This window comes from Pinus tabuliformis, chromosome 7 (genome assembly GCF_031772625.1).
Source record: "Pinus tabuliformis cultivar Carrire ecotype Pingquan chromosome 7, CPIR1, whole genome shotgun sequence".
Lineage (NCBI taxonomy): Eukaryota > Viridiplantae > Streptophyta > Pinopsida > Pinales > Pinaceae > Pinus > Pinus tabuliformis.
Genome location: NC_142293.1, coordinates 1,426,159,758 through 1,426,231,846, shown reverse-complemented (window position 1 = coordinate 1,426,231,846; position 72,089 = coordinate 1,426,159,758).

The window sequence follows — 72,089 nt, the reverse complement described above, 5'->3', positions numbered from 1 at the left end:
TTTGCCATCAAGTCCAAAGGGGGAGATTGTTGGCATTATGATACAAGTGTTGTCCTTGATGGCAAGATGACAGATTATAGTGCAGCAAGTCAGTAGCAAAGAATTGATGATCATACTTCAAAAATGAAGAAAGAAGAGTATATACACAGGTTCACTATATACCAAGTTGCATACATATGCATGTTATACGCAGGTTCACTATGTACCAAGTCACGTATATACGCAGGTTCGCTATATACCAAGTAGGGTATACACGCAGGTTCACTATATACAAAGACGCGTATACACGCAGGATTGCTGATCAAAAGTCGCGTATGCGTATGCACGCACTTTCATGCACGGAAAAGCGCGTACATGTGGGAAAGCTTATTTTTGGGTCCGTGGTATTTAGACCTATGGTTTTGGTCCTTGGTATTGCGTTCGAAGTGTTGAACCTAGGTATTGGGTCCCTAGTATTGGTTCTAAATGGTTTTGGACCATGGTATTGAGTAAGGCCTAAGACTATAAAAGGAGAAGAAGATCATTAGGCAAAGGCAATTTTTGAGAAGTGATGAATATCTGATGAAGTGTGAGATCTAGTATGCTGGTTATGGGTTTGTGATGCTGTGATTGATCTGAACCAAGGATGCACCCATGTGAATGATGATGAACGATGGATTGAGATCTTAAGGCTTGGAATGTTTTATCATTATATGGTTTGATTATGGATAGACTAGATTTGAATTATTAACACATGTTTTATTGTATGAATGTTATGATCTGGGTATGACTGATATCTAGAAGAGCTGCAAAGTTATGATTAAATATTTGCAGATCTGTATGCGGGTTGGCTTTGGTGAAAGCGCATATGTATGCTGGTTTGATTCATCATAGTAGTGTATACATTATGAGACATGATATTTGAAGTTGTAGTTGGATCTGGTTATTATTGCAGAGTTCTATTGTCTATTCTGTGTTCTGGTGATTGTGTTGTTGACAGGGTTTCAGTGTTTCAGTATTGGGTGATTCAGAGATTGATGATGCAGGTGTAGTTGATGGGTGTTTTGCAGTGGTGATTGATTTTGTGCTTCAATGTTGTTGATGGGTCCAGTATGAAAATTGGATGAAACGTGGCCTTCAGATTATGGTGTTGTGCTTCAGGAGTATCCAGTCTAAAAATTTATGAAACATGGTACCTGGAGGAAGAAAGAGAAGGTTGTAGCCTTCTGTAGGTCGGCACCTATGTACTAGTACATCAGCTAGTACAAGAGCTAAGGGGGTGGTAGCTCCCTTCTAGTAGCAGCTGGAAAATGAGTGAAGGTTGGAGCATTCAATAGGCCGGAACCTATGTACTAGTAAAAGGATCGGCTAGTACAAGAGCTAAGGGGGTGGTAGCTCCCTTCTAGGAGAAGCTAGATAACGAGAGAAGGTTGTAGCCTTCTGCAGGTAGAAGCCTCTGTACTGGTATAAGACTGCACCAGTACAAAATCATTGTAAAAAGAAGTTTCTTATTAAAAATAAGATTGAGATGACTTGCAGCATGTGGTTTTCACCCACATTGGGTTTCCACCTTACATCATGGTGTTCATGTGTGCTTCTTGTGTGTGATGATTTGTTCTATTTTACTACTCCTGTTTACTGTTCATATGGTTAATAATGTTTTGATACACTCATTAAGGATCAACTAACTGAATCATAAGTCTACTAGATATACGCTTGTTGCATTACACATAGTTGCGTATACACGCGGTTTGCCTTAACTGAAGTAGCGTATATGAATCTTAATATGGAAATGAAAAAGTTATATTGATTTGATAATATTGATTCACCCCCCCCCCCTTCTAAGTATTATTTCCAACAATTTGTGTAATGTAAAGGAGGTTGCCCCCTCGAAGAGGCTGATTTCTAAGGCGTTCATCTATCTTTTCTATCTTTTTGTGAGCTAGTTTCATAACAATATATAAGTGGTAGTGCTTGAGATGGTTATATAGGTGTTGGAGGATGTCTGGCATGTTCTGGAGTTGCATACTAATGGCATATTTGTTATGTAGTAGTTTGATGGACCAAGTGCTAGTATGGTTGTTCGTTGGAATTCAAGTCAACCTAGTTTGACTTATAATGGTGATAATGATGTGACAGTGACTTCCAGAGGTCCTACAGAGGCTTGTCAAGCTCTGGAAGAAGTTTGGGAAAGTTTTTGTAGGTTTTAACCCGTTCAGAAATTACCTGCATACAAATTATAAAACACAGAAAATAAACAATGCGACAGCATAACACATAAAACACATATACACAGAGATTTTCCCCTGGATCCCAAAACCGGGACTACTAGCTTGATTTTTCATTATGTTCCTTTCAATGTTACAATACATATTTATACATTCCGAAGCATCCAATACCATGGAACAAAAACCATCGCGTCCAAAACCATGGGCCAAAAACCATCGCGTCCAAAACCTTGTGCGAAAAACATGCACAAAACCATAGGTAGGTCTACCCAACCTAATATAGGGTCCAAAAAACAAAATTTTCTGGGGCGTTGCCCCAAACCCCATAGAGGGGGGTTACTTGCATCCCTCAAACCCCCTGTGAGCCCCCCACTATGTAATCAGCGCAACGAAGGGGGGGCTCCTCCCCCCCACTAACCCCCAAGTTAACTACGTGGGCTAGTCGTGGAAGGAATATAACACAACCCAACATTCTCCCACTTGTTATTTTCTTTCCACAAGGGGCCACAAGAGAGCTTAGTCATTTATCCAACCCTGCAATGCCCATTGTTTCTCTACACCAAGAGAACTTCTCAGAGCTCATAGATTTTGTCAATGCATCTGCATTATTCTTCAAAGTGTCCACCTTTACCAGCAACACCTTTTTGTCTTCTATCATATCCCTCACAAAGTGATACTGAACATCAATGTGCTTTGTCTTTGAATGATATGCAGGGTTCTTTAACAAGAAAATTTCACTTTGGTTGTCACAGTATATCCTTATAACTCCCTGTACTAACCCCATACTTGAACACAATCTTTACAACCAAATTGCTTCCTTGCTTGCATGAGTGGCTGCCATGTATTCTACCTCTGTAGTTGATAGTGCCACTACAGATTGTTTCTTACTCATCCAACTGACTGCACCGCCAAATAGGTTAAACACATACCCACTTGTAGATCTTCTCTGATCCAGATCTCCAGCCCAGTCTGCATCAACAAAGCCACGACTATCCAACACTCTGTCTAATCCTAGTCTTCCTTGGTAGCACAAACCATAATCACTAGTGTCATGCAAATACCTGAAAACCCGCTTCACTATTGTCCAATGCTTCTTCCCTGTTTTTGACATAAACCTACTCAATACTCCCATTGCATGTGCAATGTCTGGTCTAGTACAGACCATTGCATGCATCAGGCTACCGACTGCACTTGCATATGGAACATGGGACATGTCCTCTTCCTCTTCTTGTGTCTTGGGACACTGTTAAGCAGATAAACTCACACCTACAGGAATAGGAACCTTCACCGATTTACTATCCTGCATATTAAACCTCTACAGTATTGTCTTGACATACTTCCTGTGGTTTAACTAGAGCTTCCTATTTTCCCGATCTCTTTTAATTTCTATGCCCAAAATATAGTTTGCAGCACCAAGATCTTTCATGTCGAATTTGGAGGACAATTGGGTCTTCAAATATTGGATAATTTTTTTGTCATTTCCAACTAGCAACATATCATCCACATACAAGACCAAATAAATAACACAGTCACCACTTAATTTAAAATACACACAATGATCTGCTTTGCTTCTGGTGAAGCCAAGTCCCCGTATAAATGTATCAAATTTCTGATACCACATCCTTGGTGACTATTTTAACCCATACAAAGACTTCTTTAACTTGCATACAATTTATTTCTTACCCTTCATCGCAAAAAATTTGGGTTGCTTCATGTAGATCTCCTCTTCCAGATCCCCGTGAAGAAATGCTATCTTCACATTCATCTGTTCTACCTAAAAATCAAAAGCAACAGCAACAGATAAAAGTAATCTAATAGAAGCTACCTTGGCAACAAGAGAAAAAATATCACCAAAATCAATTCCTGGGACCTGGGAATAACCTTTTGCTACCAACCGAGATTTGTACTTCTCCACCTTTCCTTATGCATTTGTCTTCTTCTTGAACACCCATTTTCTACCAATGGGTTTCCTTCCAGCGGGCAACTCCACCAGATCCCGAGCCTCATTTTTGTGCAAAGATGCCATTTCATCAACCATGGCCTCTTTCTAGAGTTTGCCATCCTCTAAATCTACTGCTTCCTTCACAGTTCTAGGATCATCATCAGTAACAGATAAAGCAAAATTTGAACAGAAAGCAGATGGATTATACCTTTCTGGTTGCCTTCTTTCTCGACCTGTTCTTCTCACACCTAGAGTTTGTGGTTCTTCTTCTTATGATTCCTCCTCTGTTGTAGAGTTTGATTCTTCCTCCTTAAGCTCAAACTCTATCTTCTCAGGTTCCTTTGGTTGGACTTCATGTTTAATAATATCTTTCACCTCTCTAAACACCACATCTTGGATATACATAACCTTCCTTGTTGCTGGGTTCCAAAGCTTATAACCCTTTAAACCATCCTTATACCCAATAAAGATGCACTTTTCATATTTACTATCCAACTTGGTTCTTTTCTCCTTTAGAACATGTACATATGCATCACATCCAACTACCCTCAGATGTGAAATAGAGGGTTTCTTACCAGTCCATACCTCTTATGGAGTCTTATCCTCTAATGTTGATGAAGGTAATCTGTTGACCAGGTAACATGTTGTCTCCACAGCCTCTGCCTAGAATTCCTGTCCTAACCCGACACCACTGAGCATGCTTCTTGCCCTTTCCATCAATGTCTTGTTCATTCTTTCTGCAATTCCATTTTTCTCAGGTGTGTATGGGGTAGTCTTCTGTCATGCTATACCACACTTCTTACAGGATTCTTCGAATTCCTTGTTGAAAAACTCTCCACCATTATCTATCCTCAACACCTTTATCTTCTTCTCTGTATGGTTTTCCACCAGATCCTTAAATTCTTTAAACCTGTCAAAGATTTCAGATTTCTTCTTAAGGAAATATATCCATGTATTCCTTGAGAAGTCATTTATAAATGATACATAGTACACTGACTTACCCAGTGATGGAACCTTCATAGGTCCAAACACATCACTGTGCACAAGTTCTAATATATGTTTCACCCTTTTACCACTAGAGGGGAAAATCACCCGATTTTGATTCCCATATACACAATTTTCACAGAAATCAAAATCCAGAGAGCTATTACTCATACCTTCTACCATACCTTTACTATGAAGTATTCGAAGGCCCTTGTTGGGCAGCAGAGGCCCCGCGTAACGGTTTTGGGGATCAAAGCCCACAATTTTGGTGATAGTATTGTAAAAGGCTCCACGAGATGCGCAGAGCACGAATTATAATGAGACAAGTCAAAGGGTTGTCCACCCGAAAATAATGTAATAAAATAGAAAGTAAGTTAGCTTGCCCATAGTCCGCGGACCATGGGAATGTATAAATAGAGCAAGGCTCTAAGGTTAGAAGGAAAGTTTTTGTTTTGATCTTGAATGTTATGGGTTTATGAAGGCAATATTCTCTCTGCATCTATAAGTCTGAGTCAAGGGTGTTGGTCGATAGATAAAGGCTCTGCAGCTGTGTGCGTAGAGGCCTGGTAGAGTCCGCAGCTGTGTGCACAGACCCCTGCAGCTAAGTGTGCAGGGCAGATCTAGTTGTACTGGGAAAGAGATCAATAAAGATAAGAATTTCTAAATCATTGTGTGTTTTATCGCGAATCTATCTGTTGTTTATGTTTTGAGTTTATGCATATTCTTGCACGCACTGGGTATTATTGTTAAATGTTCACTTAAAAACCTTAAGACATAAAGTAGATCTATAATAAATCACAATAACAATAACACGTTGGTACAGATCTACGCGAAAGCCTGATAACAGTACAGAGTAGCGCGAGGGTACAGAACGGTGCGCAATCCCATCCAGACCACATCACGACATCCCAAGGGTGTGGAAACCTAGTTCTAGCACCCTCCCCTGCTACCTCGGGTGAGACTTTAGTCCGCACTCCACGGACTGTTGCCGAAAGGGCCAGTAGCGTGAGATTTGTTTGGCTAATAACTCTTCCGAACCTGGGTCAGGCCCCAATAAGCCAACAAATGGTTTCGTTGCTGGGACCGGGATCTGCCTAAGGGATGTCTAATGTTGAAACACTGGAACCCTATGAAGAAAGAGATTGAAGATTGGTTGGATTAGAAACTGCACGAGTTCATAGTACAGGAGAACAAAAATCTGTGGATATCTGAGGAAAGGTGGCTGGATCGCTACATATACACAGAAATCCACGAGATCTTCTTCATGACCTTCTCGCTGGAGTTGTATGAGTGGATCGCGAGGCTAGATGACAGCGTGGGAAGGTGCAGACTAGATCAACCCATTGTGTGGACTCCAGAATTGGTGCGTAGGCTAGAGGCATCTGAAGATAAAATCACATGCACAGTAGATCACTGGTTGGATCAGATAATAGGAGGGTTTATCACTGAGTTCGTGATAGACACAACTGTGAGTTACAACGAAGCAAAAAGGCGATTTCTCCAAGGATTGCGGGGTAAGTACATCAAATCGTTGAATACTTGGATTAAAATGCTGTTATGTGAAAAACGGGTTATGCACATCCATTAATGTCTGGGGTAACGAGGAGCGGAAGAGGCTATCGAGGGATCGAGGGATTGGAAAATAGTCCTCTAATTTCACTCTCGTGAGAAAGCGAGGAGGAGCTTGCAGGGTTCTCTCCAAGGAGCATAGTCCGACTGATAAATCAGCGCATTCCACTGATACCACCGCCATCCATGCCATCACCTACTTCACCTATGTCAAACCCATCTTCACCTACCCCACCTCCGCCACCACTAAGGGTTGGAATGGCGAGTGTGATCAAGTTGCTGGTATTTAGAGGCGTAGTAAATGAGGAACCAGGCAGTTCTGGTTCGTGGTAAAAGCTGTATGGGAAGCCCAAGGCATAATGGATGATAACATCAAAAAGGCTACTCTAGTTAGCGCGCTGTAGGACCGCGCGTTGACGTGGTATATAAAGTACTCAAGCGATCACCCGAATGCAGGAATAGCAGTGATCCAGGATGCTTTGAACAAAGAATTTAGTCGGCCAAAATCAGAGATGCAGTCGATCATCGGGTTCAAGGAGATCGTGATGTTACCTAGTGAAACCCCGTGGGATCTGGATCAGAGGTTGAAGAGTACAATCCGTGAGGCTAACATGACACTGACGGATGCGCAGCACTGCGCGTGGTTTGTGGCGTCTCTGACACCACATCTAAGGATGGCGCTGTCACAACAAAAGATCTCAACCCAAGCTGAAGCATTAGAGACAGCGATGAGGTTGCATGAAACCCCAATACAGGATCCGGGGTTGGGAGTTCAGCAAATCCACGTGCAACTACAAAACCTATGCTTAGAAATGCAAAGTTTGAAGCAAGAAAGGGTGCCCCGACCAGAGGCGTGTACAAAAGTAGGGTGTATCAAATGCAAAAGTCAAGGGCACGACAAGGACCACTGCCCCGTATTCGCAAACTATTTGGTGGGAGGGGGGCCGATGCCATTAAGATTGGAAGTACAAGCAGGGCCAAGTGTGGCACCCATGCTCTGGTGCGCGATTTGTCAAGTAGGGGGAAAGCACGCAACAGACAATTGTCACCTGTTGTAGAAGTATACCCAGACTCCACAACAGCTGTATTGCAACTTTTGTAGATCAGTAGGGAACGACGAGTGAATGTGTCGAAGCTACGAGCTAATGATGGAAAGGACCCCAGCCTATCGAATTCAGACAAAGACGCGGGGTTTCGACCTAGCCGCGGGGCCGCACGGTGGTTTTCAAGGATGTGGACATGGGAGAGGAGGAATGGGACTGGGGAGAGGCCGCAGATAGCTAATCTATTATAATTGTAGAGGGCCGGGGAACTACGCTCGTGATTGCACTAACCCGACGAGACTATCTTGCCCGTACTATGAGCAGTTTGACCATGAAATGGTAGATTGTCCAACGCTGATTGCTCAAATGCATGAAAAGGGGGTTCTATAGCCTAGTCCAACTCAAAATATCCAAATGATGAGGTCTAAACCACGCGAGGAAGATCCGAGCATAAACATGGTATTAAGGAGTGGCGCAACTACAGGGGAGGATACGAGGAAATAGTCCAGAGAAGATATGAAGGAACCTAACGTGGAGGTGGGATAGGGGAAGGGGTCATCTAAGGAATCCAAGAAGAGCTTCCCAGAAGTCTCTACTCCAGATAGTAGGGATCCAATTGAGCTGGGAATGGATCTCTTGATGCTTACTACCTTTTTAGAGACATGTATGAAGTTGCTACATGACAATAAGGGAGTTAAAGGACTACAAGGATTAATCGCAAGGTGCACGGGATCGGGGTCGCCGCGCGTAGTCCGAAAACTGGGAAAACATGCTTTGCGCACCGAGCGGGAAATGCAAATGATGGCGCAAATCGGTGAATATGAGATGGACCAGGTCATCCTAGATCTGGGGTCGGATGCGAATTTATTGCCTAAGAAAACATGGGAAAGCATGGGTAGGCCTACACTACAGTGGTCTCCTATTCAACTACAGATGGCCAACCAGCAAAAGATATTACCGATGGGAAGATTGCAAGGGGTGACAGTGGACATTGAAGGCGTAAGTACGCAGATGGACTTTGAGGTGATAGAAATTGTTGATGACAGTAATCCATACCTTGCACTTCTAGGAATAGATTGGGCCACGGACATGAATGGGGTCATCAATTTAAAAAGACAAAAGATGACATTCGAAAAAAAGTCACTACGTGTTATAGTTCCACTACACCTAGCCGAAGGAGCGCACTACACCGAACCTATGCGCGACAAGGACAGTGATGATGAACTAGACTGAATCTACCAAATAACTGCGCAAGACCAGGATCAGGTGAATCCCACAGTGGATGATAGAATCTCGTGGGAGAACGATAGTTCATGCACATCGGACTCAGATGAGGAGATAGAATGATGGCAGAACTGATTGCATGAAGTCACAACGCTCAACTGCAACTTGATGATTATATCATTGCGACATGTGACAACCGAGGTAAGGGATCGACCGGTAGACAATGGCGCACCAAATGGGGAGGACTTCATCAACCACTGTGGGAGTCCAAGTATAGAGCAAAATCGGCAGGGTACGCCGGAAAGAGCGCTGCGCGCAACAATCACACCACAGTTGCGTGCACATAGGAAGAGGAGGTGGAATGAGCGCGCAGGCAGAAGGTGGTTATGTGTATAGGGTGAAGGACTTCTATGGTGAACGGTACAACTGTATGTTGTACAACCATCGAACTGACCAAATTGGCGCATGACAAAGGTTTGCTGGGCCAATAAGACCGTAAGCAGAGCAGGGTATGAGAAGAGAACTCTCTCCACGTTCAGACGCAACGTAACTAGGAAAGTGAAGGGAATTTCCTTGACCGCTATCCCTGCCGTTCAACCTGAAAGAGAGGACCTGGACAACCGGACCCGGTAGTTGTAGGAAGCCATCTGGCACGGCAGCTTGTGACTGTGTGAGCTTGAGGAAGAGGGGGCAAGGCTAAGGAGGAAAAGCGCAAGGCTGGACGAAGAAATTGGCAAAATAAACATGGGAGTCACACAAAGGGGCCGCATGAGTGTGACAATAAGGGGACCAGACCTGGCCGGCCCTCCTATGATACTGGGATGAGTCGTGACCCTGCTATCATGGTTGTGCCCGCACCCTACCGCACGAGCGAGTACAGAACGCGATGCGCTACTTGATTCAAAGGTACACGAAGGGTGCTCGCAACCCAGGCTAGCAGAGAAGAGGAAGTCTCGCACGAGGGGTGCGACCACCTGACTATCCGTAGGAGGCCTAGTCTTAGTGCTTCACGTAGTTGAAAGAGCACACGAGACTATAAAGAAGTCTACAGGAAGGTTGCGTGATTTGGACGTGGCACGCAGGGCCAGGAGGAAGCATAGAACACGTCCGCAAACCAGGGACTGCGCTGCCACGTGGAAAGACTGTAAGGTGACCATTGCAGCTATTGTTCATGACAAGATGTCCCATTTAAGACACCGAGGAGTGGGCAGCAGACCATTAAGACATAGGGCTGAAGGGATTTTCCACCAACATCACATTAATGAGCCACGAATGAGGAGCACGACCAAATTTGAAGTCGAGAGGGTATATAAAGCACAAGTGGCTTGTTACCACACACCCTTTGGCCCCTTGCATAGTAAGTTGTTCAGGGTTCAACTCGATCAACACAGGATGAATGAGTCAGTTGTAAAAGGCAACCAATGGTTTAAAGACCTACCGAAGGTACTACAGGAGTCCCTACTCAGATCGATATCCACTGCCAAGGATGTCACAGCCGAAATCCCGAAATCACCCAGGACGCCGCGGACCAAGAAGAACCCACAGGCGATAGGACCGGTCAGGATGTCTCCGCAAAATCTGTGATTCAGAAAATTGTCAATGGAAGACAAAGACAAAACTGTTATGATTGAAAGTGATGAAGAGGAAGAGGATCCTCCGACCTATGTCTAGGAAATAGAACCAGAAGAAGAAATGGAAGAAGAGATCCAGCCAGTAAAGTGACCCAAGTATGTTCATCCAAAGAAAGGGAAGGCCAAGGTCCCTACAGATTTGGATGTCGTTGATAGCATACTCATCACCTCATCTCTCCCTAAAGAGTTTCCGCTCGAAGGCTTAGCGACCGACCGCATACCACAAATGAAATTTGAAGATTGGGACCTTGCAGATACTGAGAAGTTTCCCCATTTGGTGATTAGCGAACTCATGGAGCAAAGCACAGAGGGGGCTGTTACGACACTACAGCTGCAGGAATGGTTGTGAAAGGTAGAAGAGGTTGGATTGCTCTACCTCCTGTCCATTCCACATTTTCATTGACCCCCCATTACAATTTTTGTCATGAGGCAACTGCTTTGCCTAGTACACGATGGGTACTTATGGATAAACAAACCTATCCCCATTATGGTGGAGCTCATTCATAGGATCTCCCAACTCCCCTATGAAGGCAGGGACCCTGTGGAAATCGTTGATATGAGTGGCGATCTAGTGATGATGGAAGCCATGAAAAAGAAATAAAATTTGGAGAAAAAGAAGAGAGGGTACGCGATTGACAGTATTCCAGACAAGGGGTCTGCATTGCTACCCAGTTACTGGTAGGAAAAGTGATGCAGAAATGCCGAGGCAACGAGGTCCCAGCAATAGTCATCGCGCTAGTTGAGTATTGCGCAGTAGGGGAACAGTTTAATTGGGTGCAATTCCTCTGTGACGAATTCCTGACCAACTGTAGGGAAGCCCAAGAGGAGGGTTGGACCTTCCACTATGCGTGATTGTTGTTATCCATCCTTTTGGTTACAAGCGAATTACCTGAAGATAGTCAGTTTCTATCCCTAGACCAAGATTGGCTAGAGGTAGTGAAATACGCATCGCTCTGGGAGACGAGGGACACTACAAGAATCCGGGAAGTCAAGATTTTTCGGATATTGATGGACGCGAACATCCGACAGTGGATCAACCAGCAACCCCATCTATCTACCGAGGTATATGACAGTGTGAAGAACGTAGCTGAGTTTAAGGCAGATATGCACCATGTATACATCCGGGCACACAAGGATCCAGCATAGACGTGGACCACACTTCCCTTCATTGCCATTGACGAGGTTGTTTTTGCGGTATTGGAGATCTGGCCCCTAGAGTGGCGCGACCCCGATGTGGTAGGGCATGATGAGACCACCATCCAGAAACAGAAGGTTGAGGCCAAGTGCTTAGCACAACAAAAGAAGAACGAGCAGCACACTGCGGAAGTACGGGCGGCCCGGGAGGCAGCACAGACTTCTACAGGTAAAGCGGCAGCAGGAGGGGCTACTACGACAAAGGACGAAAGCAGCCCGAAGGTGACCACAGAGCCAGCCACAGATACAGGGACAGAAGGTATGGCGCCAACCACCACCGATTCACCCTTAAAACGACCATGGCCAACAGAACGACCAAAGCCATGGAAGAAGACATAGGGGATAGAGTTCACGACGTCACGCGAGAGGCGCTCAACGAGGCCATGATGGAGCAGTAGACTGTGTTGGGGACACTCCGCGTGCAGCTACAAAAATTGGGAGCATGGGCCCCATAGTCGAGTATCATTGCTACCCATGGAGCTACGGGTATGTCAGCAACTGAGCAGCTGCTACAGGCCAAATTGGCTAATGCTATTGCACTCCCGGCAGGAGTAGTGACAGCAGAGAATGAGGTGGACAGAGCTGTCGTAGGTCGGATTACGGGGCTTGGACTAAATTTGGCTGCCCTCCCCTGCAAAAGCTTATACCAGCTCCAGGACGGTGCAACGATGGAGCTTTGCACTAGGGATGCACACGCAGTACAGGTACTTAGTGAGCAGTGAATTAACATAGAACAGTTGAGCCTCCAGCGAGATGAAGCAGTGACACAAAATCGACAGCTGGAGAAAATTATGAGGGAAGCATGTTGTTGTGTCCCTGAGCTAGAGATCGCGGAAGATTTACCTGTTGGCATACGAATCCACAAGTTGTCTAGTGGGTTCCGCGAAGCAAAGGACGAAGCCACGAGGATCCAGGTGGCCCTGAACTTGCAGATCACCAAACTGAAACTGAAATCACAGCCCTCTATGCCACCGGAGGTCATAGAGCAGTGGAGATGTACCATTCAATCTGGGTGGGAAACAATAGCACGTGCCATGCAGGAGTGCGTCGGCTTGTTGGATCAGTCACTGATTATGCTCACTTCACTACAGGAAGACCCAACATTACAGCGGTTGGAAATGGAGGCAAGAGAACTACAACAAGCCTATGAAAATGTCAGGGGGACCACACAGACGGTTGCTATTACGTAGTGCTTGGCCAAAATGAGGGAGGCCCAGGCCCTTAAGACACAAGTTGACACTGCTCGGCAGAAGGAAGCAGTGATTAAAGAATGCATCTAGCTGTGGCTAGATGAGGCATTCACGGTTTCAACCACCATCGAGTGAAAGGTGGCACACATGCAGGTAGTATATGAATCTGAACAAGCAACTGGCACGGATACTGATGCATCGGTGGCTCACATCGAATAGGTACAACAGATGGCAGAAGATTTTTTTGCCAATGTAAGCGAAGTGCAGAAATTGCTGAATGACCTCCGTGCGAAGATTACCACACCAGCCAAGTGACTTGGGACGAGTCACGATGATTGTGTTGGGGGCCTGTTGGGTAGCAGAGGCCCCACGTAATGTTTTTTGGGATCAAAGCCCACAATTTTGGTAATAGTATGGTAAAAGGCTCCGTGAGATGCATGGAGCGCGAATTGTAATGAGTCAAGTCAAAGGGTTGTCCGCCCGAAAATAATGTAAGAAAATAGAAAGTGAGTCGGCCTACCCATAGTCTGTGGACCATGGGAATGTATAAATAGAGCAAGGCTCTAAGGTTAGAAGGCAGTTTTTTGTTTTGATCTTGAATGTTATGGGTTTATGAAGGCAATATTCTCTTTGCATCTGTATGTCCGAGTCAAGAGTGTTGGTCGATAGATAGAGGCTCTGTAGCTGTGTGCGTAGAGGCCTGGTAGAGTCCGCAGTTGTGTGTGCGGACCCCTGCAGTTGAGTGCACAAGGCAGATCTAGTTGTACTGGGAAAGAGATCAATAAAGATAAGAATTTATGAAGCATTGTGTGTTTTATCGCGAATATATCTGTTGTTTATGTTCTGAGTTTATGCATATTCTTGTGCGCACTGGTTATTATTGTTAAATGTTCACTTAAAAACCTTAAGACGTAAATTAGATCTATAATAACTCACAATAACAAGAGCGTGTTGGTGCGGATCTACGCAAAAGCCTGATAACAGTACAAAGTAGAGCGAGGGTACAAAACAGTGCACAATCCCATCCAGACCACATCACGGCATCGTAAGGGTGCGGAAACCTAGTTCCAACACCCTCCCCTACTACCTCGGGGGAGACTTTAGTCCGCGCTCCGCGAACTATTGCCGAAAGGGCCAGTAGCATGGGATTTGTTTGGATAATAACTCTTCCAAACCTGGGTCAGGCCCCAATAAGCCAGCAACCCTTCTCTCCAATTGATGCCACAACATGGTCTTCTCTCCAAAGACCAAGAGATTTTCTGCTCCACTTTTAGGAACCACATAACTGTTGCACCCATCAACAACAATGCTACCTTGCGGCTTGTACAGAGTTCCAATTCGAACTCCCTGCATCAATACTAGTGCCCCTCAAACCATCTTGAAGTTATCCTTCTCGAACACTATTTTTACACCTGCATCATCCAGCTTGCTTACAGAAATCAGATTTCTAGCTAATGCAGGAATATGCAGAACACCTAGAAGCGTTTTAACCCTTCCACCTTGCAACTTCAACTTTACTTTTTCACGACCAATGATTCTAGCCTTCCTTTCATCCCTCAAGAAGACATCACCACCATCATTTTTCTCATTCTCATAGAACCACTCTATATGGGGAGTGATGTGAAAGGATGCACGTGAGTCAATCAACCATGCCTCATGATCTACATGTGTACTTGAAGAAGCCAAGTACACATCCCCACCTTCATCTAAGGTGGTTTTCGCCTCTATAGAAGGAGCATCATCAGATCCCTTTCCTTTATCAGGAGCTTTAGATTTACAGTCCCTTTTGTAGTGCCCTTCCTTTCTGCATTTCCAGCAGACCACCTTTATAGGTTTTCCTAGAGATTTAGATCTACCTCTAGATTTAGATCTCCCACTCGATGACTTATTTTTGTTTCTGTTTTGGGACCGTCCTCGTATAGATAAGGCATCACCATTATGGCTCTCCATATTTTTTTGTCTCATCTCCTCCGTCAGCAAGGATGACACTGTTTCATCAAACTGCAAGGTAGTTGCATTGCTACCTATTGCAATAACCATACTATCCCATGAATCTGGTAGAGAACATGACAAACTGATGCACTTATCTTCATTTGAAATTTTAATATCAACAGATAAGAACTGACTTACCAAAGTGTTAAATGCGTTCAGATGTTCTGTCACCCAGTCTCCATCTTTGATCCTCAGGTTATATAGCTTTTTCCATAGGAACAGTTTATTCACTAGAGACTTAGATTGGTACAAAGTCCCTAACTTGTCCCATAAAGTCTTCGTCGTAGCTTCCCCTGATACATTCAGAAATACTGAATCTAAGACACACAATCATATTGTGCTCTTTGCCTTCTGATCCAACTTCTTCCATTCTTCATCAGACACTCCCATTGGTTTAGTACCTGGATCTACCGTGGTCTATTGATCTTTATCCACCAACAGATCCTCCATCTTGAGTTTCCATAACTCAAAACTCTGACCATTAAATTTCTCGATCTCTATCTTTCCACTGCTCGCCATCTTCTTTCACCACCAGAATCGATCTTGTAGATCTCCCACTGAACAAGGTCTACCACAGGCCCGAGTGAAACCCCTCAACAACAAAGGCGTCCCCTTGAAGCCAAAACAACTCTGATACCAAATGTAGGTTTTAACCCCATACAGAAATTACCTGCATATGAATTCTAAAACACAGAAAATAAACAATGCGATAGCATAACACATAAAACACATATACACAGAGATTTTCCCCTAGATCCCAAAATCAGGACTACCAGCTTGATTTTTCATTATGTTCCTTTCAATGTTACAATAAATATTTATACATGCCGAAGCACCCAATACCATGGACCCTAAACCACTGCGTCCAAAACCATGGACCAAAAACCATCGCATCCAAAACCATGTGCAAAAAACATGCACAAAACCATAGGTAGGTCCGCCCAACCTAATATAGGGTCAAAAAAACAAAATTTTCCCAGGCGCTGCCCCGGACCCCATAGAGGGAGGTTACTTGCACCCCTCAAACCCCCTGTGAACCCCCCACTATGCAATCGGCGCAATGAAGGGGGGGCTCCGCCACCCCACTAACCCCCCATTTAACTACATGTGCTAGTCAAGGAAAGAATATAACACAACCCAATAGTTTTGAGTTGAGGAAATATGATTTTTACCATCATCTACCCCAATTGCATGGATGATGGATCATCAGGGTGACTAAAAGTCTCCAATCATTTGGAGACATGCTTCTGGGAGAAACTGAGGAGTTCCAGTTGAATTTATCCTATGTTGTGCATGCGTCCGAGCTTTTTCATGATATTTTCTCTGCATTCCTCATGCAACTCAGTTAATTTTGGTATTCTGGCAAAAGTTATGATCAGAATTTTCTAGAAAACGATCGAAACAAGTAGTGGGGCCTCTAGAATCTGATCAAGGTTGAAGATATCAAAAGGATAGTGGAGTTAGTGGTTTATTTGGTCAAGAATCATATCTCAACCAAATATGAAGCGTGTGAAAAGAATTTTTGAGTGATCCATAACCTATAACATTTACTAAGTTACTCAACACAGAAAAATGATAAATAGAGGAAGGATTTGAGTCTATTTTGTTGGTTGTCTAGAGAGTGTGTGAGTATGCCATTGTGAGGGCATTGAGAGTGAGTAAAGATTGCAACAACTTCTCACATATTTTTTGCAGAGTTATATCAGAGAATTGTGTGCAGAAATCAGAGATAGAGTTGAGAAGAATATTCAAAATTTGTGAGTTGTTTGTGGCAGAGAATTAGCAACTTATGGTGTGTTATAGAGTAGAGATTGTTGTGAGTAGAACAAAAGAATTAATCCCCTTTGGGAATATTTTTTTATTCATATTTTGTGTTGCAAAATGATGGTGTTGTTGGGTTGCTCATGTTGAGTGAATTGAGATCCCATTACGAAATATTTATGAAACGTGATTCACATGGAGGAAGTAAAGGCGTGGAGGCTTTAGAGTAGACAATGATTCAGTATATTTAGTATAAGTAACAAGTTTATCCATCCAATTGGTGTTGGATAGTCCAATGGGTATTGGGTGAGGATCATTGGATGTGGGTGCTTCCAGCGGATAGATTTCCGTAAATCTGCAAGAGAAACATATTTCCTATCTAATAGGTGCCAGTATATTATTAAGGAAGTTGAGTGTTCCAGGTTATGGTTGTAAGAAAATCCATGTAAATTTGTTTAGCAGATTAATAGAATAATTGAGCAATGTAGTAGCAAGAGGGTGGTTTTCTCCCGAAAGGGTCTCCACCAAAAATACTTGTGTCTCCATGCGTGATTATTTATGTTGATTATTTCCATGATTATTATGCTTTGATTTTATTTTTTCTTTCATGTTTTGATAAGATAATATTGTGGATGTGTATTGCAAATTGATAATCTGGTAAAAATATTTAAAATTTATATAAATGCTATCACTATTGATTCACCCCCCCTCTCAGTAGTGATATAGTTTCTAACACCCACAAGAAGAGGAGCTTTTAGCTCCAAAGGAGGATCCTCAGGAAGTTGTGGAGTAGCCATAAATTTAGGATAAAAGAGTGGAGACAACCACTCAAGCATAACCATCCAGAGAAGGAAGGAAAAAGACCAAGGAATCTGAGATACTTGTGTAGGATGCGAGGGAGAATATGGGTTCTCCTTCAAATAAGCAAAGGAAGATAAGGTCACTAGATCGGTACACTACTACATGGCTCTAATGGTTGAGATTATAGAGACTGATCCATACTCTTTCGAGGAAGCAATATAGAAACCTGTATGGTTTGATGCAACAATGGAGGAATATGAATCCATTATAAAGAATAGTGTTTGGGAAGTGGTCTCGAGACCAGCATGTAAATAAATTGTGGGTTTAGATGGATCTTCAAGGTTAAGTAGGAAGCAGACAGAATCATAGAGTAATATAAGGCCATATTTGTGGCCAACAGGAACTCTCAAGTTGAATTTATTGACTATGAGGATACCTTTTCTCTAATAGAAATGTACTCATCCATTAGATCAATTATTGCACTAGTTGCATAGATGGGGTGGAAGATCCACCAGATGGATGTAAAACCAGAATTCCTTAATGGAGTTATTGAGGAGGAGGTGTACATCAAGAAACCAAAAGGCTTTGAGACTTTTGATTAAGAGTCTCATGTGTGCAAACCCAAGTGAGCATTGTACAGTCTCAAAAAAACACCCCGTGCATGATACACCAGGATCGCTAGCTATCTCACAGGTTTGGGCTTCACTAAAAGTGAAGTGGATGCAAACCTCTATCATATTTTGGTAGAAGGTAAATTGTTGATTATTGTCTTATATGTTGATGACTTGATTTTAACTGGTGATGAACAGTTGATCAGATCTTGCAAGGAGGACCTTGCAAGAGAATTTGAAATGAAGGACATGGGTCTCATGCACTACTTCCTTGGATTGGAAGTATGGCAAGATGATGGGGAATTGTTTGTCTCTCAATGAACATATGCGAATGAGTACTACATAGGTTTCACATGGAGAGTTGCAAACCCATGGAAACACCTCTAGTGACCAACTGGAGGAAGGAGGATGCCACCTTAGGTGAGGAAGTGGATGATACCATTTATTGGTAGCTAGTGGGTTCACTTATGTACCTTGTGAACACACATCTAGATATATGCTATGCAGTCAACCAGCTGAGCCAAGATATGGTTAGGCCAACCAAATTATTTTGGAGGGCAGATAAGCATGGTCTACGATACCTCAGAGGCATTACCTAGTTTTGGCTATGGTACAGACGGAGAGAGGGAGTGAAGTTGTGTGGCTTCATAGATGAAAATTGGGAAGGGAGTCCATCAGATCAAAAGAGTACATCAGGTGGAATTTCCAGTGTTGGGCCCACAGTTTTTTCCTGGTATAGTAGGAAGCAAAGAACTGTGGCACTCATCTTGGTAGAAGAAAAATACATGGATGCAAGCCAAGTAGCATGTGAGGTGATCTATATGAGAAAGTTACTTGTTGGACTATTTAGTCAAATGATGGATCCAACTGTGATCTACTGTGATAATCAGAGTTGCATGAAGTTCTCTAAGATCCTTTTTTTCACAATCGATCTAAGCATATATATATATATATATATATATATATATATATATATATATATATATATATATATATATATATATAATATATATATATATATATATATATATATATATATATATATATATATATATTTGGTATCACCATATATGGGACTGTGCGCAAAGGTAGATAATGTTGTTGCAGTACATTTAAATGGAGGAACAAGATGCTAACATTTTGACAAAGGCTTTGTCAAGAGGGAAGTTAGAGTTACATAGGTGTAGGATAGGGGTGGTTGATAATCCCCTTCTTGCTAAGGGGGAGTGTTGAAAAATGTAGCAAGAAATTATCAATTTGATTTTTCCTTGAATAAATTGAGAAAAATTGAATTTCCACATTAACAGACAACTTGGATGATGTTAACTTGTGTAAATTCCAGTTGGAGGAGTTAGAGCTCAATTTTGCATGTGTGATTTCTAATTTGTAACAATTAATAAAGGTCAATTATCTCAGGTTGTTTTCAATTAAACTAGTTCCAACTATTGAAGGAACGAGTGGAAGATCAGTTAAGTAGTGGGACTTCAGTCAAACTCAAAAATCATCCAATTAATTGATCAATCATCCCAAAATAGATAGTGCATGCAGAGAATTTGAGTTACCCAGTTGAGGTGGAGATTCCAATGTAGTGTAAAATTTGTTGTAGACTAGTCTTGAGTGTACATGTGTTGCATGTAGTCAGAGGATCATCCTAAAGGAATTGTGCAATCAATTTGAGGAATTTTCTAAATAATGGGGGCTTAATTCCTCAAGGAATAGCACAACGAAATAGGATCTCAAGTAAAGGACAAATTTGACTAAGTCTAGGTCAAATCCTTTCAGTGAGAAAAGAGATAGGTTATGCACTTGCAGTTTGTGCTCAGTTGAGAAAATAAATTGTAATACATCTCTATTCTTCTGAATTAAAGCAAACATGCATCAGAGTTTTTAGCGGTTTACTTTCCTCGGGAAAAATACTTGTTGCATGTGTTTGATTTCTTATTACATGTCTAAAATTTTTGTTATAGATTGTGAATTACTTTCCACAGAGCAGTAGAGTAGGATTGTGTCTTGGGATCTTGGTTAAAATTTCATAAGCAGCTACAAATCTACATCGTAATTTCTACAAGACCTGGACCTCTTCCCCTCTTGAATTTCACAGTGGGAAACCTCAAGACTCAAGCCTTAAGCTTGCCACCTTGATCCCCTCAATTGTGCAATTTCCTTGCCCTGACCTACCTGAACTTAACATTGTGTAGTCTCAAGGCTCAGTGCTCACCCCTGACCTCTTGACCTGTGCAAGTACGCAATCCTTGAGCTTATATCCCATACTATCACTGGGTTCTAGCTCAGTCAAATATTTTCCATGAAGCATATTATACTAGGGGTTCATCTGACTAAATTCATCTTGTCATGAGTGGATTTCAGTTATAGGTATTCTATCACATTATGACAAGATGATGATGAAGAAGATGGAGAAGGAGGCCCTACTAGAAGACAAGTTAATCAATCAAGAAATACAAAGGGACACCAAATTAATCTAGAGACCAATCTCACATTGAATATTCCCTACCTTCAATCCATATGGAGGAGGAAGAAGAAGAGCACATTCTATATTTCAAGAAGACACAAAGAAAGTAACAATGGAGAATGGCTTGACATCGCCATGTCATCATGTAGTCCACGTCATCATTCCCATGTCATGTCTTTTCATGAGTCATCATTTTCCACATCATTTTTCGATTAGGTAAAATCACTATTGGAGAAATGTATTGGAAAATGGAAGTCCAAGAGTCATCCATAAGATGTGAAAAGTCATGAAGGAATCAAAGAGTCATCAAGAAGTCAAATAGTCATGAGGGTAGTCCAAGAGTCACAAGGGAGGTGAATGATCACCCCATTTGTTATGTATACACCCTCATAGCTCATGCAAAGGAATTTTCACCTTGGCTACACCTACCATGATTTAGAGAGGAAATTAGTTCTTTTGGAGGAGTAAGTGGTTTCTCTAATGCTCCACTATTAGGGCTAGTGGTGTTCATAGTCTCGATGTATCTTGAAACTTTTGCTTAATTCAGAAGCTTGTTGAGCCAGCACACTTTCATGCGTATGTTGTAAATATTGAAAGATTATTCTTTGAATGTTTGCAATGTATGTTTTTTCATCTGTACTAATTAAATTGAACTATTTCGGTGGCTTTGGTACTTATCTTGTTGAAGGTGTGTTGTATGTGTTTTAACAATCGTTGCTTATATGTGAACTATTTCGCTAGTTTTCCAACAATTCATTCATATGCATATGTTTTTTTGTCTTTTCTAGATTAGTACTATTACTTGTCTTTAGTTTCGTATTGGCTCCCACATTAAACAGTGTGAAGTCTAATTGGGACTTTTCATCAAGGAGACCCCCTTGGTTGACGTATTTACAACATCGTCAACAAATGGCGCTAGAAGGAGGGCTAGATGATAAGTTGCCCCTGTTGAGTCTATTTTGAACCTTTTATCTTAAATGGCTCTTCCCCAAATCGTAATCCCATAATGTTTCTATAACCTATCCCTAGGTAAACTTTTCATCTCCGTTGAACAATTTGATGACTTGTCGCAATTTAAGTTTGATAGTGAGGGTGATACATCCATTACCGAGCATGTGTATATTTTTCTTAAGTTTTGAAAATATTATGAAATTGATTGTGAATATTTGGCTTGTATTCTTTTCTGCCTCACACTTGAAGGTCATGTTAACCAACCCTACCACTAACTTCCATTCATTATTTTGAACACCTCATCATGGAGCTTCATTTATCATTTAATAGGTATGATTATCGGGATATTATTAAAAGAATCAACCAACTAAGAATGAAATATAATGAATCAATTAAGGAGTTTTCTAATCGATTCCTTCAACTTTATTCTAAATTCTATGAAGAAGATATAGATTTGGATTTCTTGAAACAAAATTTTGAGCATTTGGTTCATATCTCTTTTCATGGTGATTCTAAACCACTTGAATTTTCAAATTTCCCATCTCTTGTAATCCATGAGACACCCCTAATTTTAGAGGAGGAACCTATTATTCCTTTTGTTCCTTGTCCTCCTCATTTTTCAATACCGATCAGGGTGCCTCTATGCATTAATGTTGAAGTTGGGAAATATTTAAATAAGATCATCGATCCATCTCTTCAACTTTCATCCACCTCCCATGATTCATATCTAGTGGAGGAAAACTTGGACTGGTTCATAGAGCCTAGTGTGAAGACTAATCCTTCCATTCCTCAAGATGACACTAGCATTCTTAACCTCAATAATTAATCTGGTTCTAGTGAAATAATTACTTATTCAAGGGACATCTGTCATCCTCTATCATCTACATACCATGACTCTTTGTACCATGATCTTCTTAATCAATCTTCTCCACCAACTAGTCCTTCACGCTCTTTTGATTTTCAACTTGCTAGTTCAAATTGTGATCAGTACAAGGTAGTCATAATACATAGGTAGAGGAGTAGAAAAGTGAGGATTCTTTCGATCTTTCTTCTCTTTTTCAAATTCCCCCATGTCAGGATTATGCTTGTTGGGTATGGCCTAACTTGGTCCAAGTTTTGGATAAAAAACCCCGCAGAAGAAGGAGCGGACTGCGCGGAGCTGGCAAAGATATATTCGTCACACATCGTCTTTTAGGGCTTTGGGGATGGGACAAAACCCTTATTTTGTAATGGGTATTGGGTATTAGTCCTTGTTTTGTGGATCCATGGTATGTGGACCATGGTTTTTATAAATATGAAATGTATATAAGGAGATGTAATACTTTGTAATCGAATCATATCATATAATATCATGATATCATAAGTGAATTGGATCTCTGTATTCGCATCTGTAATCTGTAGTTTTGGGGAAGGCTCTGTAGCTGAGTGTGTGGAGGCCTAGAAGAGTCTGAATTTGAATGTGCAGACCACCTGTAGCTGGGTGTGCAGGTCAAAGACGTATATGTACTGAAGATTTATATCAATAAAGAAGAAGTTTTGGCGAAGAACTGAATATTTTCAGTGTTCAGTCTTTGTGGTTGTTAGTATCACTATGAATGCTTTTCACTGAATTATGCGAAGAACTATAAGACATACTATTATTTGTTAGATTTTATGGTTTTAATGTGATTATGTTAAATTAATCATCTATGCAAATTTATTATGCATGTGAAGTTATAAGATCGATATAAAGTAGAAGTAAATACACAGTATCACTGTGTGGATATCCCTTCGGTTATAGAAGCCTGGTTCTGCATCCTCCCATAACTACTTCGGGTGAGATTATGATTTGTTTGTAGGTCGTTGCCAAAAGGGCCAGTAGTTGAGGGTTTTGTTGGTGCGCAACATGCTCTAAACCTGGGTTAGGCCCCCTAAGACCAACAAATGGTTTTGTTACCAGGACCGGGATTTGCTTAAAGGGATATGATTTGGTGTCCATAGAAGAAAGAACTCCAGTAGTGGGTCTAATCGAAAGAAAGATAATTTGCAGAGAAAGTGAACAAAAACATGCGTTTATCAACTAAAACTTGGTTGCAGAGATATATCTTCGAAGATCAATACAATATTTTTTATGGTTTGTTCCACGTTGAATTGCTTGAGTGTATATCTAAGTTAGCTAAGAATAAGAATTTTTTCAAAGGCGACGAACCTAAGGAGTGGAATCCTGATTTGATACAACAGATCAAGAGAATTAATAATAGTATCTCAAGGTCTATTGATTTCTAGATCGATAGCATTTTGGGAGGGTTTATCACTGAGTTCACAATCGACGAGATTGTGTCTTATAGTGAAGCTAAACAAAGATTCTTCAAAGGACCATGAGGTAAGTTCTTAAATTCTCTTAAGCTTTGGATTAAGATGTTATTGTGTGAAAAATTATTATGCGGATGCAGTCAGATTAATGTTTGGGAAAAGAAGAAATAAGCTAAAACTAGGAGCTACGTGAAGTGGAAAACGATATAGAATAGAGCCAAAGAAATGTATTGAGACTGACTATAGCCCTCTATTAGCATCTGAGAGCGAAGAAGAAATAAGCAACCCTACAACCCCGTGATATTCCCCCACCCATCCTGAAGGTGCATCGAAGTCAGGAGCTGACAAGAATCAAGACGTCTTTTGGATTCCCCATCTATCCACCCCCCTCACACCCCATCCCCCTCCCCATACTTCCCCTACACCTCCACCTCCACCTCCACCTAGCCAGTTGAGAAGAATAAGAATGGTTGATGACATTAAGCTACCTGTCTTTAAAGGACTAGGATCAGATGACCCTGACCAGTTTTGGTTCGTAGCTGATGCAATATGGACAACGAGATAGATCAATAATGATGATGTCAAGAAGGCGTAGCTTGTTATGTCGCTAAGGGAGAGATCGTTGACATGGTATATTAAATACTTTTCAAGTAAGCCAAATTCTATGTTTGATGAAATTAAGAAAGCCTTGATAGCAGATTTCAAGAAGCCAAAGTCAAAGACGCAATGCATCAGAGAGTTGAAAGAAAGTAAACAGGCAGCGACTGAATCTGTGTGGGAGTTGGATCAACAATTCAAGGTGTTGATGGGTCAAGTGAGATTTGAGTTAACCCCATAGCAACATAAATAATGGTTCACAACCACACTACTGCCACATATTAGGTTACCATTAACGCAACAGAAGATCGCGATGCAAGGTGAAGCATTGGATATTGCGATGAAGTTGGAAGCTTCACCGGTTGGAGATACTCACACAGGAGTACATCACATAGAAAATAAGCTAGCTACGTTAACCCTAGAATTGCAGGATCTGAAGAAGGGTAAAGAAGTCAAACCAAAAATATCAGAAGTGTGGTGTACGAAATGCAAAGTAGAAGGTCATTATAAGGATCAATGCCTCGTGTTCAAAGATTATATTGCAAGTGGAGCACCTAATCCAGTAAACCCAAGTCTGTAGTGCGATATTTTTAGTGCGTGAGGTTAGCATCGCTCTAAAGACTGTTACCTATTACATAAATATATACAGACCCCGAAGCAGTTGTTTTGTAACTTTTGTAGATTAGTAGGCCATGATGAGAAAAATTGCTGAAGTTATGACTTAATGATGGAGCGCACTACTGATAGTTATAAACTGCAAGATGAAGGACATACACGAGGAGAACAGTCAGCATGCTGGTTGAGGATAATTTCAAGGATGAGGATGAGGAAAATGAGGAGGAGTTGGTCGGGGACGTGGCTAGATTATCTGTTACAACTGTGGATAGGCAGGACACTTCGTAAGAGACTGTTAGAACCCCACGACAACATGCAATTACTATAACTCTTTTGACCATGTGATAGAAGAATGTTCTGTCCTTATTGAGAAGATGCAATAATAAAGAAACTAGCATCTTGCAGAAAATGTCCAAATGATGATCACTGAGCCAAGAGAAGATCAACCGCACATCGATATAGTAACAAGAAGCGGAACCACGACTGAGGATGATAAGACTGAAGGAAAAAGGAAGTTGAAGCTATGTCGATAAGGAAAACTACTGAAAAAGATCATGCATTGATATTTGGAAGGAAAAGCAAGCATTCATGGTGGGGAGGCGAAGTTTTATGGATGATGGGGCCTTGACCTCTACTGCGTAGTCAACTGAGAAGGATAATCACAAGATAGTACCTGTTGCGACACAGGAGATGGATCTGAATATCTTGAAGTCTTTTCTACAGGCATGCATGAAGTTGTTGAGGAATTGGAAGGTTGTGGAGAGATTACAAGAACTGATAGACTCTTGTGCTTCTAAGGAAGTAACGCAGAGCAAGATGCGCACAGTAAATAATCTCCATAGACATAAGAAGAGAACGGGGAAAGAAATGAGGCTTACAACACATATTGGGGAGTATGATATGGATCAGTCTATCCTGTCTTTAGGATCTAATGCCAATTTCTTGCCAAGGTAGACTTGGTAATTGATGGGTAAGACAAAGCTACAATTGTATACTATTCAGCTGAATATGGAAAACCAACATAAACTCTTACCCCTAGGAAGGTTGTGTAATGTCACAGTGGACATCGACGGAGTGTGCACTACCATTGAATTCGAAGTGATTGAGATAGTAGATGATAGTAATCCTTACCCCATGTTGCTTAGATTAGATTGGGCATTTTCTAACATGGCTATAATTAATCTGAAGAAAAGGAAAATGATATTCGAAAGCAATAATATGAGGGTTATTGTTCCATTGGATCCATCAGAAGGGGCAAGGTATACAAAGCCTGTCAAAGAAGAATATAGCGTGGATGACGTTGATAATATCTATCAGATCACAGCGAAGGAAGAAGAGTGGATCAATCCCACTACATATGGAAAGCTGACTTGGGAGCAAGATAGTTCCTACACCTCAAATTCAGAAGAGGAATTGGAGAACTGGCAGAACAGATTGCATGAAGTATCTACAAGGTGATGTGCAAGGATCACTAAAGTAGTGCATTGCATGACAGCTGAGGTACATGATTTACCTTTATATGATGGTTTGGGTGATGTAAATACTTTATTTTGAAATTATGAAATATGGGTACCAGAATGTCAGAGATTGTTAGCTCTAGATCAAGCACTGAGGTCTACCCCTGCTAGATGGTGGGGTAGACACAAGAAAAATACTAAAGATTGGCAAAAATGTTGGAGGTTGAGGTGAGTAAGATTTGGACAAGTAGAAATAGAGGGGATGATGACCAAAATGATCCTAGAGACCATATACAACTCTGTATGGTAGCTTGGGGGAAATTACGTGAGAAGAATGGGTGCATGGTTTTATACATACCCTGGAGACAATCCCTTAGAATTGGCATCGGGATATCGAACTGCGACATGGCACTGCTAGTTGGGCGAAGATGGTGGATGGATTTGTGATGACATTCAGATTTAAAGATGATTGTCCACATATAGATGGAACTTTGAATATAGTTAAGAAGAATATTTTTGAAAACAATGTTCCAATTATCTGGCAACCTTATTGGGCTATGTTGGTACGAAATGAGATAGAATGTTACAATCTCACTGTAGAAGAGGACGAAGATCCTCACAACATTGATATCAAAGAGTCAGAGGGGCATCACGAAGTAAATGGACCTAAGATAGAGATGCCTGATACAATGAAGCCATCGAAGATGAGGAAGGTGAATATAGGGTCAGAGGCTAAACTAAAATATGCAGCAATAGGAGATTACTAGGACGAAGACATTGTCAGCAAGATAATAGATTTGTTTCATGAATACCAAGAGTTGTTTCCCACTAAATTTTCAAACATGAAAGGCATCATATGGGATTTGGGAGTTATGAGGATTCCTTTGAAGCCTGATGCGAAGCCTATTAAGCAGAGGCCTTATAGACTTAATCCAAAGTATAAGGAAAAGGTAAAAGAAGAATTAGACAAGATGTTAGTAGTGGGGATAATTGAACCTGTCGAGGAGGTTGAATGGGTAAGTCCCACAGTAATACAGGAGAAGAAGGTGAAAGGGGAAGTTAGAATCTATGTGGGCTTGAGGAAGTTGAATGATGCCGACCTGCATGACCATTTTCCTACACCATTTACAGACGAAGTGTTGGATAATGTAGGATGACAAGAGGCTTACTCTTTTACAGGTGGCTTCTCAGGGTATCATCAGATCATAATTGCACCAAAGGATAGACATAAGACAATGTTTTCCATAGAATGGGGCTCCTATTAGTATAAAGTGATGCCTTTTGAGTTGAAGAATGCATCTGCTATACTTTCTAGAGTTGTAATTGCAACTATTAAGGAGTACATACACAAATTTATGGAAGTTTACTTCGACAATGGGACAATATTTGGGCTATGAAAGAAGCATGTGGCAAGCTTAATATTGATGTTGGATACATGTAGGCGGTATTAAATATCGTTGAACTTGAAGAAGTGCATATTTTTTGCACCACTTGGAATATTGTTGGGACATGTGGTTTGCAAAAAAGGATTGATGGTGGATTCAACGAAGATCACAGTCAGTATGAACCTGCCAACGTCGAAAACAGTAAGACAACTGTGTACTACGCTATGACACACCGGTTACTACATGAAGTTTATTAAAGGGTATGTGAAGATAATAGCGCTGATGGAGAATTTTCTGAAGAAGGATGTGACCTTCCAGTGGGATGAAGAGTGCCAAAATATCTTGGACGTGTTGAAACAAAAGATGGTAACTACACCAATTCTAGTTTTCCCGGACTGGAATAAATAGTTTCATGTGCATGTTGATGCATCTTGCATAGCTTTGGGAGTAGTACTAGCGCAACCAGGAGCAGGGGATATTGATCATCCCATAGCATTTTCAAGTAGGAAGTTGTCTAAGGCAGAAAATAATTATAGCATGACAGAAAGGGAGGGGTTAGCTATGGTGTATGCACTGCAAAAGTTCAGACATTACTTGTTTGGAGCACATTTTAAGATGTTCAAAAACCATTCCGCATTGAAGTACTTGGTGAATAAGCATGTTTTAGGAGGGAAGATCTGTTGATGGTTGTTATTATTCCAAGAATATGACTTCGAAGTTATAGTGAAGCTGGGAAGATTGAATGTTGGGCCTGATCATCTATCCAGGATAGAGACAGGAGAAGAACCTATGAATATTGAAGATAACTTGCCCGATGCACAGTGGTTCACCATTAAAGTCGTAGATGATCACTTCGCAGATATTATTTAGTTTTTGTCCACATGAATGGCACCCGTAGAGTACACTACAAAGAAAAAGAAGGAATTGGTGGTTCGAGCAGCTGATTTCTCGTTGATTGCGGGACACTTGTATAAAATGGGACCAGATGAAGTACTGCATAGATACGTCCCTAAACATGAAAGATAGATCATTCTGACAGAAGCTCATGGAGGAGTCATGGGTGGGAATTATGCAGGAAAATCCACTAAGCATAAGATTTTGAGAGCTGGGTTATGGTGGCCTATAGTGCATAAGGATGCAAAAGACTTTTGACAAGGATGTGATGTATGTCAAAAGGATAGGAAAGCCATCCAAAAGAGATGAAATGCCACTAGTACCACAGGTGACTTTGGAGGCTTTTGATAAATGGGAAATTAAATTTGTTGGACATATCAATCCATCAGGGAAAAGGATTGGTGTAAGATATATCATCACCATGACTGATTGTTTGACAAGGTGGGTCGAGGAAAATCTAGTGAAGGATTGCAGTGCAGAAACCATTTTGAAGTTCATTTTCAAATATATATTTTCTAGATTTGGTTGTCCAAAGATCTTGATGAGCGACTAGGGGACATGTTTTTTGAATAAGATGATTGAAGCACTAACTGAGGAATTCCAGGTTTATCACTAGAAGAGCACTCCCTATCATCCTCAAGAAAATGGGATAGTGGAAGCTTTCAATAAGATTCTAGAGAATGCATTGACCAAGATATGCAACGTAAATAAAGATGACTGGGACATGAGGATTCCAGCGGTGTTGTGGGCATATAGAATGACATGCAATAAATTGAATGGGCAGACACCTTTCAGGTTGGTATATGGAAAATAAGCAGTTATGCCTATGGAATACATGTTTCGAGTATGATAATTACAGTTGTCACAGATATGGTAGACCCTAACATAGTGAAGGAAAGAATGTTGTAGATACTAGCTTTAGAAGAAGACAGATTCATAGTAGGATTCCATCAGCAGGTGTAGAAAGAAAGGGAGAAATCCTGGCATGAAAAGAACATCAAGAAGAAGATATTTTGTGAAGGGGATCTTGTATTATTATATGACAGTAAGTTCGCGAAGCTCCTGGGAAAACTCAAAACACATTGGTTGGTGTCATATATCGTCAAAAACATTTCAAATGGTGGTGTTGTTCAGCTCGCGAAGTTGAATGGTCATATGATTCCAGGACGAGTGAATGGTAGTATATTGAAGATATATAGGGACGAATATGTCTTTGGAAATTCGCACCAAAAAATGATGGAAAGGAACTCTTAGTGCCACCTGCAGTTGAAAGTGGGCACAAAACTATAAACTACTCTACAGGAAGGGACTTCACTGAAGGAAGATTATTGCGCAATACTTAGGATTATGACAAAATCTAAAGGAGTTGCGATGAAGAAGAGGTGACTATGCCAAAGGGGAAATCTGACAAAGTTAGCCAGAAATATGACCGTTGGAAGGAAAAAGGGCACCGTTAAAAGGAAATTACCGTTGAGAGGCACGGGAGAAAATCATTTATGAAGCACAGCTAGCTGTATCTAGCCCATACCTACATTAAATGAGCCAAATATAAGTCAATCATGAGCCTAGGAATTCAAAATTGTTATAAAAACTACATCTCCTGCCACACTTTACACTTTGCTACCTAGAGTGATAAAAATTTATGCCTAAGTGAAAAAGAGCTATTGCATGTGTGAGAGGAGCTGGGAAGAATTGGTTAGGATGTTTACAAAGAAATGGCTAGCTAGTATCATGGAGTCACAAGCAGGAAAGACCGTAGGGGTGAATGTACCTATGTCCCCGATGTGCTTAAGGTCCCCAAGAAAGGTGCCTATATAATCACAAGCACAGGCACAACCACAATCATAGCCACAAAAGGTGAAGGAGAAGAGACCAACTGAGGTATCTGCAGAAGAATTAAGAACATCACTGTAGAAGAAGGTGTAGAAGGAAGTGTAGATGAAGAACGCAGAGCATAAACACAAAAATCCCATGAAGAAAGGAGAGAAATTGATGCAGCATGAGGGACCTCAATAGATCCATGACAGTGAGGAAGAAGCTTAGTTTTAGTGGAAGGAGACAAAGGATGTGGAGATTCCCTTTGTGCTCCCAGCGTACATGCCACCGAGAAAGCTAGGTGCAAAGCTAGTTAGGGAGCCAAATGAAGGGAAATTTGCTAGCTATAAGCCACTATTGCCAAAGGATTTTCTTTTTGAAGGAGAAGTGTTGGGGAAGATTCCCCAGCTCAAAATGGAAGACTGGGATTTTAATGACAAGAAAATAACCGTAGTTTGAGCCTAGTAGGTACATGAAGAAATTATACTATCCAAGCAATAGAGTTAAAAGATTGGAACCACAATAATGGGTTACGGGAGTGCAGATAGCAGGGCTTTTGAACATGTTGAATGTGCCACACTTTGATCAAAGCCCATTCAGTGCAATCTGTGTGTGGAAGCTCCTCACACTCGTACATGATGATTGTATTTGGCTAGGGATGAGGATCCTGATTAATGAGATTCTCATAAAGAGAATAGCAGTGCTTCCATATCAAGGAAAGGACCCTGTAGATGAATTAGTGGATAAAAACAAAGATAAGGAGATGGCCCAGATGATGAAGGAAAAGTTTGGATTAGTAAAGAAATCCCACAGATATGAGATAAACTCTATCGAGGATCAGGGTGTGTTCTTAGTAAAGAAATCCCACGGATATGAGATAAACTCTATCGAGGATCAGGGTGTGTGGATTAGTAAAGAAATCCCACGGATATGAGATAAACTCTATCGAGGATCAGGGTGTGTGCTTCACCGCACATATCCTAGCGGGAAAGATCATGAGGAAGTGCAGGGCCAATGAGGTTCCTACAACAGTAGTGTCATTGGCTGAGCAGTGCAGCACAAGGGTCCAATTCAACTAGGTTTCCTATCTATGCAGGGATTTTTTTATGGATTGTAGTGAAGCACAGGAAGAAGGCAAGAACTTCCACTATGCCTGGATGATAAATTCTTATTGCGGTTTTTGTATGGAAGGAGCCGAAAGATTCTCAATTTCCGATTGTTGAGGTAGATGTATGTGAAGCAGTGAGGTATGCTTCACTATGGTTTATAAAGGATTCGACGCATGCAGCAGAGAACAAGATATTATTTGTAGTCATGGAAATGGATCTGAATATGGTGGTGAATTAGTATCCCAGACTATCACTGAGCTTTTATAAACAGTATTGTCATATCACGGAGTTCGAGGCAGACTTTCACAGAGTGTATGTGAAATCGATGAAGGACCCAAAAAAGACATGGCATCCATTTTTATACTTGGTAACAGAAGATGATCTCCTCATGGTAGTGCAGGATTGGTTGGAGGAATGGATGACTCCACCCAGTGGAGTGGTTGGAGCAGTTGGAACAAAGAAGGGTACCTTGCAGGGTACAGGTACGAGTAGAAAAGATGTCGATGAATAGATAGAAGAAACAAGGTGAGGGCATGAAAATTAATAACACCTCAGTGATGCAAAGTTATCAAATGATTCACCCTTTGTGGTGAAAATGCTGCCAAGAAATAAGTAGAAGGCAGATAAGAGTAAGGGAGTAGTGTCGCTCGTCCTCACTAATGGGGACATCGACAAAATAGTGGAAAAGATCGAGGAGATCAAAATGGAAGTTTGGGACAAGTTTTATGATTACTGCAAAGTGATCTTGGCTTAGGTGCAGCAGGGCATCGTGGAGCTGAATGTGTAGACGTAGGCAGTGAGGAAAGTAGAGAAGGTAACCCAACCATTGCAGCTAGAACAAAGACTGGAAACAACTTACGGAGTTAGGTTGTTACGCGTGCCAGTTGGGGCACTGAATTTTGAAGCAACAATAGACAAAGAGTGAGCCAAAGCATGGCATAATGTCCAGATGAATGTCATTGTGCTACTCCTCTAGATGTTTCATGAATTTCACCAAGGTATCACTGCAGAAATGCAAGAACGAGAGTAGCATATGTTGTTGTTAAAATCAAAGGCAGAGTCAGAAAAACAATCGATGAAGAAGAAACTAGAGCAATTTTCCAAGGATAGGGAGGAAGAAAGGCAACAATGAGAATAGATATAGAAAGCCATTGCTGATACTTGTAGCACAGTTCCAGACGTGCAGGTCCATGAGGATGAACCATGACCAGAAAAGGTCATGAATCTCGCCCTCACGATCAAGGACTCAAGGGATACTATGGATAAGTTAAAGTTTTAATATGAAGTACAAATATTAGAGTTGCGAATAAGGTTGCAGCCAGTGACACCACCAGAGGTTCAAGAGTAGAGACAAAGGGACCTTAGTGCAACATTGAAAGTCATATCTAATATGGTGGCGGATTATGGAAAGTTGCTTGATGATACGATGAATATTTGGACCTCACTACAGGAGGATCCAAACATCCTAAAGATTGAGGAGGAACTACAGGCCAAGCATAAGTGGCGCGATGAGATCCTGGTAGTTGTGAATACTTTGCTAGTCTTGTAGAGGCCTGCTATCATTACTAAAGGAGAGAACCTCCAAGAGAAAATTGTTGTGCTTCGAAGGAAAGCACATATATTGCAAGAGAGGACTCAGTCGTGGCAGGAGGAAGCCCTGCAACTTTCACAGGCAATGGACGATAGGTTGAAGGAATTGAAGAGAAGGGAAGAAGAAATACTACAAAATAATATTAGCCAATAGTACAACGAGATCGCAGCAAATATCAAGGGCATTGAAGCTTAGTGACTCAGAACGAGTCACGGGTGAGTGTTGGGGACCTATTGGGCATTGCCCAACTTGGTCCAAGTTTTGGGTAAAATACCTCACAGAAGAAGGAGCAGACCATGCGGAGCTGGCGAAGATGTATTCATCTGTTGGCTTGAGGGGGCCTTACCCAAGTTCAACGTTAATTAGCCAAAAAAATCCCTACACTACTGGCCCTTTCGGCATTAGCCCACAAAGCGCAGACCGAAGTCTCACCTGAAGTAGTATGGGGGGATGCTACAACCAAGTTTCCGCACCCTGAGATGGTTGTGATGTCATTTAATTCCCTTTATCCTTTCCTTCGTGTAGGTCGCTTTGCTCTAGGGCTTACAAGACAAACCCTCTATTCCATCCTTTAATACCTCCGCGAAAGGGTGCGATCGACCTCCGCACAGCCCTAGCCTTCTGCTTAGGTACTTTTGCACTACTATGGCAGCGTGCCATGCAGATTCCCCAATTAATCTAAGTGACTTTCTTATCTTATCAAACAATTATAGTTAACACCGCGTAACCAAATATTCATAAATGCGTTCAGCGATTCAATGTAATTGCATTCATTCATGCATCACATAAGCATAATAAAGGAAATTCATACATAACATGTCAATATGCATCAACAGAACAAGGACACATAAATTGTAGAATATCTCTCTTTATTAATGTCTTTCAAGTGTTTACAAACTCTGTCCACCCCGCGCACATAGCTACAGGGGTCTGCACACTCAACTGCGGACTTCTTCCCTAGGCCTCTGCGCACTCAACTGCAGAGCCTCTACCTACGCTACGACCCAAGACTTAGACTTCTTACTTCAAAGCTATGACTCTCCTATCTTGTGTGTCTCTAAAACTACTTAGAGCTTAGATTTTTTTTATACAGTCCCATGGTCCACAGACCATGGGTAGGTCTCTTACAGCCGACTTTACTTTACAAAACTAAGGGTGGACTACCTTTTATGACACATGACACCTTCGTGCTCCACGACCACAAAATGTGGAGTATTTAAAATTTTATTACAAAATTTGACTCAAAAATGCGCTTTTAGCCCCAAAACCCCCTTTGGGGGATCCCGCTCCCAACAGGCCCCAAACACAAACATTGTGTCTCTCCCTTGAGTCATTCAGTAGGCGCGGAGATCTTTGCATGAAGCCCATCTAGCTCAACCCGTATGACCGCTACCTCGGCCGTGCACTGAGCTGTCGCCTACTTCGCGTCTTCCACTGTATTCTCAGTCACTGCTCTTGCACTGTCAGCCTGAAGCTTTTATTGTGTCACTTGCAAAGTCACAAGCTTGCCTTCAATATTTCCTGTGACTGCATAAGCTTCCTCCAGCCAGGGATTTAGTCTCACCTTCAGCATTGCTTCCTTGTGCAGCACTGTGTCCACCTGTTCCTTCAACTGCTTGGCCTCCTACATCTTGGCAACTCTCTGTGTTAGCGTGACAGTTTTCACTATGCCCTTAACCTCATCGTAGCACTGATGTAGCTCGCACGCTTCCATCTCTAGCCTTTGTATATTGGGGTCCTCCTCCAAGCTTGTTAGGACCTCAAATGATTGCTCAAACAACTGCGTACAGTCTACTACTACACTCTCCACTACTACTACTGCCCCTGTGACAGTGGTCGCTCGTTGTTCCTTTACTTCTAGCGGTGTTGAAGGTTGGGCCCTCAATTGTAGCTCTGTAATTTGCAAGTTCAACTCCAACTGAACCCACACAATATTAGTCCGAGTGTCGCGCACACTTGTGGACAACTTGGGAATGCAGACCTCGACTGGCTCATCCTCTAGAATGGCCAACTCTGGGACCATTCAGCATGCCTCCTCAATGACTTACGTAATCTTCTTGCTCTGATTGGTCACCTTGGTCTCAGCGACAATGGAAGCATTTCTCTGTAGGGCCATCTATTCATTGTTAATTTGTTATTCGCTAATTACCTGGAGGGCGTGGTGCTCACGAGCCCTCAGTTCTGCAGTTACTCGATCCTGCAAGTGGTGGAGTGCTTCGCGTAGAGGCGCTGCCAAGTTCAACCCAGCTCCCTTTAAGGCGCTGACAGTGGGCCTGTTAGCCTCATTTTTTGTGGTCAATTCTCCATCCGACAACACTATCACACTGGAAGCCTTTGTGCGTAGCATATCAACAACCTCTAGAGTGATGATAGCCAAGCTGGTAGACACTGTGCCAGCTTGCAATGCGCGGGTCTACAACTCTTGCAACCCGGTCTAGATGGCCCCTAGGATGATTTGCTGTTATTGTTAAAATTACTGCAGGGCCTGTGTGGTGACATCCCTGACTGTGTCACCGATATCATGTAAGTCTCCCTCTGTCAATGTGATAGGGTCCAGCGAGGTCTTGTTCGGCTTTGATTTCTTTCTGGACCCTCCCTTCTCTAGCTCTCTTGGACGCTTAATGTGGGCGGATGTATCCTGAGGGTCCACACTATGCTATTTTGTTTCTTCCTCTTCTGTATCAGGTGAAGGTGACCTCGCGCCTTTGTCAAAGCCACACTCTATTGCACCTGTCTACTTTCCTTCCTGCTTTCCTACCTGCTTCACCTAGGCCTTATCAGTGGTCTCCATTTTCATCTTCTTGACCAGCCGCGCCATCTTCAACTTGGCCTCCTCCTTCTTCTTCTGCGAAGCAGACTTGCTCCCCCTGACTGCCAAGTCCATGGTAGTGCACCACTCTGCCAACCATTGATCAAGCACCGCATCAATGGTGTCATCCGTGGCTAGATATGTTAAGTCATATCACTTCTGTGTAGGGTCCTTCTGTGCCCTGATGGATACATGATGGAAATTGGCTTTGAACTTGGCATAGCCCTATAGGTTGGTGTACACCGTGGGCGAAAATTGGAGCTTGCAATTGATGGCCATCCTGATGTTCATCTCCATCAAGATCTAGAAGATCTTGTTGTCCTGGACTCGCTACGTGTCCTTGGTTGCCCACAGCGAAGCATACTTCGTTGCTTCAGGGAGGTCTGGCACGACCGAAGGGAACTGGCTGTCCCTTGGTGGCTCCCATGCTACCAACACAATTGACAGCAAGAGCCACGCATAGTGGAACATCTTGATGAGATCTTGTGCTTCGCGGAAGTTCACTAGGAACTCTCCACGAAGGTAGTCCGACCAATTGAACTGGACTCCTTCAGTGCACTGTTGTGTGAGCGCGAAGACAAGCGCTGACACCTCATCGGTGCGACACTTCCTCATTACCTTCCCTACGAGGATCTATGTGGTTACCTTCATAACAGGGTCGCAGATGCTGGATATGGCGTACCCACGCAGCTTCTTCACTAGCTTGAATTTTTCCTTCATTGACTCTACAAGAGCCTGCTCACCCCCTTTTCTCCAAAGATCATCGCTAGATTCTCACCTGTATACGGAAAGCATGTTATTCGATGAATCAACCTATCTGTGATGGGTATTGGCTTCTCCAACCATAGACACCCATCATGCACCAAGCATAACAGCTGCTTGATGACCAAAACTATCACCGGGGTGTGGTTATAGTGTGGCACCCAGAGTAGGTTGAGAAACCCTACCTTTTCTACCCCCTTGAGCCACCTCTGTGGCTCCAATGCGGTCATTCCCATGTTTTTATCTATGATGCAACACATCAGGTGCTTGGTCACCCGGTGTGGGAACTTCTCGTGGTCTGTCAAGTCCTAGTCTTCAAGCTTCAGCAACGACACTTGGACTAAGCGCAGACCGTCGAAAGCAATTTTATCTTGTAGCAGAGGGGTTTGCAGGGGAGTCTTACTCTTATCAATGTCCTTTGGGACCTTGGACTTAGTCTTGTGCGGAGGGACATACTCTGGCAACCGCGTAATACGATCCGCACCTTGTGCTTCAACCTCCTCCACTTTCATTCCCACATCCTCATCGTCCATCGGGATGTCTTTGATATTTTCCTCCTCTGGTTCTAGGTTTATAGCCTTTCCATTCTTCTGTGCAATGGCCTTTGGTGGGTTTCTCTTTGGCGATGCACGCACCGGTATGACAGGCTGCTTGCGCTTCTTGTCCTTCAAAGTCTCCTTAGTTGGGGTTGGCTTTGGTCTCGGCATTCTCGATGATTTAGGGACCTCTGCCAATACTTCGGCTACTTTTGAGGTAGCTACTTCTGTGTCTCTTTCCATTTCCTGTGCCGGCTCCTCTACTACTTGTTCGATATTTATAACTTCTAGGGGTGCTGACGTGATTTTATGCAAGAATACCCATGTTTCTGTCAACAAAGTCTCAAATACCTTAGTAGCTATCAAAATCTCGTATTGCTCATGATTCATCTGCTCTTGAGATCTCAATAACTCAATTCCCAAAATGCCAAGTGTTTCTTGTTGGACAGGCACTTGTAATTTATAGGGAATTTTGAATTCAAATCCGACCATTCCCCCCAAATTCGGTCATTAATGCTAGATTGGCGACAGATTTTCAAGGATCTGAGCCATAAATTTCATCTTAAATATCGGCCGCCCACTCCATTTGGCCTCACTTCTGTTGTCAAATCATGAACAGTGACTTTAACGGTCACTTTCTGGCTGACCTGCACGATTTCTCCCTAGGTAGTGCAGCTCCCTCCACGCTACCACGGACCCAATGACACTTCCTTGCTTTGCACCATCCTCCAATCACGCAGCTCCCCAACCCAAGTAGTGTAGTTTAGAGTCTCGCACCTCCTTTCAGCTGCCTAGACCACTAAGATTGTGCTACCTTCATTTAGTCACATGGCCGGACCGCCAGTGTATGGCTTCAAGCGACTGCCATTCACCTTTCCTAGGAAGGGTTCTCCATTTAATTTGACCAGCTGTACCACTCCTCCATCAGTAATTTCCTTAATGACATAGGGCCCTAACTAGTGCATCCTGAATTTCCCTGGAAATTTATCAAACTTACTATCATATAGCAAAACCAGGTCATTTACCTTAAATGTGCGCAGCTTAATGTGTCGATCATGCCATGCCTTTTTGCGCTGCTTTTGGACCTATTGGTGAAATCCAGCTAAAAATCTCTCTTCCTCAAGTTCATCCAACTATGCAAGCCTTCCCTCCAGAACTCCGTGATCCATGATACCTGTGAGCACCGCTATGCACAGACTAGGCACAATATACTCCATAGGCATTACCACTTCAACACCATAGACAAGCCTAAAGGGGGTTTGTCCAGTTAATTTCTTGCATGTCGTTCGATAAGCCCATAGTACTACAAGTATGCGTAAGTCCCAATCACTTTTCTAAGCATTGAAAACCTTGGTCAACCCATTTTCGAGCACCTTATTGAATGCTTCGACCATCCTGTTAGCCTGAGGGTGATAAGGAGTGCTCTTCTGGTGGTATACCTGAAATTCTTCCGTCAGCGCACTGATCGTCTAATTCAGGAACTGTGTACCGTGATCACTCATCAAGATCCTCAGGCATCCAAATCACATCAATACATTCTCAAAGAGGAATTTTGTAGCAATTGCGCCTGTACAATCCTTCACAGGTTGTGCCTCTACCCAATGAGTTAAATACATTGTCGTGGTGATAATGTACCTTGCTCCTGTCTTTCCTTGGGGTTGAATGGGTCCCACAAAATCTATCACCCACTTCTCGAAGGGTTGCAATGTCATCTATGGATTCAAAGGCATCTCATCCCTCCATGATGGCCTACCAGTCATTTGACACACATCACACGCCTTACAATATGATTTTGAGTCCTGATGGAGGGTTTCCCACCACAACCCTACGTGTAGAATCTTCTGCACGGTTGCTCTTCCTGCATAATGTCCTCCCACGATGCCCCCATGAGCATCTGCGAGGATGCTACTTCTTTCAAACTCAGGTACATACCGTTGCAATATCTCATCAATCCCCATCTTGTACAGATGCCCCGCAATGACAGAGAAATCTGTCGCGCGCACTACTAATTTCTTATTTTACTAGACAGTGTATCCTTTCAATGCAGTACCTATCGTTGTGCGTCATGAAATCCCTCCTCCAAATTAGTGGGCTCTTCCCCTGTTTCGATGCTCAACAAATGGTTTGGTCCCACCTTCAGTCTCCCAGGCTTCACAATAACTTCAAAATCATATTCCTAGAACAATAAGAGCCACTTGCAGATTCTCCCCCCCAACACAGGCTTATTGATTAGGTACTTCAATGCGGAGTGATTTGTATACATCTTAAAATGGCTTCCTAGCAAGTAGTGTCTAAACTTTCGGAGTGCATACACCATAGCTAGCCCTTCGCACTCGGTGGTGGAATAGTTCTTCTCCGCTTTGGATAATCTTCGGCTTGCGAATGCGATAGGATGGTCCAAGCCTTCTCCACCAGCCTGTGTCAGTACTGCTCCTAGTGCTATACATGACGCATCGACATGTACATGAAACTCCTTCTTCCAATCCGGGAAGACTAGAATCGATGCGATGACCATCGTTTCTTTCAATATATCCAAGCTCTTCTTACAATCCTTGTTCCAGTAGAAAGTGACATCCTTCTTCAACAATTTTTCCATAGGTGTAGTGACCTAGGCATAGCCTTTGATAAACTTTTTGTAATATCCCATATGTCCTAGGGTAACGCGTAGCTACTTCACACTCTTTGGCCCTTCCAAGTTCAATATCACTACTATCTTTATGGGATCCACCATCAATCCCTATCTGTAAACCACATGCCCCAACAGGTTCCCAAAAGGAACACAAAACAGACACTTCTTTAGATTGAGCATGATCTAGTATCTTCGACAGGTATCTAGCATCAGGCGCAAGCTTGCTACATGGCATTTAACCAGCCCAAACACGGTCCAGTCATCAAAATATACCTCCAGGAACTTATGAATAAATTCCTTGAATGCAGCCACAACTACGCGCGAGAAGATCGCAGGCACATTCTTCAATCCAAACGACATTATAGTGTACTAAAAACAACCCCACTCAGTCATGAAGTTCGTTTTTCTCCTATCATCCGACGCAATTTAGATCTGGTGGTACCCAGAGAATCCACTAGTGAAGGAATATGCTTCATGGCCACCTACATTGTCCAACACTTCATCAGTGAACGGAGTCGGGAAAGGATCATGTACACAAGCGTCATTCAGCTTTCTGAGATCCACGCATATCCTTATTTCATCCTTCTGCTTTTTCTCCTGTACCACCATTGGTCTTACCCAGTCAGATTCTTCCACAGGCTCAATGATTCCTGCCGTGAGCATCTTGTCTAGCTTTAAGCGAACCTTCTCCTTATACTTCGGATTGAGACGGTAAGTCTTTGCTTAACTGGCTTCGTGTCAAGCTTCAGACTAATCTTCATCATACCTAGGTCCCCGATTATCCCCTTCAGATTTGTAAACTTGGTAGGGAATAAATCCTGGTATTTGCGGAGAAATTTAGCAACCTTATCCACCGTCATGTCATCCCAGTAATATCCAATCTTTGCGAATTTGGGTTCTGCCTCCGTACCAATGTTTACTTGTTTCATTTTCAACAGCGCAGTTACATCAGGGTTCTCAATTTGCGTTCCTTTAACCTTGCAGTGAACTTCTATTTCCGGAATGTTAATCTTCTACAGATCCTCATATTCTTCTTCAACGGTCATGTTATAGCATTCCAGTGCGTGAGTTAGCCGATTAGCCCATTCAGGCTGAATCGGGTCTAAAGGATCCTGTGGTATCCGAAAGATAGTTGCTTTCACTTCTTGCAGCGCCTCATCAATACAGTCAAACCATTCTTCAAAACTGAATTTCATTACAACACCCTCATGCAGAATATCCCATTCACCAATACCATGGTGAAGCTCTGTTTCTACGTACCAATTCATCGAGACAACATCCAAGGTATGACATAACAAGTGCACCCATTCACTTTGGGGCTTTTCTCCATAAGCCTGGGTCCATTTGGCCAAATGCGCACATGAATCATCTTGCCCATCATACTTGTCTATCATTCGCATATTAGGCTTCCCGAATCGTGTTCTCATCATCCTCCTACATTCGTGCCAATCATCAAAGCTTCCCTTATGCGTACCCCACCATCTTGCGGGCGTAGCGCACAGTGCCTAGTCCAACGCTTGGAAGCGCTGCTTTTCTGGTACCTCCCTTTCAAATGCATCCAAAAAGATATCTACCTCATTCAAGCCATCATAAGTAGGTAGATTTCTTACCTCTGAGGACACACAGTGCAGTGATCAGGTCATCATGTTGCAGTTCAGCGTAGTCACTTCATGTAGCCGATTCTACCAGTGTTCTAACTCTTCATCAAAGTCCAAAGTGCAAGAACTCTCACAATCCCATGTAATTCGTCCATCCATGGTGGGATTCACCCAATCTTGGTCTCGCACTTTTATCTTATAGATATTGTCCAAATCGTCATCACTCTCATAATTGCGAACTGGTTCCGTATAGCGCGATCCTTCAGCAGGATCTAAGGGTACTATTATGCATAGCAATTTCTTCTCAAATATCATATTTCACTTCTTTAGGTTGATTACCCCATTCATATCAGTAGCCCAGTCAATTTCCAGGAGCACAAGATAGGGGTTGTTGTCATCCACTATCTCTATTACTTCAAAATCAACCAGTGCGCTTGCACTTCAATATCCACAGTTTCCCCCTGCATCCATCCCATGGGGATGATCTTCTTTTGATTGTCCATCCTTAGCTGAATTGGAAACCATTGCAGCACGGTTCTCCCCATCCATTGCCAGGTATTCTTTGGTAGGACATTTGCGTTTTACCCCAGGTCCAAAATAACCTGATCCATTTCATACTCTCCTATCTGCGCGGTTAGTCTCATCTCTTGTCTTGTCCATGTTTTATGCTTGCCAATATTTCGTACTATGCGCGGCTCACCTGGTGCGGTTCCAATGCATCTATTGATGAGCTCCTGTAACCATTTCATAGCCTTCCTATCATGCAGTAACTTCATACAAGTCTCCAGGAAAGATGTGAGCATAAAGGGGTCCATCTCTTGTTCATGATTATCCTTGCTTCCTGAGGTGGAGGCCTCAGTGAAGCTCTTCTTAGCTTCCATGAAGGTTTCACGTGCGTGTTCCAGATCGAACTCAGCCTCCTTTTCCAGAGCTTTTCGGGCCCATGTATTGTCTTCTGGTTGTTTCCCCTTGTCATCTCCTATTGCGATTCCACTCCTAAGCACTATATTTACATTTGGATCTTCTTCGCGTAGCTCAGACCTCATCATCTACAGGTTCTAAGTTGGTGGAGGTGGTAGCACCCCTTTGTCACGTATCCTAGCTATCAGCGTAGGACAGTCTTCCGTTTCATGATCAAACAGCGTGCAATACTTGCACGACAGACGTGTTGGGTTAGTGCAATCGCGGGCATAGTGTCCTGGTCCTCCGCAATTGTAGCAGATCAACTGTCCTTGACCTCTTCCAGGTCCTCGTCCACGCCCCTGAAATCCTGTCCACGCCATCCCTGCATTCTGGTCAAGGGGCCACGTTTCAGCCTGAACCCTATATGCGGGAGTTCTATCCATCATCAATTCATAACTCCTGCAATTACGCTCATCATGCCCTACTAACCTACAAAAGCTGTAGAACAGTTGTTGCGGTGTCTATACATTCTTTTGCAGCAAATGACAGTTATCCATGGCATGTTTTCCTGCTACCTGACATATAGCACACCAAAGTGCAGGCCCCGTGCTCGGTCCTGCTTGAGCTTCCGGCCTTAAAGGCATCTGTCCTCCTCTTGTAATTTAGTTCGCAAAGACCAGGCAATGGTCCTTGTCATGCCCCTAACTTTTGCATTTCAAGCACCATACCTCCTCACACACCTCTGGTCAAACCATCCTGTCTTGCTTTAAACTTTGCATCTCAAGGCACAAATTCTTCAACTGCGCATGGATTTGTTGAACCCCCAAGTTTGGATCTTGCATCGGAGTTTCATGCAGTCTCATGGCAATCTCCAAGGCCTTTGTCTGAGTTGTTATCTTCTGCTGCGACAGTGCGACCCTTAAGTGTGGCAGTAGTGAAGCCACAAACCACTCGCGATGTTTTCTGTCTGTTAAATTCATGTTGGCTTCATGGATTGTACACTTCAACCTTTGATCTAGTTCCCAAGGCGTCTCTCTTGGTTGCATCGCGATCTCCTTGAATCCCACAATCGACTACGCCTCAGATTTAGGCCTACTGAACTCTCGATTCAGTTCTTTCTGGATGTCTACCACTCCAGCATTCGGGTTGTCATTAGAGTACTTGATATACAAGGTTAGTGCATGATCTTGCAGAGCACTAACCAATAAAGGCAGCTTCATTGAGTTTGCCATACTAAACTGCAGTGGAGGTGGAGGTGGTACGGGTGATGTTGGAGGTGATGGTGGTGAACTTGGAGGTCGTGTGGGTAGAGGTGGTATTTGCAGGAATCCTTGTCTTATTAACTGAATAGCACTTCACAGAGAAACCTTCGCTATCCATTCTTGTCACCTCGCGGAGGTGAAATCAATGGACTATACTCCAGAACCTTTTTTCCTTCGTTCTTGTAAGTTTTTCCACTTCGCGTAGTTCCAAACATTAAGGTAGTTGCATAACCTGTTTTTTGCACAATAGCATTTTAATCCAGGTATTCAAATATTTCACGTACTTACCTAGCGGTCCTTTGAAAAAGCGTCGCTCCCCCTCGCTTTAGTTGACTGAGGTGTCGACCACGAATTCAGTCACAAACCCTCCCATGACGTGATCGAGCCAATGATCAATAGCACGAGTGATCTTGTCCTCAGATGCTTCCAATTTCAGTACTAGCTCTGGTGTCCACACAATAGGACCGTCAAGTTTCCACCTTCCTTGGCTATCTACTAGCTTCGCGATCCACCCATATAGCTCAATTGGGAAGGAGCAGAAAAAGATCTCGTGGATCTCTGTACACAGGTATCTGTCCAACCACTGTTCCTTTGTCAGTCGTGGGTTTTCGTTATCTTGTGCTGTGAATTCATGGATCTTCCTATCCAACCAGTGTTTGATCTCCTTCTTAGTTGAATTCCATTGATACGACATCACACATCTCTTATGCAGATTCCAATCTCAGCAACAGAACCATTTGTTGGCTTGAGGGGCCTAACCCAGATTCAATGTTAATTAGCCAAACAATTCCCTACTCTGTTGTTTAGAAAATCTTCGGCAAAATCACATAATCAATCTTTTGTCGACGCGTTTCGAACCAACTAGTGTGGTTCATCGTCAGGACAAGTTGAAAAACAGATCCAGCTTCGCCTGTTTAAATAGCTAGAGCAGAGACACCAACGGTTACCTAACTAAGGGAGCAAGGTCCAATTCAGATATATTAGGTAAAAAATAGATAAAAATTAAATTAAATATAATAATAAATAAATCAATATATATAAATTTATATATAAATGTATAAAATTAGTTATATTCGGTGTGAGATAAAACTATAAACATATGAAGAATTATAAAATAATAATAAATTATTTATAAATAAATCAATGAAGAAATATAAATTAATAATAAATTATATATTAATGAATATAAAAGTATAAAATATTTTATTTAATGAAAAAATAAAATTAAATGGTATCATTTTTAGTTATATTAGGTGTAAGATAGATAAAGAATTATAGAATAATAATAAATTATTTAATTATAAAATTATAAATAATAAATAAATTATAATATAATAATAAATAAATAAATTTTACATATAGATATATAAAAAATTAGTTATATTAGGTGTAAGATAAAATAAACAAATTATTTATTTATTAACTAAATAAATATATATAGTTAATAAATAAATAATTTGTTTATTTTATCTTACACCTAATATAACTAATTTTTTATATATCTATATGTAAAATTTATTTATTTATTATTATATTATAATTTATTTATTATTTATAATTTTATAATTAAATAATTTATTATTATTCTATAATTCTTTATCTATCTTACACCTAATATAACTAAAAATGATACCATTTAATTTTATTTTTTCATTAAATAAAATATTTTATACTTTTATATTCATTAATATATAATTTATTATTAATTTATATTTCTTCATTGATTTATTTATAAATAATTTATTATTATTTTATAATTCTTCATATGTTTATAGTTTTATCTCACACCGAATATAACTAATTTTATACATTTATATATAAATTTATATATATTGATTTATTTATTATTATATTTAATTTAATTTTTATCTATTTTTTACCTAATATATCTGAATTGGACCTTGCTCCCTTAGTTAGGTAACCGTTGGTGTCTCTGCTCTAGCTATTTAAACAGGCGAAGCTGGATCTGTTTTTCAACTTGTCCTGACGATGAACCACACTAGTTGGTTCGAAACGCGTCGACAAAAGATTGATTATGTGATTTTGCCGAAGATTTTCTAAACAATGTTATGGATCACAGAACTCTAAATTCATTAATAATTCCCTACTCTACTGGCCCTTTCCACATCACCCCGCAGAGCGCAAACCAAAGTCTCACCCAAAGCAGTATGGGTGGAACCAAGTTTCTGCACCCTGAGATGGTTTTGATGTCGTTTAATTCCCTCTATCCTTGCCTTCGTGTAGGTCGCTTCGCTCTAGGGCTTACAAGACAAGCCCTCTATTCCATCCTTCAATACCTCCGTGAAAGGGTACGATCAACCTTTGTGCAACCCTAGCTTGTTTCTCTAGTAATTTAGCAGTGCGCCGTGCAGATTCCCCAATTAATCTAAGTGACTTGCTTATCTTATCAAACAATTATAGTTAACACCACGTAAATAGATATTCATAAATGCGTTCAGTTATTTAATGTAATTGCATTCATTCGCACATCACATAAGCATAATAAAGGAAATTCATACATAACATGTCAAGATGCATCAACAGAACAAGGACATAGAAATTACAGAATATATCTCTTTGTTAATGTCTTTCAAGTGTTAACAAACTCTGTCCACCTTGTGCACACAGCTGCAGGGATCCGCGCACTCAGCTGCAGACTTCTACCCTAGGCCTCTATAAACTTAGCTGCAAAGCCTCTACCTATGCTACGACCCAAGACTTAGACTTCTTAATTTAGAGTTATGACTCTCCTATCTTGCGTATCTCTAAAACTACTTAGAGCTTAGCTTTTTTTATAAAATCCCATGGTCTACGGACCATGGGTAAGTCTCTCACAGCTGACCTTACTTTACAAAACTAAGGGCAACCTACCCTTTATGACACACGATACCTTCACGCTCCGCAACCACAAAATGTAGAGACTTTACAATTTTATTACAAAATTTGACTCAAACATGGGCTTTTAGCCCCAAAACTTCCCTTGGGGGATCCCGCTCCCAACATCATCGCACAATATTTTAGGGCTTTGGGGATGGGAAAAAGCCCTTATATTGTAACGGGTATTGGGTATTAGTCCTTTTTTGTGGATCCATGGTATGTGGACCATGGTTTTTGTAAAGATGAAATGTATATAAGGAGATGTAATACTTTGTAATCGAATCATATAATATAATTTCATGATACCATAAGTGAATTGAATCTCTCTATTCGCATTTGTAGTCTGTAGTTTTGGGGAAGGCTCTGTAGTTGAGTGCATGGAGGCCTGGACATGTCTACAGCTGAGTGTGCAGACCACCTGTGGTTGGGTGCACGGGTTGAAGATGTATATGTACTAAATATTTATATCAATAAAGAAGAAGTTTTGGCAAAGAAATGTATATCTTTCTATGTTTAGCCTTTGTTGTTGTTAGTATCGTTATGTATGTTTTTCACTGAATTATGCGAAGAACTATAAGACATAATGTTATTTGTTAGAGTTTATGGTTTTAATGTGATTCTATTAACTTAATCATCTATGTGAAGTTATTATGCATGTGAAGTTATAATATCAATATAAAGTAGAAGTAAATGCATGGCGCCGTTGCATGGATATCCCTTTGGTTGGAGAAGTTTGGTTCTGCAGCCTCCCATAACTACTTCGAGTGAGATTATGATCTTCTTGCAAGTCATTGCCAAAAGGGCCAGTAGTTGAGGGTTTTGTTGTTGCACAACACAGTCTGAACTGGGTCAAGCCCCCTCAGACCAACAATTCTCTTCCATTCCTAGATTATTTTTAATCTGCTAATCTTGGTAATGAATCAAATGAAATGAATTTGTTTAGATCCACAGTCTTGGGAAACAATCATCCTGATGATGATGTATTTTTTGATCTATGCGATAATGAATGCCCAAGTGCACCAGTTGATCTTTTAGTTTCTTGAGAAGAGTTTGATTTGAAAGATTTCGATATGGAATTTGATCCAGCCAAAGAATATGTTCTTATCGAAAATTTCTCTTCATCTCACTATCCCTTGTGCTCTACTATTTGTGATGCATCTACTTGCAATGAAGATACTCCATGCTCTTCAAGTTATTCATTTGACGAGTTAAAATATCAATTGACACAAGGTAGTGAGGTTATCCATGATGAAAAGGAAAACAATCAAATCATTGATTATTTTTTCCATCCCTCATCATCTCCTATTTTGCATGAAGATAGCTCTTCAAATCATCTTTCTCATGAAATTTCTCTGATTCATACATCTCTAGATTTGTGATCAAAAGAATATTTTGACTTGAGTAATATGGTTGTTGAATTTGTAAAATTTGATCAAATAAGTGATAGAGATGGTTTCCATTAGGTTAGTAGTGCTCTCTTTGAAATTAGTGGAAGTACCTATCCTCATACCATGCATGATCTGATTCAACCTTTAGAATGTGAGTTTAAAATTCTTGAAAGTTTTGAAACTTCTCAGGAATTTGAGGAACTTCAACTTTCATTGATGGTTATGTCAAGATCTCGTGACTTTGGTAAGATCCCAGAACTAAGTCAGATCTAGTTTTTCTCGCAAAATTATTTTCTTTGCATGGTTTCACTGGATGTAAATTCTTTCTTGAAATATGTTTGGAATTTGGATTTATTATTTCGAACTTTCAAGGTTCAATTTCTAATCGGATTCAAGATTCTATTTCAATTTATTCATATCCAACAAAGGATCTTGTACTTAACTCAGGTTTGGAGTGTGTATCTCTCATAGAAACATGGAAATGTGAAGTTGATCATTTCAAAGATTATCTTTGGCCAAAGGAATCATGTCTATCAGATGATTTTCAGAATAGTCAACTCTTGGTTTTTCTTACGAATGTTATATAGATAATATTTTTCTTCATGTAAGGGTCTGATTCCTATTATTAGAGCCTCAATCTATTATACACTAAAAGATCTATTTTCCTACTGTTTTAAAAGTAATAAAAGGAGCTTGTTGACCTTCTCACATAGCTTTAAACATTTAACATCTTATCACTTTATCATAAGCAACATAAATTAAGGTGAGCATTCCATTGATATCAACTTAACAAGAGTAGTCCATGGAAAAATACTTGTTCCGGTGGTTGATGATGATACCTTTGTCTTATAGCTCCAGCTGAACACTCCTTCTCACCGACCCAACCGGATTTACCTCCCAGCCAACTAGGAAACAAATTCCTAGCCCAAGAAACCTCCATAGGTTCCCTAGCCCTCCATGCCCAAGTCCAACCAGATATAGTGTGTCCTCAAGAAGAATGTGCAAAACCAGATAACAATACTTTCCTCCTCTCAAACCCAAGAAACCTCCATAGGTTTCCAAGGTCTCCAAAAATCATGACAAGTCCAAACAATCACAACCAACCCCCACCATCCTAAGCAAGACCCCAACCTCCCCCTTTCTTCCTTCCCCCTTCCCTTTTTATACCCTCCTTCCCTTCTCCATCTCAACTACCTCTCATTAATGTCATTAACTTCTCATCCATCCTTACAGTTGACTTCTCTTCTCCCAAGTAAGCTAGGAGTACATTTGGAAATGTGACATGAATATAAAATTGAGAATTTAATGGGAAAGGATCATGTCTTCTCCCAAGTAAATCTGAAAAGTACATTTGGGAATGTGAGGTGTAATTACATGGAGAGGACCATGTCTTCTCCTTAGTAAATGTGAGGGTACATTGGGGAATGTGAAATGAATATATATATATTGATAATAAGATGGAGAGGACTATGTCTTCTCCCAAGTAAATGTGAGGGTACATTGGGGAATGTGAAATGTAATTACATGGAGAGGACCATGTCTTCTCCTTAGTAAATGTGAGGGTACATTGGGGAATGTGAAATGAATACATATATTTTTAAATAATGGAAGGAGACCATATCCTACCTAATATTCAATTTGAGAAGGTAAGTGGGGAATTTGAATAATGGAAATCATGAATTTTATATTAGACCAATATTTCTCAATATTTTCAGATAATGTAAATATTAACAAATTTGTAGGATAAGATTTAAGTGGGGCATTACATACACCCCTCCTTCAGAAAACTTCGTCCCGAAGTTAGAATGAAAAGATGCAAGGAGTTTGAAAGCATAGCAACCAGAGAGAGTTATAGCAATAAAATCGGATAAGTCCGACAATGACATTTCTTCCCCTCAAGAGTCTCCAACTGATCTATATCCTCCTATCCACCCAGGCCTACTTCCTTTCCCACCCTATCCGTCCTCTGCTGCTTTATCAGTGGCAACGGCCATACTAACCACTGATAAAACTGACATGGTGGGAGCGTCGAATACATCGACCTAACTTCCCTAGCAGGGAACTGGCAATCGTCATCACACGTCTAGGGGAGCGTGTCCACCACTGCCCTCCCACGATTCCAGGTTTCGGAGGATACACGGTGGGAAATGCCTCCACCCCTCCTGCAGAACTAGGGTCAATACCCTAATACAGACCACACTACAGAGCTAGTTGGACTTGTCATCGAATAATCCAGTCAGGTCGTCTTGCCACCTGTCATTTGCATTTTTCTCGTGTCATAAGAGTGCATATCAAGTAGATACCAAATGAAGTAAAATAATGTACATTATACCTTCCTCATGAGATGTCTCATCCTTCCCTCTTGGCTATCACATAGTTCTTTTCCCCTGCGGGTTAGCTCTCATTCATGCATTTATATGACAATAAGACATATAATCATCACATTACTAAGTCTAGTATCCATGTGTCAATCTAGGAATTCTCGCTAAGTCATTCATTTAAATAAATCATATCCACTTGAGCTATATATGAACCAAAATAATTCTGATAAGTTACGCACTAGATAGTCCATCACTAAGTGAGTCATACATGTAGTCATACATCAACCATTTCTATCATTAATATCAAATCTATCAACTGATTCATATAAGTAGTTTTATGTGTCAACCAAATGCATCAATATTACATAATGTTCATAAATAAATAACATGGAAATAGGATCTTAACATAGGTAGCTATCTAAGTCAAAATAGGCATCACAGATGCTCAAAAAGTGAGGGGTAGTCACGATGCATAGTCTCTGCATCCTCCCAGGTCGCAGATCTTGGGCTATAAGTGATCAATGACATGGTGTGGTGTCTACTTCATGGAGGATGTCACTATCTTGTATCGGCTATGAAGTTCACAATATCCTTGAGTATTATAATGTGAAAAAGGGGCAATCATGGAACCTAAGTTACTCCTTTCCTCAACATATTTTACCACTCTTCTTGTGAGCCTTTTCATTATTAATTTTACATATATGGCTTGGATTGCAAGTTTTCATTGGTTCTTGATAATCCTTATTGACCCCTTGAAGATGAAGCAGTTCTTTGTTGATCGGGGTTTGGGATATTCAAAGTTCCTTTCATTTTGATAGATTGTGATTTAGCCAGAAACTGGGTAAGAGCTCCTGAGGAGGGGTAGAGCTCAGTCTAGACTTTTGTCCATTCACTTTCTTTTATCATTGCCACCTTTTTTTTTTCCTTTTAACATTTGGCTCATGCTAGCGTTAAAGTGTTAAGAAATATATACATTGCCTTGGGGAATGTGATTGTGTTTAGTATGAAACAATTTTATCAGAATTGGAACTGGTCCAAAATGAAATTACAAAATCTCAAAAAAATCAATCATATGTAAACAGTAAAAGACAAAATATTCAAATTTTAATAAAAGAATCATATATTCATGTACACCAATGTGAAGGTGAATATGGAAAATCATTTGACGTGAAATATGCAAAATTTTCTGGAGTATATAGCATGTGAGGGTGAATATAGAAAAATGGCATCAAGTGCAATTACATACATGAACCAAAATATACATAAACATGGAGGCTCTAAATGTCCTCTAGAATCCAAAAATAAATAAATAAATAAATCATACTACCACACATCCTCAAAATCATCTCCTAGATTGGGATCCTCATCAACGCCCTCTGCATGCTATTGATGTCATCATCCTCTTGCTCTGAATCAACTATATTTGCCAAAACTCCAAAATCTCCAAATGTTCATAAATGATCAAATGAGAAAATTGTGAGGAAAATAGATGGAGGGTCACCATTATGATTATAGAGGTGATGATTAGGGTTTTTAGGTGAATATACCTTTTTTTTATTCATTCTTTGTTTGGTGCAGCAGTGAATTCAGATTTGTTCCAAATGGGACAATTCAGACGAGAACTCGTCCCTACCTGGTTTTTATACAGAACTGGACTATTTTGGGCCTACCAGCTGGTCTGAACCCGAACCAGCTGGTTCTAACTTTTGATAGCTATGATATAGATTTATATTGGAGAGTTTACTGTAACCATTTTCCAATGGCTGCTAAGAGATCTCTGCAATCATAGAATTCCATATGCTGATGGTTGGCCATGCTTTTTCTTTTTACTCCTGCATGGGTTGGTTGTGGTTCTTCAGTTTTCTTTCTCTTCTACAATATTTGATAAATGCGTTCCAAGTTCTGTAAGGTTAAAGTTTGGCAACGGAATTTTGATTGAAAAAGTGTATTATATGAACACTGTAAACTTTCATATTGGTGGAAAACATATTTTGATAGCTTTGATTAGTGGCTTTCTTATGACGCAACTAGTGTCACCATACTCCTTGACTACAAGTGAAATACTATGTCTAATTCCACTCTATGAGGAAATTAAGCAGAGTGGAATTGATTCTAAATATGATTTGATTCTAAGTCAAACTCATCAATTTGAGTCGCAATGAGAACTCAAACTCACAAATCAAACATGAGTTAGATTGACTTGACAAATCTATCTCAAATTGACTTATTATGTCCAAAACTCCATAGTGTTTTGTAGTATGTACCATCATATGTACTTTGAATTGTTGAAATATGTTTTTTTTTTTTCAAATGATAGACGAGCGAAGATCGCATCTAGTGAGCTACTTCATGCTATTTGCTTAGTCATGGTTGGAAATGCTGCAAAAGGACCAACAGGCCGTAAAGGACACACAACAAGTTGTTCACTATAAAAAAATACACGTCTTTTCTCAGCAATTCTCCGTCTTGCAACTGATGCGGAGTTGGTCACTCGGCAGCTATCACGGAATTTGTAAAACAATTGATCCATTGGTTTACCAGCAATATCCAGAAGGAAAATCCAGATTCCATGGCGTTATTAGACTCCATACTGGATGGAGTTGTTGATTCTGAGAATGGTTCCTTCAGGGAGTTCTGTGCAAAGTGCTTTGCAGAGTTTATGCAATGGTCAGTACGACATGCTCCTGCAGAGGTTGATAACTTTGTAAATATTGCATCTATGCTGCGCCGACTATATACTCGTCTTGATCACCCAAATCCTTACCATAGGCTAGGAGCCGCAATGACTGTTTATCTTATCTAACCAGTACTAAGGGAGAATGGATCAATTGTTAACCGTCATATTCTGGAAATTTTATTTATTTATTTATTTATTTTTATCTTCTTCTTTTTTTGCATAAAGAGCCTGCGTATTGGAGAGCGTGATGACAGTCAAATAGGTACAATGAAACAAATGAGCAGGGTCCTGGAAGGAATGCAAAGACTTGTGCGAAGGAACATCAGCTCTTTACAGGAAAATAGGAAGGCTAGGAAGATGTTCTCAAACATGCAGGAATTTTTAGATTGATTATTTTTGCAAATAGGTCGAGCAGAAGAAAACTGCAGAAAGAAATGCATGCAGTTGTTCAGTTCAATACATGAAGCTTTGCTTGTTGGCAAAAGTGCTCATTGGTTCAAGTCGAAGTTCAAAACTGCAAAGCAGGTTAGAAATACCTTGGATATTTTGATATAGGGTTGAGATTTCTGGGACTTAATGGTGATAAGCATGACATTCAATCACTTGAGGTGTGGATGGGAAAATTTATATGCTCTCTTCATTGGTTTGAGTGGGCTCTGAAGGAGCAATTGATATCATTAAATGATATGTTTAGCGAGACACAGATGGAAAGATTCAACATTGCTTCTGCTATTGACACGTTTCTTCAAAATTCTTGTTTTGAACCTACATATCTTGATTTATTAACCCCTTTAACGCCATCACAGAAGGAATATCATGGATCACTATGAGTCAAGACTATGTTCCATCTTCTGAATTTTCTGAAGGTGATACTTTATATTGAATTGGGAATCAAGGAGCAAGATATTCAAGTATCTCAAGAAATGACACACATTCAGCTGAAAAAGGCGAGTAGGGTGCACAAACTTGTACCCTTTAGTGAAACTCCTTTTGTAAATTTAATATCTCAAATTATTTTCTATCCACGGAAAACTACTTTTTCATTAGTGGATTGTTAAACTATAAAGGAGCTTATGAGACTAACAGTGAAAATTGCGAAGATATTTTCATTGGCATCATCAATATTCAAACAACGCTTTATACAAGATCTTAGAAGTTTTGTGTCTGGAAATATTATTGAGCTTGACCCAAATACATATAACCATTTAGGAAAAACAGATCTAGTAGACACTATGTATCTTTTGAAAGGTTATCAGCAGTTACATCTAGTTGATGCTTTGCTGCCTGCGTTAGGTAAGGAGAATGCACAAGTTACTGATCAGAAGTTTCTTCAGAGTCTGTGTTTATTAGGAAGGAAAATTTCTCCTGTAGTACAACCAAATGCTTTGGAAACTTTGACATTGGCCATAGCTTTGGTTGTGCGACCTTCTCAGTTATTAGAGCTGGTGTTGGACGACACAGCTTTGAATCAATCTGAAACTGATAGAGCGACAAACACTGCAGCGGGAAGTAACTTTTATTTTAACTTTCGAAAAGTCATTGTTCAACAATTAAAGTTTTCATATAAATATTGTGTCTCACGCTTATTACAAGAATCTGTAGAGAATTTCACTGCTAGGCTGCTGTTGAATGCAGTTCTGGATGATTACTTGAAAGTAGAAAGCATTACCAAGTCTAGTTTCCTGAAAGAAGTTGTCAAGCATATTAAGCTACTTAAGCCATGTTGTGATCTTGAGGCTACAGTGAGAGATAAAATATTGATGCAAGGGCTTTATCACCAATGCGAAAGAGATCACTAGTGATGACAACAGATCTGCCACTCATAATCAGAGGTCTACCACTGATAATAAGAGATCTGCCAATGATGATAAAAGATCTGCCACTGATAATAAGAGATATGCCAACGATGATAAGAGATTTGCCACTGATAATTAAATATCTGCAAATACACAATAGATATGCTAACAATAAGAGAGATAAATTACTGATGTGAGGGATTGATCACCAATGCGAGAGCTAGATCACCAAAGCAAGAGAGAGAGAACTCGATGTGTTGCAAATGAAGGCTTCTCTTCAATATATAGGAATCTTTGAGACAAAATCCCTAACTTGAATTAGAAATTTGGAAGCTCCTAGAGTGATCCATTTTTGCACATATCGAAATAGATCAATTAAGTGATTTTATTTTGCACATGTCAAAATACCTTTATAAAACAATTTTGAAATAACTTTGGCACTTATAAAAATAATTTGCACTTGAGAAATAATTCGCTTCAAGGGTGAAAGGGGTTGACTCATAGAGTGTTTTCTAGGGAAATTTCTCCCTTAGTTGCACACAATTCAACATTAACCACTCAAGAAAACTTGGTAAAAACTCCACAAAACCCCACCAAAATTAAAAATATATGAAATCCAATTTTTGCCCAAAAATTGTCAAGTTTTGAACAAGTATAGCCAAGTTTTGATTGAATACAACTGAGTTTTAATTGAGTCTAGCCAATTTTGTGAGTTTCAAGCAAGTTTAACAAAGTTTGTCATGTTTTTATGAAGTTGATACATTCTAGACAAGCCTTAACCAACTGCCTCCTTTTCCTTGCAAGAGGAGTTTGCTTGGTGAGATTTTACTATTCAAAAACATGCATTTTATATCATGTAACTAAGATATCTCAAGTGATAAGAGTACAAACCAGTGGTTTAAGCAAGGACTATACAAACAACCCCTCACCACATATACAAGTAGCACTGTTGTGAAGGTAAATATCCTCTGCGAACAGAGGCGATCCCTACTAGCCCAAATGGGGTCTAGCAACAATCAAACAATGCTAACACGTAGGTTCCTAATTGCAAATCAAAGACCGATGATGAGGGCCTACCTGGATTCCAACGCTAGCACTTGTAGAAGAGTCGCCGCTCCCGTTCCCTTGCTCTGGCTGGTCACGATCCCCACGATCCTCGTGAATGGACACCTGCACATGCAAAGAACAACACAAATACAAGCATAAAATCCAATGGATGCAACCATATATCAGTCAAAAAGGATATAACTCAATTATCATTACAAAGACAATAAGAGTGGAACCATAATGATAGTCGTCTATTATTGATAAACAACAAAGAAGAATACAACCATAGTTCTGATGTCAAATCCTCCTTTGGCTGGGTGATCAACAACACATGCCTTGCAAAGCTTGTTGGGAATGGGGAACAAGCCTCTCTCTCCTTGGTCACTTGGGTAAGAATCTCCTCACTTAAGATTTTGCCTCATGGGAATGAATAAGGCTCCTTGTAGCATGAACTTGGCAATTCTCAGACTTTGAGACTCAGAATTTGGAACTTGGAGACTAACTTGTCAAAGGCAAAAGGACAAGCTTTTATAGATAGAGGAGAAGGAGTTAGGGTCATCCACAAGATTCATGGGATTGGCTTTATCACTAAGAAGCTTCCATGAGAGGTGGAGAACTACTTCCCTTCTATGGAGATTCAAAGCCCAACTGAACTAACTCAAGATGGAATCAGTTCATGAATAGGTTAGGAAGAACCTTTATAAGTTTGTTTGTTAAAAACGTTACCCAACTGGGCTGGCACGAGTGCTACTCTGAGACAGAGCGCCAGCTAGCGCGCCCTATTTGGAGGATTTCCCCCGTTGGCGCGAGTGATACACAGTGGAACCGCGTCAATGGAAAAAGGGCTATTTTTATGGGTATTTTGCAGAAGGTGTCTTCAGGGCATATGAAGTACATACTCAAGGGGATACAATGCAAGTGTTTTCAGGTTATGTCACTTCTCACAGGTCCCGGAATAAGTCCTCCAATGTGCGGGAAAAGGGGTAACAGGAACGGTGACAAATTACTGTGTAACAGATGCCCCCTAAAGCATGAGGCCCTAGAGAGAGAGAGGGGTGAAATGCTTTACAAGAACATGGCCAACTGAAAACATTGCCGCTGGAGAACCTGCATGAAGAAGTACAATTGATATCTCAAGTACATGACGTATGTGGTATGGGCACAGCCATCCATAGCAGAGTACATAAAAATCCAGATCCAAGGTATGGGCCCAACCATCCAGTAAGGATCGATAAGTAGACTCGGGCATGGTCGCAGCCATCCAGTGAATGAGTCATGTAATGATCATAACAATCCACAAAATCGTAACCTGGATCTCAACAAAAAAAATCCAGGGTCTTGCACTCCATCTCGACCCGAACAAAGTACAAGTTCAAGCATGCGAATATGGGAGTCGAAGTTTAACATGCAAGAACATCGTCTGATTACCAGTCAATGATGAAAACTATTAACAGATGCGAGAGGTACCACCAATAATGACAGTGGTCCTCAAGGTACTATAGGTACAATCTACGGCGTGCGAATCAGTGAGCCGGCGTTGAACACCTGTAGAATCATTCGATCGGAGGCCAATCATGAAAACCTCGCATCGAACTCAAAGAACCTGCCATTGAGGCATGCAGGCTCCAAGGCACCTGAAGGGAGTCTCTAGGTAAACTTCCTGGATAATGAGCTGAAGTCGACAGGAAGTGACCTTGATCGAAGGTGGGCCATAATGTTTCCCACATCATCGACACGAGACAGAGAAGGATAAGATGTTTTGTGTGAGGTATTAGAGGGAGGTTGAGTATTCTGCAGAGGTCAACTTCTCTTGAACATATTGGTGGCATGACAGTGGACTTGGCAGTATTTGACATCAAATGATCAGGGGTCATGGTGACAGGGCAATGAGCAGATGAGAGGTCAAACAGGATAACCCAAACCCACGGAGGCAAGTGTAAAAACAAGATGAGATGTCCCCACCTAGACACGAAGGCAGACAAGTGCCATGTTCAAGAGCGACATACTGCCGACACGACAATGATTGTGGTTCCATTTTTCCCCACCATTTCTAGCAAGTACCCCAGTTATTTTTATCAACAAGCTTGACGGGGATAGCATATGCTTGTAAAGCGTCATTTCGATGGAATCCAATGTCATCAAGTTTTAACGAGCCTGACAGAGGAAGAACTCGGCGTCTTTTCATGTTTAGAGAGTTTGAAAAGACAACAGAAAAGTAAACTCCAGGGGGGTCCTTTTTCGTAAAGTTGTGCTTCTTGAGCCCGAAAAAGTATAAAACAATGCTCGAAAGAACCGCCCGATCATTACGATCGAGGAGTACTTTTCATGACTAGTGACTTCAACCTGAAAAAGTAAAAAAGCGATCGAAATCACGTCGTTTCATAACCGTTAACGAGCCGGAAATGACAAGGGGCCCGACAAAATTTTCGTCTTTACACGGTCGAAAAAGAGTTTAAAGACGACCACCTCTTATTTATGTTTAACGAGTCAAGACGAAAAACTCGGTAATCTTTTCGTCTTTAAACGGTCGGAAAAGAGGTGAAAGCAGACCTCCATTTTTATTCTCTTTAACGAGTCAAAAAGGGAAAATACTCGACAATCTTTTCATATTTTACGAGTCAGAAAAGAGCTTAAAGGTGACTCATCCTAGAGGAACGAGTGGTATAAAGGGTAGCAACTGGTTCCGGCAATGGTGGAATTGCTCAAAACATGTAATGGTCAAGAGGCTGGCTAATAAAACCACTCATCGCCGCGGTTTCTCAAGAAAGGAAAAACAACCAAGTGAAAGCATATGATCGGCCAAAGAGATGGTGGTGATGGAATGAAACAACCAAGGCTCATCTAGCAGAATTCAGCGGATAAAAATGGCAATCACGAGATGTAAATCGGGTATGGGTTCATTTTTTCACAAGCTTGAACCATGGAGAACTTTGCTTGGATTCGGTTTCATGTTTACACAAGCTTGAAACGAAAAACTATGCTTGTTATAAGTTTGCATGCCCCCAGCATAATGACGCAAAACGAGGTACATGCCCCCCAAGCTTCATTGCATTCAACAAAGTGGATGGAATGAAGGTTCACTCTTGAGATCTATGAAAGACTCGACTTGTATTTTACAAGAGCTCAATCAAAAGACTCGATTTGGAAAGGGAGTTGTTTCATTTTTTGATGAGGTTGACACAGTAAAAGAACCATCCACATAACCCTTATTTCATTTTTTAATGAGCTTGACACAAGATCAGGAACTATGCTCGAACACCTTGTTTCATTTTTTAACGAGGTCGACACAATATCAAAAACTATCCTCGGGACACTTTGTTCCATTTTTTAATGAGGTCGCCACAAGATCAAAACTATCCTTCGGACACATTGCTTCGTTTTTTAACGAGGTCGCCACAAGATCAAAACTATCCTTAGACACCTTGTTTCGTTTTTTAATGAGGTCGTCACAAGATCAAAACTATCCTCGGGACACCTAGTTTCATTTGTTAAGGAGCTTGACACAAGGAAGGAACTATGCTCCACCCGAACTTCATCATAATGAACAGGAAGTCGGGGCTTCCAAGAGTGCCACTCCTGGTGGAAGGACAACATCTCGGAAGTCAGAACCCAATGCCCCTAGGACACTATGGACGACGGCGACATCACTAGATACAGGCACGGGATAAGTGGCAACGTAGTTGATCTGTGGTGGGGTAGATACAACTGGTGGATAAAAACCGGGAGGGGAGGACAACTTCGCAGGAGGCACCGGGGGACTAAAAAACGATAATTGATCTATAGTCACGATTCTTCCGTCATGTGGAAAGAAAACCACACGGAAAAGTGAAGAAACAAGGGCCCCCATGGCATAAACATAGTCACAGCCAAGGAGAAGACTGAAATATAAAGCACCTTGGGTAACCAGTACGTCTATATAGACGGTTTTGCCTCCCAAAGTAACAGGAAGCTTCGGGAGGATCCCTAAAGGTTGATTGGTTCCTCCGTCAAATGCCAATAGATTCTATGCGACTGGCACAAGCTGTGGGGAGCCCAAAGCTTGCCAAGTAGTGAAAGGCATGAGACTGACAGATGCACCCTCATCCAAGACAGTGCCAGGTACTGCCTTATCATAGGCATGTACTGTAATCTGGAAAGGCACATGGGATGGAAGGTGGAATGTAGTCAAATGACTCCAGTCGAAGGAAATGACTAAACTACTTGGTGGGGGAATCGTATGATTGCCCCCCTGCTCGACAGGAGCCGAAGGAGGACCCCCTTGATCAGCGAGGATAGGAGGGTCATTCTCGGACTCAGGAGAATCTGACAAGACGAGAAGAACATGAGCAGTAGAATCATGATGCTCCTCCGGAACAGAGTAATCAACAGGTGGTGAACCCAAGTCAACACTCTCTCCGACCAATGGTTGGTCTGGGACAAGCTTGGCACAACCAGGTTCGAAAGGAGGAGGACAGACAAGAGAAGAATCTAAGTCGATCTCTTTTTCCACAGGGAGGGGGTCAGAAGAGAGCCTCTGATAACCAACAGGATGTTGGGGTGAAGAAGCTGTAAGACTTTCCAAAATAGCGGAAGCTTTATCCATGAGCGGACAAAGGTGAAGGGGATGGTTTCCTTCACATAGTCTACAGGGGATTCGAATCTTCCCTTTCTCTTTAATTTTGTGAGTCGAGAAGGTAGCATCGCCATGAGCTTTAGAGGATGATGAGGGGCGAGCCGGATCGCGAGACCATACTTCAAGGATCCTGGGAATGCTAGGACAATCACAAAGAAGGTGGTCATCCTTGCACAATCTACAAGGAAATTTGACCTTCCACGGAGGAGCAGAAGGTGGCTCGACTTGAGTTGTACTTTTAACCTCTCGCTTAGGATACTCCTTCTTCTTCGTCTTCTTCTTGTTCTTCTTAGCCACCTGGTTACTTGAATCCAGACTTTCACCAGGCGAAGTAGAAGATGAGGACGCAAAAACAGGCAAAGAAGGGGAGAGTTCCACCTTAGAATCAACATGATGTTGTTCGGGTGGAGGACTGATTGACCAGCAGTTGAGACGGTAGGGACTAGAGAGGTTGAGAATAACCAAACAGGCAACCCAACAGTTAACCCAGGAAGGGACAATGTTGCCATGTAAGGAGCACCAACATTTCCAAAAGGAGGGAAATGACCAGGATTCCCGTCAGAGGGGATTCCTGGGTTGGTGAACTCTGGAAAAGTTGCCATCAAAAACTGAAAATCACACACGGGGCTGAAAAAGATCCAAGACACACAATCAAATGGCCAACAAGCAGAATCTAACAGGGCGTGTGATCGCGGGTGAATAAATTTTAAGACACAAGGACATAACTTGACCTTTTCATTTTTAAAGAGTCGAGAAAAGGACAAAAGATGACTCTAGTCGCCTTCGAATGTTTAATGAGCCCGAAGTGACAAATGCTCAGATGAGCCTTTTCTTTTAGGGAGTCCGAAAAGGATCAAAAGTGACTACTCTGGAGAACTAGGCAAAAGGTTTACCAGACAATCCGTAAAACTGCATATACACCTTGGCAATCGTATGAAAACCAAGGACTTTCCGTACGGCAGTCAATCTTCCCGAATGTTGTGTTCAGTGCGTTACAGCTTGTAAGGCGGCAGACACGGCTTCCTATGGATAAGGGTTGATAACCTAGTGGGGTCTCCCCATATACTCGACGGTACGTGGGAGCTCAAATATGTACTAGACCACTATTGCGTCACGGAAGGAGGAATCACCCAACCTTGAGTGAAACAAAAGTGACTAGGTTTAACGACGCCGGAGCACGTCTCTAGCCTAGACCTCTAAATGTGTGTGTTATGTTCCAATGCGTTGTTAGATTCATTCAGTTCATTTTAAAGTTGATCTTGGATTATGTTTCAGTTTTCAGGCCCTACCGTATGTGATATCTCAAAATTCCCTAAATGCAAACTATATGCCAAAATATGTCATTTCATTCGATGAATGCTAATTACGAGAGGGTTTGAGAGCTTTCACGCAAACGAAATGATCACAAAACAACAAATAACTTCCCTAATGCAGCTAATGGAAATTAACAAACTGGACGAAAAGGGACCATGTGCAGTTTTCTTTTCCATGTCTTTTTCAAACTCTCTAAACATGAAAAAGATATTGAGTTACCCCTTTGTCAGACTCATTAAAACATTAAATGACATCAGATATGTCACCTTGACAAATGTTGGCTTATTGGGGCCTGACCCAGGTTCAGAAGTGATTTAGCCAAACAAATCCCGAACTACCGGCCCTTTCGGCAATAGTCCGTGGAGCGCAGATTGAGGTCTCACCTAAGGTATTATGGGAGGGTTTTGGAACCAGGTTTCGCACCCTAGGGATGTCTTGATGAGGTTTGGGAAGGTCGCAACCCGATCCTACGCGCTCGCACTGCTCTGCGTAGTTTTCTAACCTTTGCGTGGTTTTGGGTACTGTTGAAGCCCCGAAAATCGGGTCGACAACAAGGGGGATACCCACCCGGTCCGGACCTTGGTTGGCAGCTCCTTATCCGTTTGGTATAGCGGGTCCGACTGGGGATAATGGGACCAGTTTCCCAACTTAAGGGTGTGTGTGTGTGCAGAGTTGGATGATGCTGATCTAAGAGTTCTAATCTAAGCTACTTTAGTCTAATTATATGATATTGTAATCTAATGAAAACAGCGCATCTAATCTATGCTAACCTGGGGTGTATTTCTTCTATTATGCGATCTAAAGAGATTTCAAACAATAACTGGTAATAAAGATCATTCAACTATCATAAGAATGGAAATAAATTAAGATGAACCACTTTGCATAAAAAGTTAGGCAAAACAGTTGTGAACAGCATATCGCATAATAATTTATTCATATATCAAGCGTAAATAAATGACTCCACCATACAAAAGTGCCAAATGGTAACTCACACATTCATGCAATAACATATAAACAACTAAAAACTGTATATCACTTTAAGAATATAAGCAGAAATGGCCAAGAGATAAAAGTACCATTTATGACTGGTCCTACTCATAAGCTTCAAGCAAAAATGATTTATCTCTACTTGTTCTAACATCTAATAAGAGTACAGAAGTGCAACATCAGTAGTAGATATCAAATGCAAACATTAATAAACCTCGATCCATCCATTCATCAAAACCTCCTCTGAGGGTGCAGAAGTGCATGTTCTGAGGACAAGTTTTTGACAAATTTCTGGACCCTTCTCCAAATGCATGAGAAGGGTTAAAATACTACTTCCTAATTCTAATAATAGTTTATTTACAAAATTTAGGATGCGGTTTTCAAATGACCGTCTTTTTTCTAATCTAATTTTAAAGAAAAAAACAACATTCTAAATAAAGTTACTTCTAAATCTGATCCTTAAAACTGCATGCATTCATCATGGGTTTGAGGAGAGTCGGCTGGCTGACTTCTGCTTTGAGCTGGGCTGAGAAAACAGAATCTATGAGAGCTGGCACTACTTTCTCGGCTGCATTTATGATACATTTCACAGTCATTTGCTGACTATGCGGCTTCACCAAGTATGCCCAGTAACACTCCCAATTTAACCTGTCTAGTGCTTGGACCGCTTTTTCCTTTTCTTGTGCCTTCTGTTTCCATTCTGCTTGTTCTGCCTCCCTGATTTGATTGTCCCACTCGTGGAAGAGCAACGCTAAGCCCACTTCTTGTGCTACCTGTATATTGCTCACAGGTATTTTTGGGGCCTGTCCTTCAAGATTGATCAGTTCGTTGAAGGTTTCCCATTCTTGTTCTAATTCTGTTGTGATGGTTGGTGCTTTAATGATGAGAGGGGGGACATCTCTTATCGGGGAGTCGATAACTTGCTGCTGTGGAAATTCCACTGACTGAGCGGTGTCCTTAGCTGACTCTTCGCCTCTATCTGGGTCGTCTTCGGATTTTTTAGAATGCTCAGGCATCTCTTGTCCAGTCTTAGATTTAGATCTGGAAGCGCTTGAATTCCCACTAAGGCTAATGCTTGGAGTAGGTTCTCTGGCAGGTAGTTGCAGCTTTTCTAGAGGAACACTGGCTAGTCTTCTTTCCCTGTATACCATGAATATTTGGAGGTCATCTAGAGAGATTCGCGATTGAGCTTCCCACAAAATTTCCTGGAGTGAGCTTTTACTCTGAAATAAATCATCAAATAAATCCTTCTTTCCAACGAATACTTTTATCTTAACGTTCATTGTGAAATCTTCGACAACTTCATTTGGGTCAAATGGCCTTGCCGGGAATTTAAATAATTGTAGACACGTCATATTCTCCACTTTGGTGAATGTGTGACCTACATCGAACAATGAAAAGGCCCCACAAGCTACAGGAAACTGGGGCCATATGGCCTTCTTTTTGTCTTTTAGGTCTTTGGTTAGGCCGCCTTCTGAACAGGTTTGATATGCAATTTCTCGAGCCAGCAGTTTGTCAGGAATATACAAAGGTAGGACATGAGGAGGGACGGTGCTTCCAAATACTCTAATATAGGTGAACCATTCTTTCCCGAACCATCTTGCAATGGGAATGATATCTATCTGTGCCTCAGGTGAGCACCTTGGGGGTTCTTTATCATACATCATTCTATACATGGGTAAGATAAGCCCATGACAAATTTGGTAGAAATGTGGAATGAACTGAGAATCCCATAATATCTTATGATAAACATGGATGGGTAATGGGTCCTGAGTTGTCCATTTCCAACCCATAGAGGGAAATTTAGACACATAACAAATAGAATCCATAACATATGCGGATAGGTAAAAAGGAGGATAGATCCTTTGAGACATGGATCTTTTAGAGCGGTAATTGATAATAGCCGTGAATAGGTTATCAGAAAAGATCTTGGCCCAATCTATAATATCGGCATTTGTGGCAGCATCAATCAATGGTAACCAATCAAACAAAAATTTATTGATATCTGGCATCCCAAATAATCTACAAAGCATGGTCGCAACAAAACAATGCGGAGAGATGAGGGAACCAGTGTTGTACATACCGTTTTTATCCTTTTTGAGCGGTTCATATTTTCTGGACCAATCTTTAGTGGTCTCTGATAGGTTCGGGTTCTCCGCCACAAATTTTTTAATGAATTGTGCATTGTAAGTCGCCTGTGGTTCAGGAAGATGATACATGAGCTTTAAGTCTTGTGCAGCGAATGACCCGATGAGCCCATGTCCTTGAATCTTGAACTGTCTGTCGTTCATTTTTGCATTGTCAAGTATCCACTTGATCATATCTGTATATGGAAGAATTTTAGGCCTTGCTGCTATCCGATGAAGGAATGAGCACGCTAGTTCTTCTAAGGATGCTTCGGAAGAGCCCTGAAAATTGGCGACAGCAGTAACCTTCATTATTCTGGGGTTTTCTTCTTCAAGCAGTCTGTACATGCTTTCCCACGTTGATATCCCTACGTCTCTGTTACAAGCTGTGTCTGTATATAAAGGTGCCATCTCCTTCACCTCTGAGCCCTGAGCCTTACTTTTCTTACCCATTTCTTCCTGCGTATGGTTTGGTATCGCCCTTCGTTCTTCATTTGTGCAGCTCACAAATGGAAATGATTGATCAAGAAAGGTGATGGAGAGTCTTAAATGTAGCAGATATATCAAATATGCCACCTTACGTGAAGTAATTCTTTGCAAAAGCACGTGTCTACATTTAATAGATGACAACTAATTCCTTTATTATCATTAAAAGCGCATGATCTTGAGTCAGATTATGGTAAGTGGCTTTTCTTGAATAGCGCGCCCAAAAGATTCGTGATGGAGTGATTTTGCGATTTGGTTCGCAATCGTCGCAGATCGCGACATCGTATTATCGCACCATCGCGCTATCGCGATATCGCAACATCGCAGATCGCAGAAGTTTTATGCTTGCCATAGTTTGTTAACCCATTCCCTGCGATATGCGATCTTGCGATCGGGGTTATCGCAAATCAGAAAATCTTGCGGTCTTTCTCATTGGCCTTACCTTATTGCGATGTGATATATCGCTTAGTACGAGAATCTTGCACATACTAGGATTATACCCAAATGGAGGTGTTTTTTCTGTCATTTTATGATGCGACTTTTTTAAAGATTTTTCTTATCATAAACTTAGGTTTTAAAGTATTCAAAAGATCTTCCTAAGCTTACGATGGTAACCTTATTTTGAAGAAAGGAAACTCTTGCTTTTCCTAAAATTTTAACTAAGGGTCCCCATTCATTTAGTATTGTGGACAACACTTAAATGAAAAAAGGGGGGGGTTGTTGCTGGCCACGACAGGTACAGAGTGCAAAGAAGAGTTGTCTAGATCCTTTACCCTTACTGTGTTATTATTATAGATCTAAATTAATTTTGTGGGCCCAGTAGTCTTATTAATCATTCACATTCATAACAAGTGCGCGCAATCACATAATGTAAAGAGATGCATAAAAATATAACAGAAGCATAAACACACAGATCTATGAGCAGATGCACAATATTTCAGAATCCACGTATCTTTTATTAAACTTCTGTTCTGTTACAATCCCACTCCACCCTACGCACTCAGCTACAGGGGTCCACGCGCATAGCTGTGAACTCTACCAGGCCTCTGCGCACACAGCTACAAAGCCTCTTCTTACTACTACCAACCACGACTCAGACTTATAGACTCAGAGCCAATTTCTCATTCAAAAACCCATAATACTTAAGATTAAGACTAACAAAAATTGCTTCTACCCTTAGAGCCTTGCTCTTTTTATACATTCCCATGGTCCACGGACCATGGGTAGGCCGACACATTCTATATTAATTTACAATATTTTAGGGCGGACTACCCTAGACTCTCGTGCTCCACGCCCACATTTTGTGGGGTCTTTACATTACATTGACCCAAAACTTCGGGCTACAAGCCCCAAAAATCCGCTATGGGGGGATTCGCTACCCAACAGGCCCCCAACACAATCATCGTGACTTGTCCCGAGTCACTCGGCTGGTGCGGTGATCTTCGTGCAAAGTTCATCCAACAACCTCTGCACTTCACTTACGTTTGCGGCACATTCTTCTGCTGTCCACTGTACCCGTTGTGAACGTATCTCTGATGCTTCATTGTCAGGTGAAATTCCTTGCTTGAGTGTATATATGCCCTACCTCTGTGTCAGCTTTCCCTCGATATTGGCTGTGACCGTGAATGCTTCTTTGAGCCAAGGCTGGATGTGTTCTTTAAGCACTGCTTCTTTCTGATGTGCGACGTCCACTTGCTCCTTGAGAGCCTTGGCCTCCCTCATCTTGGCCAATCACTGAGTAAGGGCGACCGTCTGTGTGGTCCCCCGGACATTGTCATAGGCCTGCTGCAATTCCCGTGCTTCTGTCTCTAACCGTTGTAGCATTGGGTCTTCCTGTAGTGAAGTGAGGGTGAAGAGTGACTGATCTAACAAGCCTGTGCAATCCTGTATGGCGCGCTCTATTGCTTCCAACCCTGATTGAATGTCACGGTGCCACTGCTCTCTGACTTCCGATGGTGTAGAGGGCTGCACTTTCAGCCTCAGCTCTGTGATCTACAGGTTGAGGTCCATATAGATCCTTGTTGCTTCCTCCTTTGCCTCGCAGAATCCACTGGCCAGTTTGTGGATCTAGATACCTACTGGTAAGTCTGCTACAATCTCTAGCTCGGGGACGTGACGATTTGCTCTAATTATTGAGCCTATGCTACCGCTTCATTGTGTTGGAGGCTCAGCTACTCGATGTTGATTCACTGTTCACTGAGCACCTGTACTGCACTTCCTTCCCTAGCATGGAGCTCTGTCATCACTCCATCCTACAGCTGGTATAATATTTTTGGCGGCAGGGCAGCCAAGTTTAAACCAAGTCCCTGGAGCTGGCTTACCATGGCTCTGTCCTCCGTATTGTCCACTGTTAGTGCTCCTTCTGGTAGCACAACGGTATTTTCCATTTTGGCCCATAGCAATTGCTCAATTGTTGATGTATCCGTAACCCCTGCTACCATTTCCTGCTGTGGGACCCACACTTGAAGTTCCTAGAGTTGCGCCCTGAGCTCCCCCAACACATTCTGCTGCTCTATCATTGCCTCCTGGAGCGCCTCCCTAGTGACTTCGTGAACTATGTCACCGATGTCGTATAGGTCACCCTCAGTCAATGTAATAGGCTCCCCATCCAACTTGGATGCCTTGGTCTTCTTCCATGGTCCTACTCATTCTATCCCGCGCGGCTATTTCAATTGTGTCAAGGTGGTGCTTAGGTTCACACCTTCCGTTGTATCATCTATCCCCTATCCTATGGTTAGTTCTGGGCTTCTTTCTTCCTGCATCGTAGTGGCCCCTACTGCTGCTGCCTTTTCCACAGTGGCCTTCACTGCCTCCCCGGATGCCCGTACTTCCTCAAATAGTTATTCGTTTCGCTTCTATTGTGCTAGCCGCTTGGTGGCAGCCTTCTGTTTTTGAATCTCCGTCTCATCGTGCACTACCACATTTGGTGTGCACCATTCCGGTGGCCATGTGTCAAGCACCGCAAAAACAGTGTCATCTATTGCGATGAAGGGGAGCGTGGTCCACTTCTGCTCCAGATCCTTCCATGCCCTAATATACACATTATGCATATCTTCTTTAAAGTCTGCAAAGCTCCTCAGACTGTCGTATACTGAGGGGGATAGGCACGGCCGTTTGTTGATCCATAGTTGTATGCTCACCTCCATCAGTACCCAGAAGATCTTGGTTTCTCGGATGCACGTGGCATCCTTCGTTGCCCATAGCGACGCATATTTTGCTGCCTCTAGCCAGTCCTAGTTAGGGGGAGGAAACTAACTATCCTCAGGCAATTCTCTTGTAACCAACAGGATGGATAAGAGAAACCATGCGTAGTGGAAGGTCTTACCCTACTCTTAGGCCTCCCTGCAATTCATTAGGAACTCCTCGCAAAGGAACTACGACCAGTTGAATCATACCCCTTCTGCACATTTCTCGGCCAGCGCAATGACCGTTGCTGGTACCTCATTGCCATGACATTTTCTCATCACCTTTCCTGCCAACAACTGGGTAGCGACGCAGACCCCTTTGTCCTAAATGCTAGTAATAACGTAACCCCTCTGCTTTTTCTCCAACTTATATTTCTTTTTCATGGCCTCCGCAATCGCCAAGTCTCCACTTGTACCAGCTATTTCCGTGGGGTCCCTTCCCATACAGGGAAGCCAAGAAATCCTATGAATGAGCTCTACCATGATGGGAATGGGCTCCTCCAGCCACAAGTACCCATCGTGCACCAGGAAAAGCAGTTGCCTGATGACAAATATTGTGATTGGGCCCGATGAAAGTGTGGAATCGATAGGAGGTGGAGTAGCCCGGCTTCCTCCACCCCGCATAGCCATTTCCGTGGCTGCAGTGTTGTAACTGCCCCCTCTATGCTTTGTTCCATCAGCTGGCTAGTTTCCAAATGAGGGAACTTCTCACTATCCACAAGGTTCCAGTCCTCAAACTTCATGGTGGGTACGCGGCCCATAGCCAAACCTTCAAACAAAACTCCCACAGGGAGGAACGGGGTGTTGAGTGTGCTCTTAATGGCATCCAAATCTTTAGGTACCTTTACCCTCCCTTTCTGCGGAGGGACATACTTGGGCAGATTTGCTATGGCGTGTACTAGCTGGATGTCTTCTTCCATCTCTTCCTCTGGTTCTATCTCTTCTACAAAGGTCTGAGGCTCCTCCTCCTCATCATCGCTCTCAATATTAACTGTTTTGCCCTTTTCTTCCATCGACAGTTTGCCAAACCACGGATTTTGTGGAGACATACAAACTGGTCCTACTCCCTGTGGATCCTTTTTGGGCCTCAGCATCCAGGGTGATTTCGTAATTTCTGGTGTGTCCCCCACCAGTGACATAAGGCTCAGTGCAACATCCTTGGCGATCGACATTGCTCTGGTCAGCAGGTCCTGCATCTCTTTCGGTAATGCTTCAAATACTAAACTTGTTGTCAAAGCCTCTAAAGCTGTAAAGTCCATGCACAATAACTAAATTCTCAAGATGCCAAGGGTTGTTTGGTGGATGACCATCTGGGATTTATAGGCTTGCCAAAATTCAAATTCGACCATTCCCCCCTTTTCTGGCTCATTAATGCTATATTGGCAGCAGATCGTTTCAAATCTAGTTCTGACTTCATGTCTTAATTTCCCACCATCCGCTCCTCGTTGCCTTAAATTGGACATCTTGTCATGAACAGTGACACCAACGGTCACTTTCCACCCTATCCGTGCGGCAGCGCAGTCCCTTGTGCGCGAACATGATCTGTGTGTCATACTGATCCTACGCGCAACTTCTAGGTCGCGCAGCTCCCATACAGACTCTTTTATAGTCCCGCACTCTCTTTCAACTGCTTGGAGTGCTGAGACTGTGCTTCCTATAGATAGTCAGGTGGTCACACTACTGGTGTGAGGCTTCAAGTCATCTTCTGGCCCGGTCCGCGAGCCTCCCTTAGTTACCCTTGCGCTAATCATCGCCTCGCGTTCTTCCTTATGCAGTGCACCTCCTGGGTTGCTTTGCCTGATAAGGTGTGGTCGCAGCCATGGTAGTATGGCCAAAAACCCCCAGCGACAATCTTCGGTGGTAGGGTTACCCATTCGTGGCCCCATCCTACGATCAACGCGTAATGCTTGCAAGATTTTGGTTTCTAGTTCTCTGATATCCTCATCCATTAATATGCTTTTCTGCTTCAGTCGTACCCGATCTTCTTCAAGTTTGCGAAGCTCAATGTTCCCTTGCTGAATGGCCTCTTGAATCTGCATATGTTCGTCCTCGCATAGCTGCATAATCTCTTCGCTCTGGTCCTCGCGTGCTATCGCAATTATGGGGGTGATTGCGTGAGGATTCTTTCCCAAAACCTCGGCCTCGACTCTGCTCATCGTCTTCGGAACCATTTCCGCGCCTAGGTTCCTGCACAAGGCCCCATAGGCCCATTGCACCTCTGGCACGCACAGGTCCCAGTCCGTCTGTCCCGCATAGTGAGCTCTGTTCATGATTCTGTATAGATTTTTGAATGCCCCTTCGTGGAATAGTTGTGTCATGCATCGCATTCCCTTCTACCGCGTCGGGTTCTGATTTTCGATCCTTAGTCTGGGGTATGATTACACAACACCTGTCTGCACCCATCAACACAGGTGAGCATGCAAACTACTTCATCCTGGATACTTGGCTCGTGTTCGACATTGGGGACTTCCAAATCGTAAGTGCATCTATCTTCAACATTCACGTCAGTTCCCCATAGTCTTCCGATGTGTATTCCACCATCGTGTGGGTGTCACGTGCAATTCCTGTCCTAGCGCACCGCACCACTATTGTTCTGGTACTGCACTTTCAAATTTGTCTAAGAATTCATCCACTCTTGTTACCCCATCATATGTTGGTAGTTCCCTTGCTTCGGTCGTCACGCACCGCAGTGATCTAATCATCATGTTGCAATTCAGCATTGTTACTTCGTGCAACCTGTTCTACCATCGTTCTATTTCCTCATCTGAATATGAAGTATAGGAACTGTCGAGCTCCCATGAGATTCTCCCATCTGCTATTAGGTTTACCTGACCCTGGTCTTGCGTCGTTATCTGGTAAATGCAATCCAGCTCATCATCACACACCGGTTCAGTGTAGCACACTCCTTCCACTGGATCTAGTGGAACTACTACGCATAGAGACTTTTTCTCGAATATCATCTTCCGCTTCTTCAAGTTGATGACTCCATTCATATCAGTGGCCCAGTCTATTCCTAGCAACACAAGGTAAGGGTTACTGTCATCCAGAATCTCTATTACCTCAAAGTCCGTCTGCGTGCTTGCGCCTTTGACATCCACTGTTACCCCTTGTAATCTCCCCATGGGCAAGATCTTTTGTTGGTTCACCATCTGTAATTGAATAGGAGACTACTGTAACACTGGCCTACCCATGCGTTCCCATGTCTGCTTCGGTAACACATTCGCATCCGAACACAGGTCCAAGATTACCTGATCCATTTCATACTCGTCAATTTGCGTTGTCAATCTCATTTCCCTCCTAGTGGATAATTCATGCTTTTCCAGTTTCCAGACTATGCGTGGTTCACCCGACCCTGCGCACCTAGTGATCAGCTCTTGTAGTCCTTTAACTACCTTATTGTCATGCAACAACTTCATGCATGTCTCTAAAAAGGTAGTAAGCATAGAAGG